At 45.0% G+C, this 71,684-nt stretch overlaps 5 protein-coding genes across 5 annotated transcripts; 2 read left to right on the top strand and 3 right to left on the bottom strand.

Moving 5' to 3' along the window:
- Nucleotides 1-13,363: 13,363 nt before the first annotated feature.
- On the top strand, nt 13,364-18,282 carry LOC127343930 (basic leucine zipper 6). The gene is made up of 4 exons (XM_051370148.2): nt 13,364-14,117; nt 14,206-14,296; nt 17,470-17,596; nt 17,706-18,282. The coding sequence occupies exons 1-4, from the start codon at nt 13,672-13,674 to the stop codon at nt 17,852-17,854; spliced, it is 813 nt and encodes a 270-aa protein (XP_051226108.1). The 5' UTR covers nt 13,364-13,671; the 3' UTR covers nt 17,855-18,282.
- Nucleotides 18,283-38,797: 20,515 nt separating this feature from the next.
- LOC127338607 (uncharacterized) lies at nt 38,798-39,538 on the bottom strand. The gene has a single exon (XM_051364653.1). It carries the CDS (start codon nt 39,455-39,457, stop codon nt 38,939-38,941), a length of 519 nt encoding a protein of 172 aa, XP_051220613.1. The 5' UTR covers nt 39,458-39,538; the 3' UTR covers nt 38,798-38,938.
- A 3,249-nt stretch (nt 39,539-42,787) lies between these two features.
- On the top strand, nt 42,788-43,907 carry LOC127339910 (protein MAIN-LIKE 1-like). The gene is made up of 3 exons (XM_051365706.1): nt 42,788-43,063; nt 43,175-43,432; nt 43,812-43,907. The coding sequence occupies exons 1-3, from the start codon at nt 42,788-42,790 to the stop codon at nt 43,905-43,907; spliced, it is 630 nt and encodes a 209-aa protein (XP_051221666.1).
- Nucleotides 43,908-44,428: 521 nt separating this feature from the next.
- On the bottom strand, nt 44,429-45,796 carry LOC127339911 (uncharacterized). Its single transcript, XM_051365707.1, has one exon. The coding sequence runs from the start codon at nt 45,794-45,796 to the stop codon at nt 44,429-44,431; it is 1,368 nt and encodes a 455-aa protein (XP_051221667.1).
- A 16,765-nt stretch (nt 45,797-62,561) lies between these two features.
- LOC127343931 (la-related protein 6A) lies at nt 62,562-67,862 on the bottom strand. Its single transcript, XM_051370149.2, has 10 exons — nt 67,232-67,862; nt 66,937-67,018; nt 64,866-64,960; nt 64,688-64,759; nt 64,538-64,617; nt 64,319-64,403; nt 63,998-64,045; nt 63,637-63,888; nt 63,352-63,436; nt 62,562-62,806 (listed from the first exon to the last, which is right to left on the bottom strand). The coding sequence occupies exons 1-10, from the start codon at nt 67,814-67,816 to the stop codon at nt 62,661-62,663; spliced, it is 1,530 nt and encodes a 509-aa protein (XP_051226109.1). The 5' UTR covers nt 67,817-67,862; the 3' UTR covers nt 62,562-62,660.
- Between the last annotated feature and the right edge of the window lie 3,822 nt (nt 67,863-71,684).

The following is a 71,684-nucleotide window of genomic DNA, read 5'->3' as shown; positions in this document are numbered from 1 at the left end:
TCGGGTTGTTCTTTGTCACTTCAAGGCAAGACTCAACTACTTTGTTGTAAGTGGTTGATACGTCTTCAACGTATCTATAATTTCTTATGTTCCATGCTAGTTTTATAACAATACCTACATGTTTTATATATACTTTATAATGATTTTATGCATTTTCCGGAACTAACCTATTAACAAGATGCCACAGTGCCAATTCCTGTTTTCTGTTGTTTTTGGTTCCAGAAAGGTTGTTCGGGCAATATTCTCGGAATTCGACGAAACGAAAGCCTAAGGCCTTATTTTCCCCGGAATGTTCCAGAACACCGAAGGAGAGCCGGATGGGGGCCAAGGGGGACCCACACCATAGGGGGGCGCGGGTCCCACCCTGGCCGCGCCGCCATGTGGTGAGGGAGCCCTGTTGCCCCTCCGACTCCGCCTCTTCGCCTATAAAACCCCTCGTGACCTAAAAACTCGATACCAATTGACGAAACTCCAGAAAGACTCCAGGGGCGCCGCCGCCATCGTGAAACTCCATTTCGGGGGACAGAAGTCTCTGTTCCGGCACGCCGCCGGGACGGGGAATTGCCCCCGGAAGTCATCTCCATCGACACCACCGCCAGCTTCATCGCCGTTGCTGTCTCCCATGATGAGGAGGGAGTAGTTCTCCCCCGAGGCTGAGGGTTCTACCGGTAGCTATGTGGTTCATCTCTCTCTCCCATGGTGTGATCTTTATGTGATCATGAGCTTTGTATCACTATTAATCTATGTGCTACTCTAGTGATGTTATTAAAGTAGTCTATTCCTCCTCCATGATGTAATGTTGACAGTGTGTGCATCATGTAGTACTTGGCGTAGGTTATGATTGTAATCTCTTGTAGATTATGAAGTTAACTATTACTTTGATAGTATTGATGTGATCTATTCCCCCTTTCATAGCTATTGGTGACAGTGTGTATGCTATGTTAGTACTCGGTCTAAATTGCAACGGTCTATTATGCACTCTAGAGGTTACTTTAATATGAACTCTGGAAGTTGTGGAGCTTGTTTACTCCGGCTTGAGGTGTGCTCTTGTAGTCCTACACAATGAATGGTGTTTGTTATCCAACAAGAGAGTGTTTGAAAGTAGCACAAGTGAGGAGAAGTTATTTATTTATTATGTGATCATTATTGAGAGTGTCCACTAGTGAAAGTATGATCCCTAGGCCTTGTTTCTAAGCATTGAAACACCGTTTCCAACAAGTTCTGCTACATGTTTGCTTGCTGCCATTTTTATTTCAGATTGCAATTGTTACTTATAATCATCCATATTACTTGTATTTCAATATCTCTTCGCCGAACTAGTGCACCTATACATCTGACAAGTGTATTAGGTGTGTTGGGGACACAAGAGACTTCTTGTATCTTAATTGCAGGGTTGCTTGAGAGGAATATCTCTGACCTCTACCTCCCTGAGTTCGATAAACCTTGGGTGATTCACTTAAGGGAAACTTGCTGCTGTTCTACAAACCTCTGCTCTTGGAGGTCCAACACTGTCTACAGGAATAGAAGCGTGCGTAGACATCAGTGGCTACCTTGTGTGGCCGCAGGCCATAGGTTTGTTTCCAAGTGAAAAGAGAAGATGGTACATACATAAGAGGATCATTCCAGAATTCCTTCTGTAGGTCACAACATTCATCTCCATGATGTTGTGACCTTCACATTAATCAAAAAGCTAAGAAAGGAGCCGAGGAAGATAAAGATGAGGAAGGATCTAAGAATGATGAAGATGAGGAAGGATCCGAGGAAGATGGACAGAAAGAGAAATATCTAGAAAGAGATGAGTATGTGTTCACAATGAAAGCACATGCCACTAATGGTGACATCAAAGAATTCCATTATATTTCTAGTATGTGTGGTTTCCCATCAAATGCATGTATCGCCTACCATCTCAAATCCTCATAATGTTAATTGCATTTTACATAATTGCCTTTGCCAGATGTACATCCCAACATTAGAGAGGTTTCTACATGAGCTTCTTCACATATATATGCATCTTATTACTGTGACAACATGTGTGCCATAACTTTTGAGATGATGAAGGGAAGTAAATAAGCAAAGATTGCTTCATGAGGATGAATGTTACCATCTGTCTGAACCCCAGTACTTTGTTACAAGCCTCAATGGAATTGATTTAGCTAACAACCGCTTCGTGAGTTATTCTATTTCAACCATTCTCTGAGAGTATACTTGTGTGTTTACTAATGTGTTTTACTCAATTCTTCGTTTTAGGTCATGCCATCAAGTTTTGCACATGGTCACAAGATCCCACGCATAGGCACAACTCTACTTCTGACCTATGGCATGGATCCACGAATTCTTGGTAGTACAGTTTTATTCATGGCAACCTCAATGAGATAGAGTTCGTCAATGGCTGGACCATCTTCTGCGACATGAACCAACTTGTAGTTGGTTCACTGGTTGTGAGGGTGGAAATGAGGGGAAAATGCATTGGCTTTTTTGTGGCAAAGATTCCTTGAATATCCCTCCAAGAGTTATAAATAATAATGCTTTTCTCTCTACTTACTAGCTAGATCTAACTTATAAGGACCATGGTTAATGTTGGGAACTATCAAAAACTATGTTTAGTGTTGGACATTGTGAACTATATGTTTGTCGTTGCGTATTTGACGATGCTCCGGTGAGGGGATCCTCACTGAGGGGAGAGATAGAGGGAGCCATAGGGAGAGGAGTCACCGGGGTGGGGTCACACGAGTTACCCAGCTTCAGATCTCACAATGGCGGCAAGATCCTACATGTTTCTATAATTTACTATAAGGCAACAAGTGTGCCATTACAATGAGGGGGTGTTGTTCTGTTTCCGCAAGGGCTACCGGGGTCGGGCTTATAAAGGCTCCGAACCTAAGGTTACAAGGTAGAGATTCTACCGTATATGACTAATCCTAAACTACAAAAAAAAGTATTCCTTGTCGTGTTCGTCATGAATCCGATCGATCTTTATAATAGGATGGATTCGACATCCTGTCTCCGGACCGGATCCCTCCTTTCCTGTTTTTCGGCAACTGGGCCACCCGGTCGGGCCATAGGCCTCACCACCATCTTCGGGCCACCCGAGCTTACCGCAATTAAGGGCCTATCGCGATATACCTAATTACCATATCCACGGCCATGCTTGTAATGTAATTTGAATATATCAATTCAGTTGGTTATAAATCTCAATCCTTCGAGAAATAATATGTTTTCTATTGATGTATGAACTTAGTTCATAGACTAGGTTAAAATCCTACTTGGTACTAAGAAAATTAGCAAAAATAACACTAACCAAGAAAATCTGCGAATCAAAGAGGCCATTGGTTTTGAATATGTTGCGGATTCTAGAATTCTTAGTGGAGATGGTTTTAACTTTAGCCCATCTCTAAAAAAAATTAATTGAATTTTGAACCAAACAAATATTTATGAAGATCCAAACAAACAAATTTCAATTGAATTCCTAGGGCTGGTTATGATTCTATGTCATCAGATGAAGAGCCACTGAGAAGCTTGTGCTTAGAGGTATGAAGAGCATGAAAAATTAAAATATTTTATATATAGTATAATAATGTGTTGTAGTATAATATTCCATGTCCTAGCTTTAATTTAAATGGTACCAGAAAATTAATATATTAATTGCATAAGTAACTGAATATGATAACTGTATGTGATACCATGCATGTAGAGAATATAGACCCATAAGTAGTATGAATATTTTAGCAAGTTAATGTAACTGATTTCGAATGATACCATATTTCTCATATTTCTATGTGTTGCATCAGGACCTTAACCCAAGGGTTCCAGAGACTTTGATAAGCAGTGGCTGGCTGTTTGGACTACATGTATCTGACTGACAATCATGTGAGCTTCCTTCTAGACTGATGTGATCCCGATTTTCCACCAAAAATCAAGCACTATGTCTACAAAATGACCTATTCATTTTTCATGAGAAAGAGGTGCAAACTGATAAGATGATCATGATATTTTATTAAACATGAACAATCTTGTGATATTTGATAATTTAATAAGTAGAAGTATGATCATTCTTCCATTCTGTGTACCACATATATTTGATCTCAGGTCACAGATGGGTAACTAAAGAATCTCCTTTGTGACCATGTTGATGTCCATGTTTCGTGCATGGACAACAAGAAGCCAAAAAAAAAGTTAGGATGAAGATGACAGATGGTTCAAACAATGCAATCTTGACAATTGGATGAGACAAGGATGTGAGGACGTTCAACTTAATTGAGGATGACAAAGTCCTTTTCTGATTCCATGAAGGTATAATGGAGAGCTACATCTTCTAATTGAGGCCGTTCCATGAAAGAGATGATGTATGTACTAGAGTATGTATGGATTGCTATGAACTTTGATGTATGCTAGTTTTATGTATGCACTTCTAGTTTGATGTGTGTATTCATTTCCCCAACTATGGATATACGTTTTTAATGTATCTTATGGCTGGCTAAGTACATCAGCTAGCTAATCGGTGTATTTTATTGCTGCTAAATCATGTGTATGTGTCTTTCTGTTATGACTGAGTTTGAATTACCCCTCTACTTATTATTTAAAATATTTTAAAAATATTGGAGGAGTGAATAATAGACTGTCTCGAGTTGACAAAGTATTGGAAGCGGTGGCCATGAATAACAACCGTCTCAGGGTGGCAAAGTATTCAAGACAGTCTGAATGCAAGCCGTTTGAGTGCCCAATTTTTTTTGCAAGCGGTCATGAAATGTAACCATCTCAGGGTGGCTCGCTGTTAGAGACCGAAGGCTTGAGCCGGATTCGAGAACCGTCTGAGGACTATAGATGATAACCGGCTCTAACTGTGGGTTCGGTACTAGTGTAAGAGTGACCCTTCTTGTACCGATTGAGGTACCGAGCGACAAAGACGTCCTCATATCAAATAGACTAGCAATGATCGGCACGGCGGCACGCCGCGCCATATAGTGGCTTGTTTATGGTAATTATTAATGGTGGTACATATGTGTGTTGTATTTGATTTTTTTCCATCTTTTTTAAGCTCAAATGAGTTGCAACGGAGCCTAGTACCAGATGTTATCTGAAATCAATCTTTACTTGTTGTTCTCTGTTTAAGATAAGTGATTGATGAATACATCCGGCACTTTGAGATGCAACCAAAATATTACTCATAAGTAGTTGATGTTATCTGAAATTGCCGGAGTCTAATATTTTGGTTGAATCTAACATGTGTAATTGCAGTTTTTATTGTAAATTTTTTATGTAATATATTTAGCACCGGCCTCTTTGTGTCCTTGAAGCTGCAGTCAATCGGAATGGCCAGAAAAAACAGTGAGGATGAAGTGAGTGGCTGGTTCGCGATAATAAGCTGACCAGTAGAGAGAGAGTCGATGTCACCTACCATATTTTCCCCTTCCCTCCCACAATCCCTGCAACATGTTTCCGCGGCTGTCATCTCACGATCGCAGGCTGCCAAGTCTATGGCGGCGGCATTCGGTGAAGGCTTGTTTGCTGCGACCAGGATGGTGGAGGAGGAAAAAGCAGAGGATGTTAGAAAGGTGGGGATTCAGATTGCTTCGTTAACGATGCGGCACCAACTATGACCAACTATGACGCATCTCTTCGTATCCGTCTGCAGTGCAGCGCCATCTCGTGTGTTGGCAAAAGGGAGCTCAAGAGGTGGGATCAAGGACAGCTTCTAGCGTCTGATGCGTGGTACTGGAGGCAGGACATGGAAGGCGTGTTTGCCGCAGCCAGAACTTAGGTGGTGGGAGAGGCATTTGGGAGTTCGTGATGCTTTATCAAAGCAGAGCTCCAAGGATTTTTTGCTATTTTGCTTAGGCTTGGATTGTTCTACATTGATGTTTGTTTGTACCACTCAATTCATATTCAGTTAGCTCTGCTCATTTGCGTTAGTTACTTCTGAGTAATCCAATGAATTAACTGAATTTCAATTTCTTCTCGATGTGATACTGAAGCTACGTAATTTGATTTTTTTTTTACTTTCACAGCGTTTCAGCACTTTGGAATTACTTTCTTGGATTTATATGCAGACGCTCAAAACTAAGTCACTGTATCTAAAAGTTAACTAACGCATCTGTATGTATGCAGAGAAACAAAAAAAACAAAAAAAAGAGGTAAAAAAACAGCCGTAGCGTTCTTTTTTTTAATTCACATAACTCACTTAATTTTATTGTACGTGGCACAATAAGAAATAACACAAAAGCAAAATAGATAGGATAATGTTCGGTACATTCTGATTATATTATAACCACACAAAAGAACAGAAAGTAGCATGCTATTATCTGCCAATGAGAAGTACATGTAATGTAACAACACTATTATGTGGATTTTCAAATCAGAAAGTGCATCAGCTCCTGTAGGTAATTTCAGCACTGAACTTAGTCATCATGTGCAGATACTGAACCTAGTGCTCCAAGCATCCTTCTGGTCCTGCAATTAGTCCAAACTAATTACTGCTTATTCTGTGTGAACCAGTACAAACCATGGTGTTAAGCAATATATTAGAAATTTAAGATGCAATTGCAGCATCCTGATGCGTACTATAGGTGGTACGACTTCAAGAGAAACACACCATGCAATGAACTTGTATGTAGTGATCAGATTCTGAAGTGATGTTATTTTTTTACCGTGATTGTGTTTGCCTGTTTTCAGTAAAACAAAAAGACTCAACACTTACTCAATTATTGGTACTGAACTTAGTTTGCAGAGTAACCCACTTATGTTAAGCTGAGCAATTTAAGAAGTTACACAACCAACATAACCATATTAGAGGTTGCAGTGTATCAGGTTAACTTCGCCTTTACTAACCCACTCCCCAAATGACAGAGATAACATTTTATGAATAGACGTCAAGGAATGGTCTCGACTCTCGAGCGAAATGCCACAGGAATGCATTGTTTATTTAGCAACTTCACCCTTATTCAAACATGTATGTTATCTTCATTGAATTCACACACATGTTGCAAGTCTGCAAAATAGGTGTTAGGTTTAGGATTTAAAACTACAGCTGAAGAATACCTCTGAAAGCTAGGTGAAATGTAGCATTCAATAGAGAATACCTGTACCACCTGTCTATACCGTGGGAGGAGTTGAGCCTTATCCAAAAAAAAAAATAGAATGTTGGTACACAGATAAGAATTTGGGTAAGCTAGTTTCAGGAACTTTAATAGAAATCTTGTCTGGGACTTGAATTATTTTTTGCAAATGCACAATTCATGTAAAACCAGATAGATCGTCCATTGCCCTTGTTTCCTAATCAGTATATTCAACTGCAGAGTATTATGGATATAATACCTGCGCCTCAATAGCATTTGTCCACATTTGCAACGGTAAATATTCAGATTGAACCCAATAGCTCGGAGTTTGCAGATAAGGCCGAGAATTATCACCTATCAAAGGCCAACCAGCTGATAAACCTTGCCCATCAATTAAAGGCGAAGGTGCAAGAACACTTGAACAATTCCCATGCAAAACTGAAGGAATACAGAAGATGAAAAGAATCCACCAAAATTAGAGCAAATAAGGAACATCTCATACTATGTAACTTTTTTTTCCTATCCATGCACGTTTCCGAAAGAGATTAATTGCTTCTGGAATAGATAAAAATGAGATATAATATGTACTTGTGTAGTATTTAGTATTTACGCTAATTATATCATTTTCTAAAAGAGCTGCTCAAAGATAAATTTCGTTGTAGGTATTTAAAAAGCATATAAGTCAAAGAGAATCTGACCTACTTTCCAAGCACTTCATTGCAAAAAGAACTGTAGTAACAAAAATACGGTGAATAGCTTCAGGATCTGCTGGCCTAACAAAGTTAATTAGCCTTGTATAGTTTATTTTTTCTTTTCTTTGAATTCTTTTGTAGCTCTGCTACCTCCCTGTATGCTCCCGTCTTCTCGACAGCTTCTTCTAATATACAATGACACATGCTTAGGCATGTGCTGGAGAAAAAAAAAGAAAACCTATGATTTCACTGAACTGTCCTGTGAGCTTGCTGTATGTTCTGAGAAAGGACATATATACTCTTTAGTGGCCACCATCTGCATGTGCAAGAGGCATTGTATTGATTGAAGTGGTCTAGCTCTCAGGTATACAATGATTCATAGTAAGTTATAATTAACACTGAATTTGAGGATGCCTGGATGCGAAGTGTTCGTACCTTTTTTTAATAGTTAAGTTCCAGCATATACTAAGTCCAGAAATTGCCTATATCCAGTTTGCAACTGCAAGGTAGGAATTCCATGTCAATATGAACTGATTGCAAAAAAGAAAACGTTCGTACCTCGGTGTAATCTCATCACTGTACATACATCCAGTTCGCACCTTTGGGTCGACGGGCTGGCTGGCCGTGCCGGGCCATACGCCGACGGCCCCGACATTTGGCCGTCGGCGTACGCCACGGCCGTCGGCGTATCTCGCCATTCCTGTAGTGAGGTAGGAATTCCATGTGAATATAAACTGATTTCAAAAAAGAAAACGTTAGTACCTCGCTACAATATCATCACAGGTACAGTATTGCTCTTGTAAAGATCCTTCTCCTTGTTAGCAATCTACCAAAAATAAAAATTGTTATTAGTGGGCAAACATAGCATCCACAGAGAAGACAGGGTGTACATACAGTAGTGTGCACACATATGAATTCCATATTTCAGGTCTAATTGTCTCTTTAACCTTTACATTATTCCAGTGAATTCCACACTACAATAATACGTATCGGTGTAGGAACTCTATTCGGTATAGTCATTTCCTTGTTTATGCTACAGAATAGGTATATGAAAATACTAAGTTGTTTCTTGGTTTATACCAAGTCATATCCTCCTTAGAGATAACACATGAATTGATCTAAACTGAAGAATAGGATACCAACGGGCTGGCCGATGCAGCTAATGACTAATGTGTTGCTTGATTAAAAAGACTAAAATTCAATTGTATTCCTATAAATGATCTTCTCTGAGTTCTAACTAATGAAACATGTATTTACAAAAAATGTAAAACTGTGGATCTCTTGAACTGCTACTGAACCGAAAACTACAGATCTCACTTCATGTCTTTTGTGGTCACCATGAACATTTATGCAGTTCAAACAAACCCACGAAGTCTGGCACATTTCGTCCTTAATTTTTAATCGATAGCTATGAAGCTAAGGCATAGAACTAACTTAGCCTGATGGTTAAAAAAGCAAATAGCAGATAATTGGTGATAATAGCGCACCTGCTTTCATCTTCCTGAACGACATGGAATTAACTTAGGCTGATGGTTAAGAAAGCAAATAGCAGATAATTAGTGATAATTTCTCACCTGCTTTCATCTTCCTCCTTGTTCCACGCACCGATGCAACCCTACTCCACGTGGTCCTTTGTTGGGACCGTCAACGGCGTCTCAATGCCGAGGATGAAGGCGAAGGTATGGCATGTACTACACCTGATCCTACAATACCTCGAACACATGGTTGTCAATGCTCGCGGCAAGGTAAAGTCAGCAGTGGGCAGTGACGGAGAACGAAAAAAAATAAGGTAGGGCAAATTTAAAAACATAATAAATTTGATAAAATCATAATACTTGTTTATGATTGATCCATAAAACTGTTATTGCTGCAGAAATATAGTGCCCATGGAATACAGTTCTTTAGTTGAAGACATACCCAGTTGCGCGAGCTTGCTACAGATGCGAGGGTTGAGATGGGAATTGGACAAGTGACACTGGCCGCCATCTCCGTGCTCCCTTGAACCCGTCGGTGGCAGCCGCTGCCATCAAAGTTTTTATTTCATGGAGCTCGCTCGCTTGATGCCTGCGTGTGACTTCCTATCCTAGGCCAAGCACATTCACAAGACCATGCAACCAGCTTCCCATCTCTTCCAGGCTCCAAAACTCGGTCCAGTGAATGCCCAACAGGCAGTCCATCTCTTTCCCCCTTCATTTCTCCAAACGCGACCAACAACAATAGATTAGATCAAGGAATGAATAGTGGCTGATGCATATACAAACTATCTTGGCAAAAATCAAGGCCAGCCGCCCTACCTCACCCTACTGGGTCCTCCGTCCCTTGCAGTAGAGGCATCGGAGAGATGTGAAGGGCAAACGGGGGAGGGCGCACCTTGAGGCGGATTCCGAGGGAGGAGGCAACAGGTGCCCTTGGCGAGCTCACTCCTCTCGAGGATGGCCTTGATGGCACTGAACTGGAGGATGGTGGAAGAGGACTTCCAGCAGGCGATCTCCCGCTTCGGCCTCCGCCCCCTCCTCCTCCTCCCAAGGATGCATCCCATCTCCGCGACCACCGCCATCCAGCAATCCGGCGCCGCCGCTCGACCTCCTGCTACAACGTGTCCCCATCTTTCAAAATACGATCTCTGAAGGTTCGCCCCTACGTCGATTGGCCCCCGCCACCGGGACGCGGCATCCTTCGCGGAGCGCTAGCAGCAGCCCTCCCAGCGCGTGGGGGGCGACTGCCGTCCGGGCGGGGAGCTCACATGATGGAGTGCATAGCTCGACGGTTCGCCTAGTGGGAGAGGATCAGGGGCAGCGAAGTGAGTGGAGGAGCGCATGAGGCATGCCGAGGCTGGTGCACGACGGCTTGCCGGAGATGTGCGTCGGTGGGGAGTTGGGAGGCTGTGCGTGACACCAGGAAGGAAGAAGGAGAAGAAATAAGTGAGACTGAGATCTTGGGTGGATTCTAGAGACAGACACGCAGAAGGATACAAAATCAGTCAAAGCGGTGCATTACCAGGTGCCAATAAAAACAAATCAGTGCCCACCGCTAATTAGACTATGGCTACAGCCACACCACGAAGAAACACCAAGCCAGCCCGCTAGTGAACCTCTGCATTGGCAGGACAGAAATCAAAAAACGCTACAAAGCACCAAAAGCTACACACACAAAAAATCAGCAGGAAATAACCATGTGAAACAACACGTGTCACCACCAGATTAACTCTGTAAAAGGCCTCAAAATTCTGTGAAAAAAGAAGTTTGTTGCCCTTTAATATAGTAGTTATGATCTCTTGGGATGCGACATAGAGGAGAAGTTGGAGCCCAAACATTTCCATATCCAGATCCATGCCACCTTGGAGAAGAGCACCACCATTACCATCTCAATTGACATTACCACCACCACCATCATCACCATTGTAGCCATAGACATGTACTCTATTCAAATTCGCCATTGGCACGATTGTAAGATGGTATAACCATTCATCTTGAAGCATGCCTTCTTATGATTCACATGTTTATCATGTCTTCGATGAATTGTGAGTAGCCACTACAGACTAGGGTGAAGGCGTAGCCTCGCAGTCCATGCATGTGATGACGAGAAGGCACTACAAGAAATATGCCACACATTTTCTCCCAGCTTCCAAATCACTTTTACATCATTCGGAAAACCACAAAGTGATCAAGTGATGTAAAACACAAACTTTGGTGATGTAAAACTTTTACATCACCTGTTTTGGGTGCCCTATTTTGCATCATCCGTTATAGATGCTCCTATGATTCACATGTTTTGTCATGTCTTCGCTGAATTGTGAGTAGCCACTACGGACTAGGCGAAGTCGTAGCCTCACAGTCCTTGCTTGCGTTGGCGAGAAGGCACTTCAAGAAATATGCCACATATTTTCTCCGTGTTTCCAAATCACTTTTAGCATGAAAACATGACAAAATCCAAACCTTGGTAGATGAGCTCACATCTCTGCTACAACCAAAAAAAATCTTTCGTGGTCTAGTAGACTCTTTAGCTAGCACCTCATGCACACGCTACAGAAATTGTCACCACCGCCAACCGCTGGTCCATCTTCAGTGCAAAGATCTACATAGCCCTTGCAAGTTGCAAGGCATACCATCGACGCTTCTATGACAAATGCCAACATTTTTTTGATAAAAGAAATATATTAATGTCGCGAAGATATCAATCACACCTAGCCTTGCAGCAAGATATAAAAAGGCATCAAGGATGTAGACATACAAGAAAAACATAAATACAGAGAGAAGTAAAAACAAAGGTCCCATCGCAGTGATGAAACAATGACATCACTGTCACTCTAACCACCACCAAAGAAAACACCCAGACCGCAAAAGAGGTTCTCCAAAAGCGACACCTCCAAGAAGAAAACAATGCAGAAGCGTTGTCATCGCCCGATCAAAGTTCTTGAATTATCACCCTGGAGAAAGACCGAGTTTCCAAAACAATGCATTCAACAAGACCATTGGCAGGTAGAACCAATAGAGGCCAGATCTTGAGCTTTCACCCTAAAAATCACGACTCGGTACCCAAGAAGCACCACAAAAAATGCAGTCCACCTATGTTACCGCTCCCTCTTGCCAAAGTCACTGCAAGTCATCAACACCCCACACACAGGAGAAACATGTGCCTCAAGTCTTCAACGTAACCAATACACCTTCGATCACAACCACCATAACATTCTCCACCTCTGTCAATACTATGAAAATATATTTAGACAGATGCCCAACATATTGCACATGGCCAAATTGTTTTTTGTTCGGTAGAGCTGGGCTAGCTGGGGACTCAAACCAACCACCCTTAGTGCGAAACGTAGAGAACAACCCAAACTTGCCCAGCGGTTACTGAAGATAATATGGCAGACTCCAAGGAGCATGTGCTTCCTTGCTGTTGTTGCTGTTTCAAACATTTCATCTTGAGGAAAGCCTGTGTTGCCTTTGATTTGCAAGAGTAGAGACATGCATGCAGCACGACACGAAAGAGTGTCAAACAAAGATCGATGAGTAGGCTTCTTGAGTAAAGAAGCCGCTGGATCTGTGTGTAGATAGAGTATAAAAACAAAGAGGAATGGTAAAGAGTGGCATGATAACTTGATAAGGAGAGGACAGAAGATTCGTGTGGAACTGGACGCGGCGAGATCTCTGATCCCGAGGCGGAGGGATTTGCGAACATGGTCGTGTCTGACGAAATGATACGCGCGCACGCAGCTAGCTTTCCGGCGGAATGCAACCTGACACGGTTTCGTGTCTGCAGTTCCTTTCCATGCGTCGACGATCGAGCGACACTTTGATGCTGGCCGGTTCGACACTGAGATGAATTCTCCGGCTTACTCAGTCTGATCGCAACGCAAATGCAGAATTGCATGCCCATTCAAAGCACGCACTGACTGACAAACACACAAGCAGATCTAGCCGCCGCCGCTGCTGCTGACATGATGCAAGAACGCCCGTTTTGGACGACAACGACGGCGAGATCCAGCTCTCGCCATATATGCACAGGCAGCTCGGGCGAGGAGGCAATGATGGGAGAATGAGATCCATGGACAGCGGCACGTGGATGGGGATTCCTGCCCACCTACTTAAAACCGGCCCGCTTAAACCGTCCATCCCCACCACCACCTTCGATCATCCATCCTAGCTCCGGCCGGCCAAGCTAGGCTGGCTCAGGCTGTCATCCTCATGTTCCAAAAGTCTCGTCCCATGTGACTCCCCGATTCCAATTCCCATCAATCTCCCCATCTCCATCTCAACCAAACACGGTGCAACTGGTGTGTAGCTAGGCTCCAGTGGCTGCCTAAGCACCGGTATAAAACAAAGCTCTACGCGCGCCGGCACATTACGCAGCTAGTTAAGCTAAGCTAGCACCGGGCGGGCGGGCTGCTGGAGTCTAGCTAGCTGCTGTTGCGCATTGCCGCTTTAAGCATGGCGCAGCTCCCGCCCAAGATCCCCATGGCCGCCGGCGCGCACCACTGGCCCGGGACCGGCGCGGGCGTCGACGGACACCACCACGGCGTGGGCGTGGGCGCGGCGGCGGCCTGGGCGGACGAGTTCGCCGAGTTCGCGGCTGCGCGGCGGGGCGCGCACCGCCGGTCGCTGAGCGACTCCGTGGCCTTCGTGGAGGTGGCGCCGGGTGCCGGCGACTTCGACAGGCTGGACGATGACCAGCTCATGTCCATGTTCCCCGACGAGGGCGGGTCCACGGCGCCCGGGTCCGAGAACGGCAGCAGCGACAGCGACGGGGACAAGCGCAAGGATCGGTACGGGAACGAGAAGAACGACGGGGCCAACGACCCCGAGGAGACGGCGCCGGGGCAAGCCACGCCGACCTCGTCGACGGAGACGATCCGAGACCCCAAGAGGGTCAAGAGGTAAGCTATAGTGCCAATGCCAATGCATGCATGGATGTAGTAGCTCCTTGGGTAGCTTGATTTAATTGACTGAATTGCGCGTTTGCAGGATACTGGCAAACCGCCAGTCGGCTCAGAGGTCGCGGGTGAGGAAGCTGCAGTACATCTCCGAGCTAGAGCGCTGCGTCACCACCCTGCAGGTACGTACGCACACATACATAGACACATTCCGCTAGCTGATTAAGCATCAATGAACGAGGGTGTTACTGTTAGGCTCTACATTTCTAGGCTTGAAGGAACCGATCTAAAGCAGCTAGCTACATATACTCTTTTATATTTAGTTGCTCGAAAGTCGAAATGGATCTCAATTCCAGATAGCTAGAGTGGGATTTTTGTTTGCTTCAAAAGAGCTTGCACAACGGTTCTTGCCTCCACTTGCTGCATGCCTCTCCAACCTTGCAAGAAAACGGAGTAGTAAACAACGTGCGCGGTGGACTGATGTGTATATGCTTGAGGAAAATCCGTAAACACATACTCCCAGCGTTTCGATGAATAAGTCGCATGCGTATTTCAAGCTCTCGTTTTGACCAAGAATTAGTCCAATGACACGAGTACTATTTGATGAAAATTTGATGTAATTAGGAAATGTCTTCCAAACTAAATCTACCCATATCGATTACATGCTTAGTTCTTTCGGCCAAAAGTTGCCTTGAAGTACGCGTGTGCCCTATTCGTCGGAAGGATGCATAGTATCACACCGACGAATCGTCAAGCATGCATGCAAATGTGTCACTCCTAAGGTAGCTATTATCGCAATACCAACATACATACCATTTCTATTTTCTCTTCCACATGTCAATGTTTTTCTTCTCGTTCTCTAAAATATACCTGTGGGCACCGGTATTACCGGTTACCGGAAAGACCTATCCAAATACCGGACGAGATTTTCCAAACAAAATATAAAATATATCCGGGATTTTTCAAAATTTATCAAATTTGAGTTAATTACACAAATTTCGTAAATACCGGCCAGCATTTTTTTTGTATATACCGGTAGGTACAAATTAAGAAAACCTGTTACCAGCGAGTTTTCAAGAGTATATGCCGAGAAAAACCTGCGACATGCACACACATGACGACGCAATGACAGGAACATGTTGCTCCGTGCTTACGCATTGCTTGTTTAGGACTTTGCACAGACAAACACATTAATCGCCGCACTAGCTAGAAGGGGGTTAGAGGTGGACGGATCGGCACAGGCTGTCTGGCTTAGCAAGCAGCAACGCCTAGCACGCAAGGTAGCTAGCTGAGGATCAACGTATGGTGGAGAACCCATGTGGGATGATGCCGGGACGAGACGAGAAATGATGGAGCTAGTAGGCGGGCTCCCCCGGCGGCCGGGCGGCTGGGCCTCGTCGCGTGCACATGCACGGCGATGTCCTTTACCACCCGTACGGTACCTACCAACGCCCCCCGGCCGCCTGGCGCGATCCAAATGCACATGGCGCTTCACGCGATGTGCCGATGGATGGAGTGCTGGTCCCTCGGCCTGCCTGCTCGGTGGATCAGATCAACTTCTTCCATGGCTACTCCTAGTAGTGGTACGGCACATGCCGATCCTAGCTAAGCTAGCGACACATCTGATTGCTGTCTTAAGCAATGATTATGCAGTGTGTTTACTACCGGTAGCATTTAACAACAGTCGTCCACTTGTGGCGTCAGTAGTGAGGGTTTTACTCGTCGCCTCGTGGGTGCACATGGAGATGGAGGCGACTAGTTAAGAGCATCTCCAGTCGCGTCCCCCAAAGCGTCCCCAAACCGCGCCAGATTGAGCGTTTGGGGGATGTGTTTTGTTCGTGCCGCCTTTGGGGGACGTCGCTCCCCAGCCGCGTCCCCCAAACGCCGCCTCCAAACATTTAAAATACTTTTTTTTGGTTTTTTATTTCAATTTCCACAAACTAATACATAATTTGGAACGTGGTTTACACGAAAACACAGTTTGGAACGTGGTTTTCCACAAACTAATACATAGTTTGAACCGTCGTGGACACAAATATAAAATTTTGCAAAGAAACTAAACCTAACTAGGCCGTGCAACGAAGGTTTCCTGTGTTCGCTGCTAAGAAAGAACACTCGAGGGCACACCCAGTCACCTAAACTGGAAAATCCAGCGGGAGGATGGTGCCCTTGTTGGTTCTACCGATGAGGCGAACAGGCAGAAACCTCCGTGCACGTGTTCGCTGCGAAGAAAGAACACTCAATCGTCCTCCTCGTCGGTGCTGTCGCCGTGGTAGTCCCGGCGGCACCGCGTCTCATCGAAGACCTTGACGCTCATGTCCCTGTCGCCGAAGTAGGAGAACGGGAGGATGAAGCCGGCTTGGAGGCTGTGGTGCCGCGCGAACTTCTCCCAGCCGATGTTGAGGTACATCTTGCCGCGCGCGTCGTAGATCACGTCGATGATCCACCGGTAGTAGCTGCACGCAGCCTCCCGCAGATGCATCGTGCGCGGGAGATCGTCGCCGGCGACGTAGTCGGCGAAGGAGTCCAGCAGCCTCTGGATGCCGCGCGGGTCGTCCTTGAGGACGAGGACGAACTCGAACCGCACGTCCGGCTCCACGTCCATCTCCGACGATGATGAAGCCGGCGGCGTGGAAGGCGACGGCGAGCGTTCAGCTCTGCCGCGGCCACGACCACGACCACGACCGCGAGGTCGGCCTCCGCCTCTACCGGACATAGCGTCGAGTCTTGTTGAGATGGTGGCGGCTAGGGTTTGGGAGAGAGGCGCTAGGGTTTGTGTGTGAAAGGGACGATGAGAGGCGGCCCTTTTATAGGCCGGAGGGAGGCGGGGAGCGGTGGCGCGCATTAACGCCAAGACGCGAGCCAGGGCGCGACGGGACGCGTCGCTGCGTCGCTGCGGGAACTGCACCGCCAATAACTTTCGTCGCGAGGTAGGCGACGGTTAGGTTAAAAATTTATTGTGCCGCTGACGAGTCGGCCCCGCCACTCCCCGTCTCGCTTTTCGTTGTGTCCGGCGTCCCCAGTGCGTCCCCTGTGGGACGAGGACGGGCTCGGGGCGCCGGACACCGAATGGGGACGCGCCGGACAAAAAAGGGCTTTGGGGGACGCGGCTGGAACGCATTTTCTGTCTGGCGCGCTCCAAATCGCTTTGGGGGACGCTTTGGGGGACGCGGCTGAAGATGCTCTAAGTCTTGCTTCGGACAGGATGTTCGTGATTAATCTGACAAGTCACCGGTCAAAGCTTAATTAACTGGATGCATGCATGCATGCATGCATGCATGTGGATTAGTACTGCCGTTCTAACGGAACTGTCATGTCTTTGCTCACGTCATGTTTCAATGGTGTTTCCTTGCAGAACGAGGTGTCCGTGCTGTCTCCCCGGGTGGCGTTCCTGGACCAGCAGCGGACCATCCTCACCGTCGGCAACAGCCACCTCAAGCAGCGGATCGCGGCGCTGGCGCAGGACAAGATCTTCAAGGACGGTCAGTGCTCCACCAGAGATTCAAAACTAACACCATTCCTCTCGCCGTTCCAAGGATTCAGGAAACACCACTCTCGAGAAATAACCAAACACTCCCTTTTCCTCTGCAGCTCATCAAGAGGCGCTCAAGGAGGAGATCGAGAGGCTCCGGCAGGTGTACCAGCAGCAGAACCTCAGGATGTCGTCCGGCGCGGCCGCCGACCAGCACGCCCACGGCGGGCCGCCTCCCGTGCGCCAGGAGAAAGAGCTCATGAGCTGATCGAGCCATGGCCGGCGAGTCCGTCCTGTTCCGTCTTCCGTGCAGTCCGCCGCCATCCCCTCCGCCTTATCATTGACCCGGCGGGAGGGAAACATGGCATCGATCACGCGTGCGTGGGTGCACGAAACTGTGGATGCTTTCCTGATTTCTCATTCTTCTTGTTCATTGACCTGTGTGTATCATTCTTTGCGTGTCTGGTTTCAGTTTTGGTTTCTTACCGTTGGAAACTTGTGAAGAAAAAACTCAAAAGTGTACATCGAGTTGTAAATTCTGTTGTAGCACGCACGGCCTCTTCTTGTGTATGTAGATTGTTTCAGTTTAGTTTTGTGGAGATCCATTGTTTTTAGGGAAAGTGTTTGGGGAAAGCACTACTATTGCTTTCTATCCTCAATCTGATCCAACAGACATGGTGTCTGCAGTCTTCTGAATCCTGCCTTGTGCAAGTGTATGTATCTGTGTCAAGAGTTAAGACTCAAGAGGGCTTATGCTTCTTTTTGCAGCACTATCCTTGTGCTCTAAGATATCGTGTTAGTCTCCAGCATCTAGAAACAAGAAGAATATTCACTTAATCAAGTGAATCCTTGTTCCATGCTGGTTGAGGGCCAGATAACAGAAATGGTTTTACTCAGTTCTATGCAAAGATTCAGGGTTCTGAATTTTCCGTTGCACTAAGTATGTCTCAGTGTGCTCTGCATTTTTGCTGCACTCTCATTCATGCTTCATATTGGTCAAGAGTATACTTAAATTGTATTGACGCATCAAGCTGAGTGTTCCATTTTAGTTTGCATATGATTGTTCCTATTAGAGTATGTTACGTATTAGTTAAATTTTGTAGGTTAAGATTGTAATCTAGATTTATCTCTACTAGGTTCCTTAGCCTTCAAGTCATCTCTACTATATAAACAGCCAAGAGGCTCAATGTAAACACCAATTATCATCATCAATACAATCATATTTCGCAATCTATCATGATATCAGAGCGGCTCAATGGAAACATGGCATCACACGGTGTGGGTGCACGAAACTGTGGATGCTTTCCTGATTTCTCATTCTTCCTGTTCATTGACCTGTGTATCATTCTTTATGTGTCTAGTTTCAGTTTTGGTTTTTTACAGTTGGAAACTTGTCAAGAAAAACTCAAAAGTGTACATCGAGTTGTAAATTCTGTAGTAGCACGCATGGCCTCCCTCACACTGATCCAGTAGACTTGGTGTTTGCGGTCTTCTGAATCCTGCATTTCGCAGCGTATGTATCTGTGTCAAGATGTCAAGACCCGTAAGGGCTTATGCTTCTTTTTGTAGCACTATTCTCGTGCTCTAAGAAATCGTGCTAGTGTCCAGCATCTTAAAAAAGAAGAATCTTCACTTAATGAAGTGATTTCTTACTTGTTCCATGCTGGTTGGAAGGCTCATGGCAGAAATGGTCTTACTCAGTTCTATGCAAAGATTCAGGGTGCACTAAGTATGTCTTAGTGCTCCGCATTTTGCTGCACTCTATGTTTCATGCTTCATATTGGTAAATATTCTACGTAAACTGTAATGATACATCGTTTCCCAAAAAAAAACTATAATGATACATCAAGCTGAATGCTTCACTTTTGTTTGCATATGAATGTTCCTCATTTTCAGAAAAAGGGCTTCATTTTGGTGGGAAGAATGTGAAACGGCTGGGCCATGCCCCCCTCCTACTATTACCCATTATGATATGGCCTATTCTATCTTGGACTTAGAGCATCCCCACTCGTTGGCGCTCCCCACGCCCAAATCCGGCGAAATTTTCGTCCGGATTGGAGGAAGATTTGGCGTGGGGAGGAGTAGTTTCCCAGTCGTGTGCTCCCCAAGCGGCGTTTCTCGGGGAAAAAGAGGATGGCTCGGGGAATCCGGACGAAAGAGGAGACATGTGGGCGTGGGCGGTTGGTTTAGCTTCATCCGGAGTCCCCGGGAGACCCCCGGGAAACCGAGGATGGCATGGGGAGTCCGGACGAAAATAGGCTCAAATCCGGACCAAAACGAGGAACCGGGGGCCTGACTGGGCCGTTTTTCGCCGTCCGGATGGAAAAAAGTGGCCATGGGGGGCTCTGTGGGGAGACGAGTGGAGATGCTCTTACAGCCACAAGCCTGTTTTCAACGGCCTGGAAGTCCTGAACACTTTTGAGTTTTTACAACTCGCAACCCTAAAATTACAGGTGGGTGACCCAACTCGCAACCCAGTTTTTGTTCAAGGTCCGCCACTTCATAAAGCATTTACTTCGATGTGTGTACGACGCTACTCTGGACCCTGCGATAGCCCAACAATGGAAATACACCGTCTGATCCAGCGTCAGACAAGTACTGTATCATACTACAAAAAAAAGTTGCCGGATGCATACTTGCAATGTAGCGTTGCACAGTACAATACAAAACTGGCAGTATCGATCCAATTTTGAAGTGGATGGCTTACATGTGAAGCTACCTACGACTCCATTTAACTGAAAGGCTAGTTCTTCTCTACCAAGCTGTACATATTCTCGTAAAACTTCATACACTGAACCACATGATCTACAAACCTCATGAAGACAATATTAAGGCAATTGCAAACGATCTTGGTCATTCATCCGATGTTGTTCAAGTCAAATTTCCAATGCATCCCTTTCCCATTGCAGTAACATACACGACAAAGCTATCAATCTCACTCCTCATATCCACTATCCTACTAACAAATGTGAGTGTGCTAGCATCCACCATTCCAACCTGGTGGTTATTTTTATTACAGAAAATGGTTATTTATAAATGGAACAACCAAGTCCTATCGTTACTAGGGTTAACATTGTAAATGGGGAGTTAAGGGCATGTGCAATGGTTGAGAAGACTTGTCTAATTTTAACCCGCCGCGTATCGAGATATGACAATAAAACGTGATACACAGTGAGTTATTTTTTAGTCTTATCTTCACTAGCAAGACATCCTAAATATATGGTGAGAGAGATTGTGCTAAGAGATAATCTTTTAATTAAAAGAAGACAAAACCTTTTTTAACTTTCTTTTTCCTCCACCTTGGTGTTTATCCTACATGGCACTACTAGGTGGACAGATTCAACACTTTAATCACGGGAAACAACGATTAATCAATCCGCCATTTGTTGAGATGACGAACTCCAATCCACATCGACTAATCGTAATCATAGGATGGAAAGTACCACGAGATTGCAATGGCCGACCAAGCCCGACGGTGACGCAACGTTTCTAGCTAGCTAGGTAACCTTGCAGCTCGCTCCATTAGGAGGCTGCCAAGCCTGAGGCAACACGAGTCAAAGGCCGCGTTGGGCCTAACTAGCAACCGTCCGGCCAAAAATGGATCAAAGCAAACTAACAATTTGCACTGGAACTTAAGGCCACTCGAATTAATCAAATTTGTAAATCTTGAAAATACAACAAGATAACCATATTACTTTGCTTTGAGAAGCATCCATATATGATCGAACTTCTAGGTGAAGGTCGTGCCGTAACGATCAGCGCATGACTGCACCCTCATGTAACCACATGGCATCTCGGAGCCATCCGCAGTTGTAACGGATCTAAGCTTCTACATCATAAAAGTTGTGCCCACCAGCGGAGACGGAGAGCAAGGGCTGACCCCAGCAACATCGCTCGGTGGAAACTGAGAAGGGCGGCGTGCAGGTGTTGAAGGCGGCAATTTAGGCTTGATCTAGACGAAGACGGCAGCATGTCGTGCTAGCGCTAGTCAAGGAAAAAAAAGACTAAACTCCCACCTGTCTAAGGAGTTCTAGGACCCGTAAAATTCCTCATTTTTTATAGGAAACCTTTTGGGAGATCATATAAGCAACATCCTTGCTTTGTATCCTCATGAGACCTGGTGTCTGCACTCTTCTAAATCTTGCATTTCACGGTGTATGTGTCTGTGTCAATACCCGAGAGGGCTTATGCTTCTTTTTTAGCACTATCATTGTGCTCTAAGAAATCGTGTTAGCCTCATGCATCTAAAAAAATGTTCACTTAATAAGTGAATTCTTACTTGTTTCATGCTGGTTGGGGGCCAGATGACAGAACTGGTTTTACTCAGTTCTATGCACAGATTTTATGGTTCTGATTTTTTGCTGCACAAGTATATCTCAGTGCTCTACATTTTTTGCTGCACTCTGTATGTTTGATGCTTCAGACTGGTCAAGAGTCTACTTAAATTGTAATGACACATCAACTTGAGTGTTCCTTCTTTTAATATTAGAAAAGGGGTTTCATATTGGTGTGCGGGATGTGAAATGCTCTCACAAAGACTAGTAATACCAAACTGCAAATGAAATTGATGTGCATACGATGTTTAGTGTCCGATGTATGTGCAATACTACTATGCACCCTACGATGGCCCAACAAAGAAATACACCATTATCGTACAAAAAATCTTTGGTTGCATAGCAGCGTTGTGCAATACTAAGAAACTGACAGGTTATCTTTGTATCATTCCAATTTTGAAGTGGATGGCTTACAGGTGGAGCTACGACTCCACTGAACTCATAGGCTAGCTCGTCTCTATCGTGGTGTACATGCTCATATGCAGCTACATACACTGAACCATAGGATCTGAAAACCTCATGAAGATAATGTGAACGCAATTGCAAACGAGCTCAGTGATTCATTCAACCTCGGTCCAATCAAATTTCCAATGCATCCCTTTCCCATTCCAGTGACATGCACTACAAAGCTATCAATCGCCCCCCTCATCCGAATATCCACTATCCTACTAACAAATGTGTGTGCGCTAGCATCCGCCATTCCAACCTGGTGTTGGTTTTTATTTGGAGAAATTGGTTATTTATGGATGGAACAACCAAATCAATCCATAGGAAAAATGCTCCAGATCTCTCACTTAATTCACAATCAAACAACCAACACGATGAAGTACCTGCAACAAGCACAAAGTTTAGGCTTGCAGATGGGCAATGGAGGCCACATGGTGCACGTTATTGTAGTCACGTGCATATACATGTTCTACTTTTTGGGAAAAAATAGCATCGATATGTCGGTACCATTTATTTCAATGGACATTTGTAGGAACTTGGAAAGTAAAACATGACTAATATCCTTGTAAAATATCATTGTGAAACATATGTAAATCTTTCTGAAATATGTAATCTTTGGCCTTCGTTCTCCCTAGGAATAACAAATTATACTAGATGGAAGAAATGGTTTTGAATCAGGATTTTGATTTTCTTATGCACTAAGTATATCTCAGTGTTCTGTATTTTTACTCATGTCAAGAGTCTACTTAAAATGCAATTATACATCAAGCTGAATGTTCCATTTATGTTTGCATATGAATGTTCCTTCTTTTCGGAAAGGGGGCTTCATTTTGGTGGGAGGAATGGCAGTCGTAGCTTTGCTTAGGATCTCATTATTGTGGATCATACTTTCTTCGGTGGAAAATTGTCCTAATACTCTGCAGGTGTTCACATTCCACTTGACTTGGTGCAGATACTAAATTTGTGAAATGCTCTCACACATGCTAGTAACACCACATGACAAAAACCCTATGGTTTTTGGACTGCCTCATTGCTCCTCCGGATACTAAACCAGAAAATTATCATTGGGTCATTCCAATTTTATCCGATGGCCCCGAAATGGAAGCTAGAAAAATCGTATGGGAAGTGTTGATAGTACTTCCTCATAGAAGATGTCTAAATTTTATCAAAATTCGAACCATGTAAAGTTTGGCAGAAACTTTTAAAAAACACTATCAACATCTACAATAGCAAATCAATCATACTACATACATCATTAGATATATTTTCATACTATATCCACAAAATAATATAATTCTTGATAGTTAGTGCATTTGTGTGGACCGGAATATGAGCACACATTGGTGGTTAGTGTTGCTTTGCCTGATTAAGGATTGATTTCTTCTAGGGATAAACCTAATTATTCTGTTCATGCGATTCCCCTCTTTTGCATCTACATGAATTATCGCTAGGTTAAAATTTGAAAATGGAAAGAGAAATTTCCTCAAGAGCGGAAGAGAGACACCATTACCTATCATGGACACCAAAACATGATTAAGACAAAAAGGTGTTGAATTAATGTAGGGCCACAAAATAGATGTCTAGATAGAGTTGCTAAGAAGACATTTCCAGGTTGTTGAGGAGACAGTAGAAACGGCTTAGAACATGTGTATTCTTCTCGGGTTCTTAAATATTTTCACATTACTTAGTCCAACGGATGACACTACATCAATGAACAAGAACTTTGAAGATATGTAGATTACTATGGTCTTAAGGAGGAAAATAGGATCGATTGGACCTAGGTAAACATTGATCGGACTATTGTAAAATGACCTAAATACCTTTTCTTTAAAGAAAGTAGTGTGGTTAGTTGTCCTAGTCACAACCATTTGACTTGCTTCCAAGATCGGGCTTTATCCATGGGTTTCGGAGGTATGCAAGGAGCACAATCCAACCTTGAAACCAGGAAACCTATGGAAGAGTGTAATATCTAGTACATCCTACATGCTCACGTCTTATTCGAAATGGGTTTCCCCAGCCTCTGCATTAAAATGATGCATACGGCCGCTTTTATTAAACTTAAAATGAATCTGGTTTTACACACGAACGTCTAAAACCTTATTACAATCCATGGATCACAAAGGGTCTCAACAAAAATGAGCCACATAAAAAGATAAATGACATGAAGCGCATTTGCATCAACATGTCAAGCGTCAATGAGCACACCATCCGCACCGGTTGTAGAAATCCTGTGCAACCATTACCAGCCGGTTGCACCCAGTATCCATAGCCAGACGCTCATCCTCCAACTGTAGATAAGACCACATATGGATCAAGTGAGTTGCCGAAGGAATAACCTGCAAAAATGATGTGAAACTCTTTTTTGTTAAAGATACAATCATTCTGAACTTTCCATACCCATAAAATGGCACATACACCAACTCTAATATGAGGTTTAGCTTTTTTGGGCACCCCATTAAACCAATATCCAAACCGATTTATAATGTTTAAAGGGGGATTTATATTAAAAGCCATGTAAATAATTCTCCAGATCATGCGAGTGAAATGACAGGACATAAAAAGGTATTGTATTGTCTCTTCTTGATCACAAAAACAACACCGTACATCCCATGCCAATTACGTTTGGCTAAATTATCTTTCGTAAGTATAACCTTCTTATGAAGAAACCACATAAAAATTCTAATCTTCAAAGGTACCTTCATCTTCCAAATATTTCTTTTAAGATAAAACGTGTCATCATTAAGCAAATCGATGTACATGGATTTGACAGTAAAAATGCCAGAGGTGAGATTCCATTTAAAAGTATCATCACTATCAGTGAGCTGGACAAGAATTAATCTATGCAACAGGTGAGTCAATCTTTCCTATTTGTGATTATTTAGAGTTCTTCTAAAACCTATATCAAGAGGAGTGGAGGATAACACATTCTCAACAGTGACATTTCTATGATTCACTATATTATATAAAGAGGGATATTCACTAGCCAATGACTTTTGTCCTAGCCATATGTCCTCCCAGAATCGAGTATTATGACCATTACCTATCACAAACGATCCTCATAAAAAAGCCATCTTTAACATTTATAAGGCCCTTTTAAAAAGAAGGGTCCGTTGATTTAGCAGAAACCTGAGAGAGAGTTTTAGTGCTTAAATATTTCTTATGTAGTAACTATTGCCACATAACATCTTCATTAATAAGTTTATGTAGCCACTTGGCTAACACGCTTTTATTTTTGAGTTCTAAATCCTCTATTCCTAGCTCTCCTTGGTCTTTCGGGCGACGAATGATATTTCATTTGGTCAATCCATATTTACGCTTATGTCCATCACTTTGCTAGAAAAAAGGTGATCTGAAGAAATCTAATCTTTTCCTAACACCCATGATACAGTAAACTACATGATCGGATCGGCTGATGTTGATACAATTAAGACTAATGTTATTGTAAACGAGAAACCTCAATCAACAAACCTTGTTTGGATCAAATACCAATGCATCCCATTCCCTCTATCGATCGCCCCCTCATCCACATACCCACTCTCCTACTAACAAATATGTCAGTGTGATCGCCTCTACCGTCCCAGCCACCTCTTGGTTTTTATATGAAGAAGTTGGTTATTTATGGATGGACCAACCAAATCAATCCATGGGACAAATGCTCAATATCCCATACAGTACTGAATTCATAATCGAAGAACCAAAACTGTGTGGTTCTTGCAACAAAGCAGTGGCGGACATAAGCGGAAATACACCACTACTAGTTGTATAGTTCTCTTCACTCCTACAATGGGCCGCCGTACAGTGTATAGTGGCTCCGTGCAGGCTTCGCCGCCGTAGCTAGGATGGGTAAAAAGAGCAGCAGCTCCTCCCGTCGTACCACTCCATGGCCATGTCGTCCATGTACCACTCCCCCACGCAGTCGCCGGTGAATGTCCAAAGGCGTCCGGCTCCATCTCCCACTGCTAGCAAAATACTCATCTGTAGCGCACGTTTTTTACTTTCTATGGCGCATATTCCGTGCGTCACAGAAGACACGCGACATATATTTATTTCTATGGCGCATATCTACATGCGCCACAGAATTTTAAAACTTCTGTGGCGCATCAGGCATGTATGCGACACAACAAACTTATGTGACGCACCCAGCGGTGGTGCGCCACTGACTTTTTTAATTAAAAAATGGCGGCAAGATCTAGATCTGGGGCCGCCGAAATTTCGCCGATTTTTTTTTTGAAATTTTCCGGGGGTTGCCGGAGGTGGGTGGGTGGGGTGGGTGGAGGAGGAGGAGGAGGAGGCCGGCCGAAGGTTGTTGGTGGGTGGGTGGAGGAGGAGGCCGGCCAGAGGGGGTCGCCGGGAGTGGGGGGAAGGGGATCGCTGGAGGAGGAGGAGGACGTGGTGGTGGTCACCAGAGGAGGAGGAGGAGGAGGAGGTGGTGGTGGTCTCCAGAGGAGGAGGAAGTCGCCGGAGGAGGAGGCTGGCCGGAGGTTGTTGGTGGGTGCATGGAGAAGGAGGCCGACCAGAGGGGGTCGCCGGATGTGGGGGAGGAGGGGGTCGCCGGAGGAGGAGGAGGAGGACGTGGTGGTGGTCGCCGAAGGAGGATGAGGAGGAGGAGGAGGTGGTGGTCACTGGAGGAGGAGGAGGTGGTGATCACCGGAGGAGGAGGTCGCCGGAGGAGGAGGAGGAGGAGGAGGTGGTCGCCGGAAGAGGAAACCGGAGGAGGAGGTCGTCGGGTGTGGAGCAGGAGGAGGAGGTCGACGGGTGGTGGAGGAGGCCTGGTGTGGAGGAGGAAGAAGAAGGGAGGAGGAGGAGAAGGGAGGAGGAGGAGAAGTGGAGGAGAGGAGGTGGAGGAGAAAAAAGAGAGGAAGAAGGCCTTCGTCGAAATTCAAATTTCAGACTAAGAATTCTGTGGCGCATGTGCATTTGGTGTGCAACATAAAAAAAAATCGAATTTTTTATTTTTGCAGTAAAAAATCTTGACTTTATCGTAACTTTTTACTCTTTTTGAATTTATCGATTCTGTAAATTTCAGAACGGACTATGTCTGAATTTGGATGTAGAATTTTCTCCCAGTCATTTTGATATATTGTGCTTTTTTTTAGTTTGCATGCAATCAGAAATCCAGTTTAAAGATTTCATGACGTAATTTTGCAAAAAAGAATCGAAATTCACGTTTGTTAATTCTCATTAAAACCAGGGCATAATACGGGGCACGATTAAAGGATTTTATTTTTCAAATTACTATTTATTTCTTTTGTATTTAACAAAGCTAAAAAAGGCTATCCTTCGCCCATTCCGTGGCGCCTATGCCTACTGCGCCACAGAAAGATGAACTTCTGTGGCGCATATGGCCCCACACGGAATTTTGTGGCGCATATACCAACGTGTGCCACATAAGTTCATCTTTTTGTGGCGCATGCGCCACAAATTTCCTTCACCCATGTGCAGTATCAGACCCCACGTGGGCCCCACAAAGTTTCCGTGCCGCATCTGGCTACATGCGCCACAGAAAGCAAAAATTATGTGGCGCACCACTGTTTGATGCGCCACAGAAGTTGAAAAATTCTGTAGAGCATATTAACCTATACGTCACAAAAAAAAATTTGTGGAGCACGCACTTTAGGTGCACCATAGAATACATTACTACCTATAAACGTTTTTCTAGTAGTGATACTCCACAGGGTTCGCGCCGCTGTTGTCCACGACGTACGACGCCGGTGAGCGCGCACCCGCAGCCGTCGAAGTCAGACATGATGATGGCGTTGAGGCCGCAGTCCTCACAGCCTGCCTCCTCCTGGTGCGGGTGGATCAAGTCCAGGTCGTCCCAGCCCTCCCCAACATCATCGGCGGGGAGGCTGAGCGGACATGCTTGCCGCGCCCCGCTGCCTCCTCCTCCTGCTCGGCGGCCACCGACGCGTTTAGGAGCTCCCTCCATTGCATATTTTTTTGTCACGATTGTAGGTTCAAAGTGTTAAACTAAAACCATGATAAGAAATATGAAATGGGAAAGATTATAAGATAAGAATGTCGGATGCAAAGTGCAAAGAACTTGGAAAGGGACGGCAAATAAACATGTTTATGTACGTAGTGATGAACTAGAAACAAGTGATCTAAGACGGTCTCTATCGACTAAGTTGTTGTGTTTCCCGTACAGATAAGGGGCAGACCGGCTGATTAAAGCGCCTACTGGCTCCAAAAGTCTGCCCGTTCACCATTGATGTGTGGCAACTAGCAACGGAGCTGGCCGGACGGCTTTGTGCTCCTTAGGAACCCTCCTCCTAGATCAAAAACAGTGGCCAAATACTTCAAAGGAAGCAGTGGGATTTGTTATTGTAACCAGATAGCCATTTGACTTGACCAAAAGCTCCGGTTTTATCCCCGGGGATCGAGCGCAGAAGCAGTACTCAATCTTGAGACTACGAATTGGTTTTTTCAAGCAAGCTAAACCTAGTGCGGTTCACATAATCAGACATTGCTCCATACACTGAACCACACGGTCAGGGGACCCCGGTAAGACATTGTTAACATGATTGCAAGCGAGCGAACTTATTCAGCGTATCTTGTTCGGATCAAATTCCCAATGCATCCTGTTCACAGTGCAGTCATGTGCGCGATAACGCTATTGATCTCCCCCTTTATCCTCATATCCAATCGGCTACTAACAAATGTGAGTGTCCTAGTTTTCACCATTCTAGTCACTTTATACGGAGAAGTTGCTTATGGATGGACCAACCAAAGTCAATCCATTATTCATTGAACAATGGCTCCTGATCACATACTTAATTCCAATGTTAAAGAAATCGTTAATTGTTAACTTTTCGGTCAGCCTCAAAATGGAGATTAATTGCTTAGCGGTCGATTAATCGATTTTATCAGTCAGCCATTTATCTGCTTATTTTTTTAGAAATCCTAATTTTTGGTACTAAATTTCTATAATATGTTGCGCAAAAATAATATTGGAGCATTGAATGGCACTTGAATCAATAAAAATGGAAAATTTGAGCTAATGCATAGTTCTACAAGATTATAGGACGAAAATATCAACTGCCACACCGAATTTTAGTGAAATTTCATTGAAAAACAACTGAAATATCGGCCCTCCGACTGAAATTTGGGAGAAATATCGGCTACCAGACTGAAAACCGGCTAAAATATCGGTGCCGGCGAAAAATCAGCCGATATGCCAAAATCTTATCGGTTACCACCTGATTCACGATAAATCGGTATCTCGGCCGATTTTCTTGAACAATGCTTAATTCACAAAAGACAGCCACATGGTGTAGTTCTTGCAACAAGCACAAAGTTTCAGCTTGCAGGTTAACAGTGGAGGCCACATGGTGAAGTTACTGCAATCACAAGCAGATATACCACATGGAGTAATTATCTTTTGATAGCATTTATTTAGATAAACATTCATAGAAACTTGGAAAGTGAATCCCGGCGAATATGCTTGTAAAACATCGCTATATATGAGGCATCTTCTCATTGGCCTCTATTGTCCTTAGGGAAAAGAAATTATACTATTTAGTTAAATAGCTATTTATTAAAGAAGATAAAAGACATTATAGCCAAAACATCAACCAAAAAACATAGTAGATAAAGTCAACAAGGCGGAACCATGACAGGATGCCATGACCAGAATGTTCGTACGTCCTCACTATACCTTCCGCAAGGTTGTGTTATTTATCTATATTTTTTCGAAATGAGGTCATATCCCACCCTCTGCATCAATCGATTCATGTTGTTTTTATTATTATTATTTTATTCAACAAAATTCTAATAAAAATTATATATTAAATATTTAAAGCCACCACATAACACCTAAAAACCTGATAATAAGTGAACAGAATGCCAAGGGAGCCTTATTCCTGGAAACATGAAACCCCCAGCCCCCATCAATTGGGAACCGGGAACATCGCATGCCTCGAGACACCCACCAAGGGAAACGGGAGCGCCCATTCAGTCTAGCAGGCTCTTAGCGAGCACCTCATGCACACGCTACAGAAAATCGTCACCACCATCGAATCCGAGCAATCTACCGGATAAAGATCCGCATAAACTTCGTCATTCATATCATCGACGTCGAACATCATGCGACCAATGTCAAGACAGACACACATCACTTCCTCCCCTGCACATGTCGAACATCACGCGACCAATGTCAAGACCCCGCTGCGCCACGCCACCGAGACTCAACCTTGTTAATGTTCTAGAAAGAACACTATCCCTCCAAGAAAACAACCACTGGTCCCTCACGTAGATGCACACATCCAAGATAGATGCCCCCAAGAGAGGAACGACGGACATGCGTCGCCATCATTCTATCCGTAGATCTGGGGTTTTCCCCGGAGGGTACTGGAATGAGCTCGGAGCTTCACCTCAATGATGCTTAAAGAAAGCACAAGTCATCACCATCACCGGCTCCGTCCAAAGACGAAACCTACATTTTTCACCTTGAACCACCGTACCAAGACACCGTTCCACCACTTGTACATCGAGAGACCAAGCCTCCCCCCTCCAGCGGAAATGAGGAGGCCACTCCGCATCCACTAACCCATCAGCGAGACCACCGCCGCCACCAACTCCAGAGAAAGATCCCCTCACTGGGACATCGACAAGCACCGCCTAATGGAAGGGACGCCAGGGGGGCCATCGACACCTGCCAATCATGGCCGCGCCTCCTGGGATACCGATCTGTCACGCGAGAGAATCCCCTGCCGCCAGCCGCCATCGAGCGCCGCTTGATCTTCGACAACGTGCATCGTTGACCGTCATGTTGCCGGGAAAGCCACCACGACGCCCGACGAACGCGCCACGCCCAGGCGTTCGGCCACGCCGAAACAGCGAGCGAGAGGATGAGAAGATCCCCGCCGTGGCCGGGGCCGACAAGGCTTTGCGCGGTTGTGCCCTAGGGCGACGGCGAAGGAGGAGGAGGAGGGCGGAGGGGTGGGGGTTAGGGTTTCCTCCCATTCACCACGCGGGGGCGACACGAGAGGGATACATTGTTATTTATCTATATAAGTCGATATCTGCATTTTTGTATTCTACCTAGAAAACAATCGCCGAGTTTCAAAAAAGGGATTCTATTATCAGAACTGCATGCATGCATAATATAAAAAAGACTTTTTGATGCAAATTACACGGCGCTCGAATTAAAAAACAATGGCACAGAGCATGTTTATGTAAGCAGGGATGAAGTAGAAACTGGTGGTTTAAGATAGTCTCCATCAACTAAATTGATATGTTTTCCGTACACACATAGTAGTGACCGGCTGACTAAGGTGCCTACTAGCTCCAAGAACCAGTCTGTTCACCATTGATGGTGTGCAACTAAGCTGGCCGCCGAGTTCAGCTCTCCCAGACGCTGTAAGAAAACACGGTCTACATTGACTGCACAGTTTGCTATAAAATCAAGACTTGTTGATGCCGCATCCAGGGGCCGCATCCATGGCGGGATTCTGCTTCGGCGGATCTTGCCCTTTCCATCCCCACCTCTTCTTACTGCAATAAAGTGGAGGCTCTTGAAGCTGCTCCAGTAAGTGCTCAAATCCGTCGCCGTCGACCTCATCTCTGCCTACATCCCCAGATTCGTGGCAGTAATCTTGGGTCTGATGGTTGGCTGGTATCCCTGCTGTCGTGGCGCCGTGATTCGGGTGATTTTCTGAAGCAGCGTTGGGGTTCAAGATCTTTTTCTTCATGGAGCTTATCTGAAGCGCTCATGATCTGGGCGATGATTTCTTCAACGCCGGTGTGCTCAGGCAAGTTTTTTACCTCCTTTTGGAGGCCCTTCATCGACGCAGTCGCTGGGAGCTTTGCCAGGCCGATGGCAAGTGGTCCTGTCCCCGCCGTCGTCCATGGCTGCAGCGAGCTGCGTTTGCTGCTCCGCAGGGGAGAAGAGGAGAGACTAGATTGTAATCTCCGATCTTTTAGCAAAGTCTTTCCTACAAAAGCTAGGGACCTATGTGTGTTTTTCTCTTTCTATGGGGTCCTTTGTAATATATTTATACCTCCTCTGTTATTTTAATGAAAAGTTCAAGGCCCTTCTAGGGCGCTCCTCTGTTCAAAAAAAAATAAAAAATACGGCGCGAGGTCAAAAAAGAGAAGAAAAGAATGGTAAAAACAGGCTGTGTTCTCTGCTCCTCAGCTGCTCAACTCAGTAGCCGCCGCTGCACCATGGTAGATCCGCACATAATGAAGGTCGCTTGAATGTACTATTTCTTCTCTACTAGGGACCTATGTGTGTTTTACGGGAGTAGTAGGGATTACAAGTACACTGCTACTAGTTCGCAGTGCCGCAGAATAGAACCCGTAAAACGAAACTGAAAACTGGAATTCGAATTGGCGCGGGTAAGTTGAAGGCGATGATCATAGTTCATACATGAAGTAGATGCGTCAATTGCGCATCGATACATACATACTGCGGGGAATTGACATTATACTAGTACACCGGCAACCTAACCTAGCTAAAATGAGCAAAATGCGGCCTACTAGCTATGGCGCGCGCGGCGGTGCCGGTGCTGGCGGAGATCGTCGGCGGCGTGAAGACTTCACGCCTCGTCCCTGTCAAGCTCGACTATTTCGAGCTTGACCTTGCGGACGCGGGCCTCCCGGCGGGCCGCCTCGTACTCCCGTACCTGGCGGACGGCGTCGGCTTCTTCACGGCGGAAGCGGGCCCTCGCCTCCGCCTCGCTGATGGCGATCGTCTGCGCCATCACCGCGTCCTCCTCGTCACTATCGTGGACGTAGTCCCCGGCCGACAAGGTTGGAGAGCGCGCGGGGATGAGGCCGTCCTCCTCCTCGTTCGGCGCCACGGGCAGCCGCGGAGCGCGGCTGGATTGCCCGGAGGAGGAGCTCTCCGCCTGGTTGGCGTAGCGGGCGAGCTTCCCTGGGGGCGTGAGCCCCCAGTTGGTCCACCGGCGAGCGCTACGCTTGCGCGCGCCCTCGCTGCGGTTCCACTTCCGCCGCTCCGCCTCGCTGCGGAAGAAGGGCGGACGCGGCGGCGAATCGCCGCCGCCCAAACCTGCGGCTCCTCCACGGGAGGCCATCGCGCGGCGGTGGGTGGGTGATTGGTGGCTGTTCTGGCGTCGATTGCTTGTCGGAGCGGGGGTCTGGCGGCGGCGGAGGGAGAGGAGACGGCGGAGGGGAGTAGGGTTTGCGAACCGAACTCCCCTCCGCGATCCCTTTTAATAGGGGCCGTGCGGGGAAATGTTCGGGCCCCTGAACTCCGTATTCGAGCCGGCCCACTTTTTCGGGCGCTGATCTGCGCCAGTTTCGGCCCGAACCCGTAAACCCGCCGGAAAAGTTCGGTTCCGACGGGATTTACGGGCTCTGTTAGAGTTGCTCTAAAATGGGTAAACCGAGTAGTAGCTCTTCCCGTCGTCCCACTCCATCATGGCCATGCCATCCATGTACCACTCCGGTGAATGGGCCAAAGGCGGCGACCTCCATCTTCTGATCCGTCCAATACTCCACGAGGTTGCCGCCGCCGTTGTCCACGTCGAACGGCGCCGGCGAGCACCCGAACCCGTCGAAGCCGGACAGGATGATGATGATGTCGTCCAGGCCGCTGTCCTCCCAGCCCGCCTCCTCCTGGTGCAGGTGGATCGAGTCCAAGTCGTCCCAGCCTTCGCCGAAGTTATTGGCGGAGAGGCCGAACTGACGATGCATGCCGCGCCCTGCTGGCTCCTCCATCTAGACGGCCACCGACGCGTTCAGGAGCAGCTCGCCACCATCGATCTCCGACACCTCCATGGCGCCGTCACACTCGTGCTGCAGCTCCGCGATGCCCTCCATGTGTAGGACTAGCTAAGAAATGGAAAATGGAAGACGAGGGAAATGTGAGAAGTTCAGCATTTGATCATTGTAGAGTGGCGTGAATGTGGAGAAAATTACAAAAAAAAACCACCACAATAGAGGCTAGTGCTTCAAAATACCACCATTATTTGATTTTTTTTTTCAAAAAACCACCAGTCTACGGGTAACACGTAACAGATAGCATTGATTCGTGTCTAACAGTGGTTTAATGGCCAAACTGACATGTGGGTCCTGCTGCCAAGCTGATGTGGCATGTGCACTTTGCACGTGTCTAACAGTGGTTTAATGGCCAAACTGACATGTGGGTCCTGCTTCCAACCTGATGTGGCATGTGCACTTTGCAAAACAGCCCTGCATACATTATAAATTTTAATTTAGTGGGCCACTTTGTTTCTTACTTTTCTTATCCATTCCTTTTTTTCTTATTTTTTCTTATCCCACATTCCCCCTCCATGTCCGCCGCCCTCCCTCCTGACCAGCCTCAACTCGGCCGCTGCCCCTGCTCGGCCGGGACTCGCCTAGCTCGGCCGCCGCCATCCCTAGTCAGAGGGAAAGCGCTGCATGTGCTCGCAGGAGTCAGAGGGCGCCAGGATTCGGAGTGGAGGGTACGGGTAGGGATGCCGGTTGGTGGAGCAGGGCGGCGGCCGCGTCCATGGAGTACAGCCAGAGCTCGCCAGCGCTGCCCCATCCCGCTCTCGTCCGTTGGGCCCTGATCGTGCGCCGTCCGGAGCTCGCCGCCATGGCTGAAGGGAGCACCCGCGCTCGACTACGCTCGCCCCCGGATGGAGCTCGCCCAGCCGCGCCATGGCCGGAGAGAACAGCCTACACCCACGCTCACACGCGCCCGCCCGCGGCCGGAGATCGCCCAGCTGTGCCATGGCCGAGCTCGCCCTCGTCACCCCCTCGCAGATCTCGCCCGCTCTGGCGCTGGTCGAGCTCGTCGGCGCTGCCCTGCTCATATCCAGGAGGCGAGCCCCTACTCACAGCCGAGCCAAGCCCGTGGTCAACCTCCTCTCCCGGCGTCCATCACGGGCAAGCCAGGCAGCTGCTTTATGCGGGCATTTCAGCGAACAGATCGCGGGCGCTTGAGGCGACGTGGAGATGGAGGAGCAAGCACGGGGAGCGGAGCGCTTAGGCAGAGGCAGCCATGGAGCTGCGCGTTAGCGGACTGCAGGCGTCCAGCGGATGAGCGGCGACGAAAGTCTCAAGCCTAATCTTCATTTCTTTAGTGGGAACGTGAACGGCACTCGGAGCCCGCCGTCGTCAGCGTCGTGCTGCTATGCCGAACTCGCCCGGAAGGGAACGCCGTCATGCTCCTCACGTGGTGCTTCTGCTTCGCCTGCTCACCCCAACGGACGACGACAAGGTCCAGCAGCAAGCTCCACTGCTCGTCCTTGAGTGGTTCGATGGTGGCCGCCGCGCTTGAGCTGGCCAGGGACGCCACTATGCTCCTCCGTGCTGTTATTGCTCCACTGATGCGGCATCCCTGCAAGTCCCCACGCCATCCCTGCCTTCTCTGACCAACAATCTCTCCTTCTCACCTTCCTACTCGTTCTGCCATAACAAGCCATTGTCGGTCATTTGCGACGACATGCAGATTGGATCTTGTAGGGTTTCTGGTAGGATAGCGGTCAGATTGACTTTTCCAAGGTGTTCGTCCCCATTTCTTGATGTTCTTGTCCAGTTCTTGCTTTTGACGGTGTTCTGGGAGAAGGAAAACCCACTGCTGAATTGGCTGTTCCGGATCTTGTTCGGGTAAAATTCCTGATGCATCCCATTTCCAGTCCAGTAACGGCAACTGACAATGCTATGGATCGCCCCATCATCCACATATGCGCTCTCCTACTAACAAATGCCAGTGTGCTTACTTCCACCATCCCGGCCAGCTCTTGCTTTTTACATGGAGAAATTGGCTATTTATGGATTGATCAAACAATCAATCCATGGACAAATGCCCCGGATCTCATACTTAATTCACAATCGATCAACCACCCTGGTGTAGTTCTTGCAACAAGCCAACACGCACAAAGTTTCAGCTTGCAGGTGGACAATGGAGGGCACATGGTGAACGTTATTGCAATCACGTGCATCTGCACATTGTAGGTTTTTAGGAAAAAAACAGTAGTGACTTTTTGGTAGCATTTATTTTAAATAAACATTTGTAGGAACTTGGAAATGAAACCCGGCTTACATGCTTGTAGAACATCACTGTGACTCTGTGAGACATGTACTAATTGAGTCATTGGCCTTATTAAAGGAGATGCAAGACTTATAGCCAAAACATTAACCTAAACAGAGTACTTTTTCAATGAAGTCAAGAACACTGGCAGAACTATGACAAGATGCCAAGACCAGAATTTTCCTACGTCCACACTAAACCTTCGGTAAGGTTTTGTTATTGATCTATAAGTTCATATGTGCATCTTTTGTTTCTTCTAGAAAACTAATGCCTGAGTCTCAGTAAGATCATGTAATTATTAGGAAGAAGTACATCCATAATACTCCCACCATGGCATAATTTTTGCCATGATTGTAGTTCAAATTTGAACAAAAATCACGACAAGAGTTATGGAATGGAGGGACTATAAGACAAGACTATCAGATGCAAAGTCCATGGAGCTAGAAACATGTGGTCTAAGACAGTCAACATCCACTAAGTTGTTGTGTTTCCCGTATAGACATGGGGCAGACCGGCTGATTAAAGCGCCTACTGGCTCCAAAAGTCTGCTTGTTCACCATTGATGTGTGGCAAGGGAGCTGGCCAGCGGGGTTCAGCCGCCCAGGACGGTTCAGGCTCCTTCAGAACCCTTCCCCTTGTCCCAAAAATACTGTCCACAATACCATTCTTGAATGAAAGCAGTGGGATTTGTAGTTCTAACCAGTAATGACAGCCATTTGACTTGACCAAAAGTTATGGGTTTATCCCGACGGAGCAGGGAAGCACGACTCAAACTTGAAACTACACATTGGATTTTTTCAAGGAAGGTAATACCTAGTACGATTTACATGTTCATATCTTGTTGCATACACCTAACCACACGATTCGTGGACCATAGGAAGATATTGTTAACGTGATCGCAAGTGAACGACCTTATTCAGCGTATCTTGTTCGTTTCAAATTCCCAATGCATCCCGCTCCTAGTGCAGTGACGTACCTGATAACGCTATCTATCTCCCCCTCATCCTCATATCCAATCTGCTACTAACAAATGTAAATCTATTATTCATTGGACAATGGCTCCGGAGAGTCCTAGTTTCCACCATTCTAGTCACTTTATATGGATAAATTTAGCTATTTATAGGTGGACCAACCAAAATAAATCCATTATTCATCGGACAATGTCTCCAGATCTCATACTTAATTCACAATAGAGCCACATGGTGTAGTTCTTGCAACAAGCACAAAGCTTCAGCTTGCAGGTTGACAATGGAGGCTACATGGTAAAAGTTACTGCACTCTGCAGTCACGCGCATGTATACCTTCTATTTTTATAAAACGAATTCATAATCTTTTGGTAGCATTTATTTAGATAAAGATTCGTAGGAACTTGAAAAGTGAAGCCCGAATATGCTTGTAAAACATCGCTATGAGACATCGACTCTCATTGGCCTTTGTTGTCCGTATGGAAAATAAATTATACTAGCTATTTATTAAAGAAGATAAAAAACATTATAGCCAAAACGTCAACCTATAGACAGAGCAGATAATAAAGTAAAAAAAGGCAGAACCATGACAGGATGCCATGACCAAAATGTTAACTACGTCCTCACTATATTTTCGGTAAGGTTGTATCTATAATAATCTATATAAGTTCTCTAACGCCGAGTCTCAAAAGGGCACGTAATTATTAGAATTTCATGCATATGTAATATAATTATCTGATGCAAAATGCACGGTACTCGAATTAAAACGATGGCACAAAGCACGTTTACGTGAGCACTGTTGAAGTAGAAACAGGTGGTTTAAGACAGTCTCCATTGACCAAGTTGTTGGGTTTCCGGTACACCCTTGGAAGTGACTTGGGAACTTGGCCTACTAGCTCCAAGAATTAGTGTGTTCACCCTTGATGTGTGCAACTGAACTGGCCACCGGGTTCAGCTCTCCCAGACGTCGTAAAAAAATAGGGTCCACATCACTGCACAGTTCGCTGTAAAATCAAGACTAACTGATGCGACGGGAGGTGAGAAAAAAAGAATGGTAAAAATAGGTTGTGTTCTCTGCTCCTGGGCTGCTAAACTCAGTAGCCATGGTAGATCCGAACATAGTGAAGTTGTGAAGGTCCCTTGAATGTACTCCCCCCAATCATATTATTTGATACTAAAATGGATGTATCTACAACTAAAAATATGTCTAAATACATCTATATTAGTATTAAGTAATATGAATCGGAGGACTATTTCTGCTGGTACCACACTAGTATGCTATCATGGTCGAAGTCGCTTTTTAGAAGAGTCGATAATAGAGTGACTACTGTGTGAGTAGATAGTATTGTAGAGTTTAGTTATGATCATTCCTGCCGGTTTACACATACATTTCGTCTATGATGTGTACTTAAATATGCACATGCATGCGGTTCTTCATCTATTTTAATCTACCAGACTTGGTCGCAAACACAACTGAATCAGTCGAACCATCAGGAACTCGCGCTCTTTTCAGCAAATTCAGGTTGTGAAAATTTGCAAAATGCAGACATACATCTACCAGAAACTAACATTTTCCAGTTCAAAGCTCACACATACAAGTACACTGCTACTATTTCGCTTCACTCCCACAATGGACTGCCACACGGTTGCTCCATGCAGGCCTCGCCGCCGCTGTAAGATGGGTGAAATGAGTAGTAGCTCCTCTCGCCGTCCCACTCCATGGCCATGCCATCCATGTACCACTCCCCCACGCTGTCGCCAGTGAATGGGCCAAAAGCATCGCTCTCAATCTCATGATCCGTCCAGTAGTCCACGGGGTTGCAACCGCCGCCGCCGTCGTCTACGACGTGCGGCGCCGGCGAGCACCCGCACCAGTCGAAGCCGGACAGGATGATGCCGTCCAGCCCGCAGTCCTCGCAGCCTGCCTCCTCCTGGTGCGGGTGGACCGATTCCAGGTCGCCCCAGCCGTCATCGACGTCGTCGACGGGGAAGCCGACTCGACGAAGATGCTTGCCGCCCCCCGCCACCTCCTCCTCCTCTTCCTGTTCGGCGGCCAGCGACGCGTCCGGAAGCTCTACGAGCAGGTCGGTGCCGTAAACCTCCGGAACCTCGTGCTGCAGCTCCGCGATGCACTCCATGTACGTGTAGACTGGGAAATCGAAAATGCAAGGAGAAATGTGAGAAGATTCAGCTTTTGATCATTGTAGGATGGTGTGATGAAATGTGAAGCGTTTTTATAGCACAAAAAGGTGGGACGTGCCAGCTGTGTGTACAGACCCGGTCGGTCTCTCGCGCCTAAGAGCAATTCCAATAGGGCAGCCGGTTGCTGGCTATAAGGCCAACTATAGTCAGCTTATAGCTAACTTGTACAATAGTTGGCTTTAAGGATTGATAACTTTATGTGTAAAAGGCCCACCACACATGCTCACAAAGTCTTAGAAAGACGCGTCTGCTGCTTCTTGCATGAGAGCCCATCTCTCTTCTCTCTCCACTTCTCTCTCATCCACCTAAGCAAAACAACACAATTTTAATTCTTATAGCCTGGTGAGTCAGCCTTATTGTACTTGCTCTAAAGCGGCCCGCATGCATGTGTGTGGACCGGACGGTGGGCATTGATCGAGTTAGTGCTGCTTGGCCTGATCATGGATTGATTGCTTCTGGTGGAGCAATCTAATTACTGTATTTTGTATAAATGCGGCTTCGCCCGGCTGCACCTATTACTAATTGTGGCTACAGCTTGTGATACAGATCAAGACATGATTAAGCCAGAAAGTTGTCCATATTTAATTGAAGTTGCTGAGAAGACATCTCGTAGTGGCTGAGACTGGAGAAGACAATGGAAACAATGCTGAGACGATATTCAAGTTAGAACCACAACATTTATTATGGATTGGAGGGAGTAATGTAATTTGTTTACGATTGCCCTGTCCAGTGCAGAGGATGACATCAACAAACAAGAGCTTTGAAGATATGTAGATTACTATGTTCTGAACAAGCCAAATATAATCAACTAGACCTAGATGAACATGAACTATTGTAAAAAGACAAAGAGCCCCTTTTCAAAGAACGCGACATTATTAATTATTTTAGTCACGGTTATTTGATTTGCTTCCAAGTTCAATCCTTACACCTTGAAAGATCACAATGTCAGGAGCATAGAGTACACTGCTCGACCTTGAAACTGCACATTGGATTCATCCAATAAGGGTGATACTGATACCTAGTCCGTTCTACATGCTCACTTCTAACTGCACATATCAGAAATTTTGACGAAAAGGATCACTTGCTCCAATGAATTGCCAAAAAAGACCACCTGCAAAAAATATTGCCAAAAAAGACCACCTTCCTATGGCGGCAAGGCGTGCCAAGCAACACGTGGTGCATGCCGTCGCTGATGTTGGCGGCAGAGCCTGCCGCCACTGTGCCTGGCGGCACGTTAGAAAGCCAGTCCACTCCGTTAGCCAGCATTGAGGCAGTGGGCCATGCCGCCACCGGCGTTGGCGGCAAGACATGCCACGGTCCTTTTCTTATAATCCATCCTTCCCCTTGCATTCAAAGCGGACGGAACGAAGGGGCACTGCTAGCCAGGGTACGTTGAGTGCATTATAACACATGACATCTCCAACGGAGCAACGCAAAAGGGACGTTGAGTGACCGTTTGCGTTCGTGCAGTCAAAAAATACGTCTGAACCCTGCTCTAGCGGGACGATGCATAGTGATCGGGCAATCCGTGGAGACGCAAACACGGCACAAATTTGCGTCCGGGATGCATCGCGGCGGACGCTGCGCGGACGCGCAAAGTGACCACTCATTTTTCCAATGGGCCCTTTTTATAGGCCGGATGGAGGCGGGGGAGCGGTGGCGCTCATTAACGTCGGCACGCCGAGCTAGGCGCGACAAGACGCGTCGATGCGCCTCTGCGGGAACTGCACCGTCGCTACGCCTCTGCGGGAGCTGCACCGTCGCTGCGCGCCAATAACTTCCATCACGAGGTAGGCGACGGTTAGGTTAAAATTTATTGTGCCGCTGACGGGTCGGCCCCGTGTCGCTTCGCCTCGCTTTTCGTTGTGTCCGGCGTCCCCGGTGCGTCTCCTGTGGGGCGGGGACGGGCTCGGGGCGCCGGACACCGTATCGGAGCGCGCCGGACAAAAAACAGGTTTAGGGGACGCGGCTGGAAGCTTTTTTTATCCGGCGCGTCCCAAATAGTTTTGGAGAACGCATTGGGGGACGCGACTGAAGATACTCTTAGACTGACGGAAATAGCGTAGGTGGACATTTTAGACGTCGCTCCATTGAAAATATGGTCGATTTTGACAAAATTGACCTAGTTCTGGTAACAACGCACAAAATAACCTGTCCCAGAAAAGATTTCACGATTTGACCCTTTTTCTTGGCGCCGCACCGGACGGAGCCAAGCTCCATACCATAACGCCACGGGTGAAGGCGCCATGGTCGCATGACGCCGCGCCTAATGGCGTCATGCGTGCACGACGCCGCGGCTGGTGGCGCTATGCCCCCCGACTTAAAACAACGCGAGCCCCTCTGGTACCCCTTCGTCCAGAGATTCCAGAGACAGAGACGCGGGCAAGCATGGCGCCGCCGCACCCGCCTCTCTCCCCATCCCTCAAATCCCTACTCTAAAGCCTCCAATCCTTCTCTCTCTTTGGTGGATCTACTTCCCCTCCGAAATCTGAAGGTATTCCCCATCGATTTTCCTCCGAATTTTTGGTTTAAGGCAAGGTTTGGCCGGTTTTGGGTAACCCTAGTTCATCCCCAAATTAAGTAGATTTTCCATCGATTTTCCTCCGAGATTTCATGGCTTGACATGTGTGACAACCTTGTGGTTATTAGGGGTTAGTAGATCTGTGAGGTATTGTTAGGTTGGTAATGTTGGATTATAAATCTTGCCTACCATGTTTCCCTCAAATATTTGTATTAGCAATGAAATAGAATTGTTCACATATGTAGGATGGAAATATAATTGTTCTTATTCTCAATGTGTTCTTATTGTTATGAAATAGTTATACCGGTTTTTTCTTATAATATGTAGTAACTTGTTTATATTTGCTCACATATGTAGGATGGAACCGGAATCTATTCTAGATGACCATTATGACAAATGGCACCGCGGAAGGATTATGGCGGAGAAAGGGGAGGTTTTGAAATGGTTGCACTTGAGGTGCCATGAGGTCCATGGCAAGAAGATGCCATATGACGAGCGATACACACAATATATCAAGAAGACCGGACTTCTCCCTTTCGTGCACCTTGTGTCCCGGTCGACGCCGCATATGAACCCATGCGCGATCACGGCACTAGTTGATCGATGGAGACCGGAGACACATAGTTTCCACTTGCCTTGTGGGGAGATGACAGTGACTCTGCAAGATGTTTCCATGATCTTGGCACTTCCTATCAAAGGGGAGCCTGTGTGTCGTAACACATCTTCTGATGGATGGCGTGAAGCGATGAGGGATCTCATTGGGAACGCGCCGACGAGGGAGAAGATGTCTGCTGGTGCTCCTTATTCTTGGATCCAAAGGAACTTCAAGAAGTGCCCCGAGGGCGCCGAGGACGAGGTGGTTGAGATGTATGATCGGGCGTACTTGTGGTATGTTGTGAGTAGGGTTCTTTTCTCAGACGGCACTGGATCGAATGCCTCCTTCATGTGGCTCCAGCTATTTGCGGGTTGGGAACATAATCTCAGTTGGGGAACAGTTGCACTCGCTTACTTATACCGACAGGTAATAACTTGTACCACCTGGATTGTTGTCTTTCTTCGCTACATTGTTCATTACTTGTATCCTGGATTGTTGTCTTTATTCGCTATATACATATTGTTTTTGAATGTGCAGTTGGACGACGCGTGTTGCAAAACAGGAAAAGGAGTAAGTATTGGTGGTTGTATGCTTCTATTGTCCATATGGTCGTGGTTGCGCTTGCCAGTTGGCCGTCCCATTGAGATGCGCCGAAATGATTGGAATGATCATAGAGACCCTTTACGTTTTCCTACCGCGGCGTACATATGGGACAATACTGAACCTTTCCATGGTGAATCTAAGGAATGCTACATGAGGTACATCAGCCAACTCGACACTCTTACCCCGGAGAAGGTAATAACTTGATTGGTCTTTATTTCAATTTGCTTTCCACCACATGGCTCAACCAACCTGAGGCTTGTATTACGCATAGGTGACATGGGAGCCCTATGGAGAGCCCAGGAGTATTGCTCGAAATATATTGTTTAGGCTGAACCCGAAGTGTCTAGAAGAAGCACATCTTTGGCGGATGACTTGTCCGTTGATATGCTTTTATGCAGTTGAGTACCATCTACCAGATCGGGTGATGAGACAGTTTGGTTTGTTCCAAGAGACCCCGCCGCCATGGAAGGACACTAGAATAGAGTTGCACGCGTGAGTCCTTCATACATAACATATTCATGACCTACTGAATATACTGCTGAATATACTGACTATGAATTATAACTTTCAGGTTGGACAAAATAAGGCAGAAGAAGGAGAAGAATTGGCTCTGGTCCAAATACGGTTGAAATCTCCCCGCCCAGGTAGCCTTCATCGCTTCAATTGAGTGCTCCTCCATCCGTACTGTATCCGGATGATTAAGACCCACTTTACGGACGCATGCCGCCGTTATCAAGTGTGAACAAGGGAGATGGTACAATGTTGGCCTCTGGCACGAGCATGTTCCTTTGCGCAGCCAAACCTCGAATGACAGTCCACCGTGTTGTACACCTCCTCTCGTGGTTCCTCCTGGCTCATTAACTTGATAGATCAATTCTTCACTATCAAAGCACTCACACGTTTGTGTGCTTGACTTCTTTGATTGGTACTCCATCCAACTGTCGACCACCGGTGGATACTTGTACTTCTTTTTTTGCTTGTTAAACCCTAGAATCTGCCTATTTGTTTCCTCGCTATAATTTAGGAAATACTCGTTCAACTTTTCAAAGGTATATTCCGCTATTGCTGTCACAGGCAATTGATGGACACCTCTCAAAACACTATTGAAGCATTCGGCCATATTGGATGTCATGTCACCGTACCTCATACCACCATAGTCATAAGCTCGTGCCCACTTCGACCTCTCTGTCATGTTCCTTCTGAGAAACTCCTTGCCCCATCGTTGGTGAGACCATACAATCTGTTGTACAACTTAGTAAAATGTCGAGCGGTGAAAGCGAAACAACAATCTTGTAGATCGTCTGCAAGCTCTTTGTTCCCACATGCTCTGTAGAAGTTGGACACGAAATGCCTGGAGCACCATCGATGGTGCACACGAGCGCACCCTGGAATGTCCTTCTCAACTGCGTTGAGTATCCCTTGATGGCGATCTGAGATGACGCAAACCTCTCTGGTCGGTTCAATAACCTTTGTCCTCACTAGGTGCATGAACCATTCCCAATTGTCATTGTTCTCCACAGTTACCAAAGCAAAAGCCAAAGGCAACAATTGGTTCGCAGCGTCATGAGCTATGGCAACCAACATTGTGCCCTTGAACCTCCCGGTCAAAAATGTGCCATCAATGGATATAACCGGCCTGCAATGCTTGAATGCCCTTATGCTTGGCCCGAATGCCCAAAATGCACGGCCAAATACTCGGACACTTTCACCTTTCATAGTCCTAGTCTTTGTTCCAAGAGGCTCCACCACATGATATGTTCCCGGGTTTCTTGCCGCCATAGCTCCCAACAACCTAGGGAGGCGGTTATATGCTTCTTTCCAATCACCATACAAAATCTTAAATGCCGCTTGCTTGGCCTTCCACGCCTTCCCATACTTCACCTTGTAACCAAATAGTTCATTTATCAAGTCTATCACCCCCTTAATTGTATATGTAGGGAGTGACCTTATGTTATTGGCAACTCTATAAGCAATGAAAGCGGAGGACAATTGACGGTGATCATCCGCAACTGTGGTATCACGGATATCCTTGCCACTGCATGTATGCATAGATTGGCAAGTTACAATGCTCCATTGTGGCCCTCCTCTGAATGGTCTTGCACGCACAACCCACGAACATCCTTTGTCCTCACACTTGACTGTGTAGCGCACCTTAGCATCCGAGTGAACCACCTTGTACGGTCGATGGTACTTAACCGCGTAGTCCTTGATCCACATTTGAAATTCCAACAAGCTTTGAAATTTCACTCCGGGATTAATCCCATACTTTTTGGGTTTCCTATCCTTTTTAGCGGATACCCTTGGTTCAAGCACTCTACTAATACCACCATCAACTATAGCCTTATTCGCAAGGCTAAGATCTCGGAACAATGATGGGCGATGAGCACGGCCCACCACCTTCTTGTGAGCTGCGGCTTCTTTAACCGTTAGCCCATCCTCATCAACATCTTCGTCGGGCCCTTCATCCTCACATGCATCACTTGGCTCCATCCACTTCAAATCGAATCGAATTATTTCAACAACCTCGGCGTAGGTAGGACTAGTGGTGAATACCATAACTACCTCCTTTGGGTCAACACACTCGGCATTCCCTTTCAAAAAAGCCGCTTTGTCCATATGATGAACATTCACAATTCTTGCCATCTAAAAAAATGACAACAATCCAAATGCAACAAGATCTTTCATAACCCTAACCCTAAGCACCAATTTGAACACCTAATGTTTCATAGTCATCAAACCAAGAACCATTGGCCAGAGTTTCATTATGCAAGATCTAGGGTTTCATTACTTGAGAAAAAAAGCACCAAATCCACGAAATTAATTGGACCAAAAGGGGGAGAATAGGAGAGATTACCTCTTGGGCCTAAAGGGAGTCGAAATCCACCAAGAAACGCCACAGATCTGAGAGATTTGATGGAGAAATTAGGTGGGGAAGTGAGAGAGAGACGAACCACTGCTTCAGCCCGCGTCTCTGTCTCTGGACGAAGGGGTACGAGAGGGGCTGGTCGCGTCGTTTTAAGTCGGGGGGCATAGCGCCACCAGCCGCGGCGTCGTGCGACCATGGCACCTTCACCCGTGGCGTTATGGTGTGGAGCTTGGCTCCGTCCGGTGCGGCGCCAAGAAAAAGGGTCAAATCGTGAAATCTTTTCTGGGACAGGTTATTTTGTGCGTTGTTACCAGAAATAGGTCAATTTTGTCAAAATCGACGAAAATATGCCCTGATCGATCCCTCCATCAGTGGTATATTAAATCTGGCTCTTTCCCGCTCCCACATACTAAGGACCAAACTCGTTTACGGCAACCAACTATGGTGGCAGAAGCTGCATTCCAAGTGCGCTGTGTTTTCCTGGGCAAACTGCCGCGCGAGCGAGGACTGTCGGCCATACGTGCGTGAGCTCTGACTGCAGTCTTGCCGCCAACGCCTGTGGCGGCATGGGCCACTGCCTCGATGCTGGCTAACGGAGCTGGCCGGCCTTCTAACGTGCCGCCAGGGACAGCGGCGGCAGGCCCTGCCGCCAAGATCACCGATGGCAGGTGCCACGTGTTGCTTTGGCATGCCCTGCCGCTAGAGGGAGGTGGTCTTTTTTGGCAATATTTTTTGCAGGTGATCTTTTCTAGCAATTTGTTGAAGCAGGTGGTTCTTTTCGTCAAAAATTCCACATATCAACCCGCATTATCAGCGACTGTGAGATGTAGACTTGTAGTTAGCGTGATTGCAAGCGAGTGACCTCCACCTTTCTAGCTTGCGGACCAAATTTCCTATGCATCCTGTTCCCATTCCATTGAATGGTAACCGTCATCGCTATTGATCGCATCCTCGTCCTCATGTCCACTCCTACTAACAAATGTAAGTGCGCTTGCTTCCACCATTCCAACCTGCCCGCTGGCTTTTATATGGAGAAATCGGTAATTTATGAATGAACCAACCAGATCAACCCGTGGACAAATGATCAGGATCTCATACTTAATTCTTCGTATACCTTTTGAAAGGCTATGTTATTGATCTATAGATTTTGTTTCTTCTATAAATGTAACGTGGAGTCTTGAAAAGAGCTTGTAGTTTGTAGCATGTACTCCCTCCGTTCACTACTATAAGATCACATGCAAAGTGCACGACACTCGGAAAGACAACGATGGCAAAAAACATGTTTACGCAAGCAGTCATGAACTAGAAACAGGTGGTTTAAGACGGTCTCCATGGACTAAGTTATTGCGTTTCCCGTACAAACTGTTGGATAATTAGGCACAATTTTCATGATTAATTCTAGAATATTAAGCATGACGACAGTAACTACTAACATGTGAAACTCGAACATACTAGATGCAGTGATCAACATGAACAGTAGCAGAGCAAACAATACAACATCCATCGCTAAACAGATCGAGATATGTCGCACGTACCGATCTGGTGGAGGTGGCGGTGAAGGTGTAGCAGACGATGTCGCAGCAGTAACGTTGTTGACGACGGGGACGACGGGTCGAAGTAGACGGTGTTGTAGACGACGGTAGGCAGCACCGCCCGATTTGGACGGAAGGCGACCCGTGATGAAGAGTTTGAGCAGTCGCGCAGAGCGCTTCCCAAAAACCTAATTCGCCATCTCCCGTACAGGATCGCAAGGACGAGTGGTTCCGGAGACCTGCTCTCCCGTTCGCTGATGCACGTCGGCGCGCGGGATGGAGTAGGCTACGATGGCGGCGCAAGCAGAGAGATGTGGAAACCCTAACTCGTGTATTAGATGTGTTTCTGTGGTTGCCGGGTAGGAGATTATATAGGCTCGGGAAACCCTAGGCAACGTGGGCCACACCCACGTCGCACGAACGTTTCGAGTCGGTAACAGATAGCCCACGATCCGGGAGCGACCCGAACCGACTAACTGCGACGCGTCCGTCTAGGACTCTGTTCGTTTTCCTGAGCTGCAAAAAATAAGGAAAGTCTCGGCTCGAGGCTCAATCCACTCACCACGAGCGCGGCGCGCGCGTCGTGACGTGTCGTGTCGAGTCGAGTCGAGACGAGCAAGCGAGGAGGAGGAGGAGCGCGCGCGTGTAGCACTCCTATTCTCACTCACTTACTAGTGGTGGAACAACCCACCTTATAAGGTGGTCTAACTTCCTCCCAACTTTCCATGTGGGACTAAACTTTCCACCTCTTGCCACTCCCTAGTGAGCTGCCACCAACTTGGGCTCAAACTCACAAGGCTACCACTATGTGGGCTTTGAGATTTATAGGGAAATCTGAAATCTAGTATGGACCACTTAAAGTGGGCCCAATATTTCAACAATCCCCCACCAGATCTCAAATCCCATTTAGAGATTTACCAATACTCACTGCTTGTTTATATACCAGTGTTTCAGCGGAGACTGTTAAGTTGAACTTCCGCCTAGAACCTTAAGCTACATCCATTCACACTTGAACAATGGACTAAGCCTTGAATTGCAAGTTTTGCATGAACAGGGTTTCACTCAAAGTCATGACCAGTACATGGCTGCCAGTAGCCTACCCCGTGGGTGAAGCATATGCGTCATACTTCGTGCTCTCTTCATGAGTTTACTAGAGATCACCCAAATCTCATAGATTGCGACGTTTAACAATCGGACTCATATAGGTGTGTTATTTCAAGAATGCTCTGTAGGACAGCATCTTTGCTATAATAGCCAACATACACACATTAAGGCTTGTTGCCAACCTGCCTTACAGCAATTGAGAGTTGTGCATCTTCACATAGAGAGGGTTACATAATACTCTCCTCAATTAAACCACTAGTTTGTTCTTCCCAGGTCCTAATTCACGGGATCTCCGATCACAAAGGTTGGGTTGCCACTATGGTGTAACATCAACGGGTCTCAAACCCATCTCCCTCGATGCACTTTCTATCACATTACGTGATAGTCCCTTTGTAAAGGGATCTGCCAGGTTTTGTCTGTTTGAATATATGTAACAGTTATTACTCCAGAGTTTCGCAATTTCCTGACAGACTTCAAACGTCTCTTGACGTGTCTTGATGACTTCGCGTTATCCTTAGAATTGTTCACTTTGACAATTACAGTTTGATTGTCACAATTCAAAAGAATTGCCGGTACAGGTTTTTCAACCACAGGCAAGTCCATCAAGAGCTCACGCAACCATTCTGATTCAACAGTGGTTGTGTCCAAAGCAGTAAATTCTGCTTCCATAGTTGACCTCGTCAATATGGTTTGCTTACAAGATCTTCATGACACTGCGCCACCTCCAAAGGTAAATACATATCCGCTAGTGGCGTAGAGATCAGCTACATCAAAGATCCAATTTGAATCACTATATCCTTCAAGCACAGCTGGGTGCCCTGAATAGTGAATCCCATAACTCATTGTACTACATAGGTAGCGCATGACCCTATCAAGTGCATGCCAATGATCAGTACCCGGGTTTGACATGAACCTACTCAACTTGCTAACAGCAAAAGAGATGTCGGGTCTAGTCGCGCTCGCTAAGTACATGAGTGAGCCAACGATCTGAGAATATCTCAATTGATCTATGGCAATCCTCCGGTTCTTGCGTAGTGTCACACTGGGATCATAAGGTGTTGGAGAAGACTTGTGATATGTCTCCGACGTATTGATAATTTCTTATGTTCCATGCCACATTATTGATGATATCTACATGTTTTATGCACACTTTATGTCATATTCGTGCATTTTCTGGAACTAACCTATTAACAAGATGCCGAAGTGCCAGTTGCTGTTTTCTGCTGTTTTTTGTTTCAGAAATCCTAGTAAGGAAATATTCTCGGAATTGGACGAAATCAACGTCCAGGGTCCTATTTTGCCACGAAGCTTCCAGAAGACCGAAGAGGAGATGAAGTGGGGCCACGAGGTGGCCACACCCTAGGGCGGCGCGGCCCAAGCCCTGGCCGCGCCGACCTATAGTGTGGGCCCCTCGTGTGGCCCCCTGACCTGCCCTTCCGCCTACAAATAGCCTTCGTCGCGAAACCCCCAGTACCGAGAGCCACGATACGGAAAACCTTCCAGAGACGCCGCCGCCGCCAATCCCATCTCAGGGGATTCAGGAGATCGCCTCCGGCACCCTGCCGGAGAGGGGAATCATCTCCCGGAGGACTCTACGCCGCCATGGTCACCTCCGGAGTGATGTGTGAGTAGTCTACCCCTGGACTATGGGTCCATAGCAGTAGCTAGATGGTTGTCTTCTCCCCATTGTGCTTAATTGTCGGGTCTTGTGAGCTGCCGAACATGATCAAGATCATCTATCTGTAATTCTATATGTTGCGTTTGTTGGGATCCGATGAATAGAGAATACTTGTTATGTTGATTATCAATTTATATCTATGTGTTGTTTATGATCTTGCATGCTCTCCGTTACTAGTAGATGCTCTGGCCAAGTAGATGCTTGTAACTCCAAGAGGGAGTATTTATGCTCGATAGTGGGTTCATGTCTCCGTGAATCTGGGGAAGTGACAGAAATCTCTAAGATTATGGATGTGATGTTGCCACTAGGGATAAAACATTGGTGCTATGTTCGAGGATGTAGTTACTGATTATATTACGCGCAATACTTAATGCAATTGTCTGTTGTTAGCAACTTAATACTGGAAGGGGTTCGGATGATAACCTGAAGGTGGACTTTTTAGGCATAGATGCATGCTGGATAGCGGTCTATGTACTTTGTCGTAATGCCCAATTAAATCTCACTATACTCATCATAATATGTATGTGCATGGTCATGCCCTCTTTATTTGTCAATTGCCCAACTGTAATTTGTTCACCCAACATGCTGTTTATCTTATGGGAGAGACACCTCTAGTGAACTGTGGACCCCGATCCAATTCTCTATACTGAAATACAATCTACTGCAATACTGTTCTACTGTTTTCTGCAAACAATCATCATCTACACTATACATCTAATCCTTTGTTACAGCAAGCCGGTGAGATTGACAACCTCGCTGTTTCGTTGGGGCAAAGTACTTGGTTTGTGTTGTGCAGGTTCCACGTTGGCGCCGGAATCCCTGGTGTTGCGCCGCACTACATCTCGCCGCCATCAACCTTCAACGTTCTTCTTGGCTCCTACTGGTTCGATAAACCTTGGTTTCATACTGAGGGAAAACTTGCCGCTGTACGCATCACACCTTCCTCTTGGGGTTCCCAACGGACGCGTGCTGTACGCGTATCAAGCACTTTTTCTGGCGCCGTTGCCGGGGACCTGAAGAAAAGTTACACCACAGAGATCTCTAACTCCCACGTCAACTCTGCGCCAGCAAACTTTTTCTGGCGCCGTTGCCGGGGAGATCAAGACACGCTGCAAGGGGAGTCTCCACATCGCAATCTCTTTTACTTTGTTTTTGTCTTGCTTAGTTTTATTTACTACTTTGTTTGCTGCACTAAATCAAAATACAAAAAAATTAGTTGCTAGTTTTACTTTATTTGCTATCTTGTTTGCTATATTAAAAACACACAAAAAAATTAGTTACTTATATTTGCTTTACTTGTTTCAACATGTTTCCTTTTAATTTTACCGTAAAAGACATGCCGGTAGGGCGTGGGTCTATAATTGGGAGAAATAATATAGAAGAATTTTTCAACCATGTTAGTACCGTTGATGATTTTGAAGATAGACACTTGGTAGACCTTGCTCCTATTTATGAAATTGCCGCCGCTGCTTTAGTTCGTATGATGGAAACTAAATTTGTTAATCTCAATCCTATAATCCAACACATGTTTCTTACACTCGGTGATATGGAAGAAGGGGAAAAGAAAGATTTTGTTTTAGAAACCCTTCTTAGAGAATTTGGTGGTATAGCAAGAGAGGCTAGAAAGGTCTTTGCTAAATATGATATGCTTGGTTCTTATACCAATTTTGTTAGTCTCCTTGAAAAGATGGATATGGATAGAATAAAGTACACTAATAATATTAATGATGGTGGGGAAATCAAAGCACCAATACCATGTAAGCTCCTAGCAATGCATGAAGCACTAGAAAATAACTATGCTTGGCTTGTTCCTAAAAATTTGTTTGATGAGAGTAGCAAGCCCAAGACTAATGAAAAGGGAGATGCTAAAACTTATGTATCCAATATACTATGCATGGTTGAGAAAACTCCACACCCCGCTGTAGATGCACCATCCTTCGATAACACTTGATACACACTTTCTGCGCCTAGCTGAAAGGCGTTAAAGAAAAGCGCTTATGGGAGACAACCCATGTTTTTACTACAGTACTTTGTTTTTATTTTGTGTCTTGGAAGTTGTTTACTACTGTAGCAACCTCTCCTTATCTTAGTTTAGTGTTTTGTTGTGCCAAGTAAAGTCGTTGATAGTAAAGTTCATACTAGATTTGGATTACTGCGCAGAAACAGATTTCTTTGCTGTCACGAATCTGGGCAAAATTCTCTGTAGGTAACTCAGAAAATTATGCCAATTTACGTGAGTGATCCTCAGATATGTACGCAACTTTCATTCAATTTGAGCATTTTCATTTGAGCAAGTCTGGTGCCTCGATAAAATTCGTCAATACGAACTGTTCTGTTTTGACAGATTCTGCCTTTTATTTCGCATTGCCAGTTTTGTTATGTTCGATGGATATTTCGATTCCATTGACTTTCAGTAGCTTTGTGCAATGTCCAGAAGTGTTAAGAATAATTATGTCACCTCTTAACATGTATATTTTGATTGTGCACTAACCCTCTAATGAGTTGTTCTAAGTTTGGTGTGGAGGAAGTTTTCAAGGATCAAGAGAGGAAGATGATACAACATGATCAAGGAGAGTGAAAGCTCTAAGCTTGGGGATGCCCCGGTGGTTCACCCCTGCATATATCAAGAAGACTCAAGCGTCTAAGCTTGGGGATGCCCAAGGCATCCCCTTCTTCATCGACAACATTATCAGGTTCCTCCCCTGAAACTATATTTTTATTCCATCACATCTTATGTGCTTTTCTTGGAGCGTCGGTTTGTTTTTGTTTTTGTTTTGTTTGAATAAAATGGATCCTAGCATTCACTTTGTGGGAGAGAGACACGCTCCGCTGTAGCATATGGACAAGTATGTCCTTAGGCTTTACTCATAATATTCATGGCGAAGTTTCTTCTTCGTTAAATTGTTGTATGGTTGGAAACGGGAAATGTTGCATGTGGTAGTGAATAATAAAATACTTGTAGAACATTGAGTTTTGATAACTTGATTCTTTGCAAATGTTTTGAGATATTTAGATGGTAAGGCTTGCTGGATAAATGAGTTAAAATTAGTAGTGGATTGTTGTCTTTAAGCTTGTGCCGTACTACAAATTCTATTTAAATAGTTGAAGGCGTAGTTGGACTTGATAGCTTTCCATGTCTGAGAGTTCATCGTAATAACTAAGTTGTGCTGAAGGTCGAGGGAGCTAGCGGGGTACTTGTGCCACCGTGAACGGCCCTCCTTGGAGTAAATTTTAATCATGCTCTTAATGATGAACCTGCTAGTTGTTTGCAATAAGCTTGTGAGTTCTTTTTGACTAATGTTAAGCTACGGTTTTTGGCACTTCCACCATCCAAATTTGCTAGCCTCTTCGGTACTGTGCATTGCCTTTTGCTCACATTGAGAATTGTGCATACTTCGCCGGTACATCCAAACCCGTGGGAGAACTTTCTCTTGTTCTCCTACACATAAGCCCATACATCTCCTCAAAACAGCCACCATACCTACCTACCACAGTATTTCCATAGCTGTTCCGAGATATATTGCCATGCAACATCCATTTTACATTACATGCCATGTTGTCATTTATTATTTATATATTGCTTTGCATGATCATATACAGCTGATGTGTGGTTTACCCATGTTGCGCTAGATCATTGCACATCCTGCTACACTGGCAGAGGCATACAGTTTCATACATCATGTTTCATTCATTATGAGTTATTTGTACCAAAAAAGTGTGTTGTCATATTAGGATGTTGCCCCTAAAAATGAAAAGAGCCGAGGAGGCCACCAAAAAGAAAAGAAAAAAAAAGAAGAAAGAAAAAAATGAAAAGAAAGAAAAAGAAAAAGAAAGAAAAAAAAAGAAAAAAAAAGAGAATAAAGAAAAAAGGGGGCAGCATTACTATCTTTTATCCACACTTGTGCTCATGTTTTAGCACCCGCATTATTCATAGTCATCATTTGTGCTCATGTTCAGCACCTACATTCATATGAGAGAGTTTTCATGTTTTACTAGTATAACTATGTGGGGAATTTACACTATAGAACTTGGGTTGTATATTCCAATGATGAGCCTCCTCAAAAGTGCTCTAGGTCTTCGTGAGCAACCAAGTTGGATGCACCCCCACTAGTTCCATTGGAGAGCTTTCATACACATATAGCTCTATGTGCATCCGTTGCATGGCAATCACTACTCCTTGCATAGCATCGATCATAAGGCTTCCTCTTGTCTAATGGTCATTTACAGCTTTGCAAGCCTTTCTTCCATTTGGCCTTCCAAACCCCCATTAACGTTCTTTATGCCATAACATCCTGGTGCTAATACCAAATGCTTGCGCTCACCGGTTGAGTAGACTTTGAAACAGTTGATTCATGACGTTCATGTTTATGTTTACTTGACTGAATCCTTCTTATGTTGTGAAAATTTACTTGATGCTTGGAATGAAGGATAGAAATTCTATGCTGAATACTTAATACATCTTTAATGAACTTTGTACGGTTGCATGTCTTTAAAGCAATAGTTCATGAAAACTTCTAGCTTGTCTAACTCTTGCATTATCATCTCTTATATCAATATAGATACTTGCTTTGAATGATTTGATCTCAGCTCATATGCTTTACAATAGTATGATCAAGGTTATGATGGCATGTCACTCCAGAAATTATCTTTGTTTATCGTTTACCTGCTCGGGACGAGCAGGAACTAAGCTTGGGGATGCTGATACGTCTCCGACGTATTGATAATTTCTTATATTCCATGCCACATTATTGATGACATCTACATGTTTTATGCACACTTTATGTCATATTCGTGCATTTTTTGGAACTAACCTATTAACAAGATGCCGAAGTGCCAGTTGCTGTTTTCTGCTGTTTTTGGTTTCAGAAATCCTAGTAAGGAAATATTCTCGGAATTGGACGAAATCAACGCCCAGGGTCCTATTTTGCCACGAAGCTTCCAGAAGACCGAAGAGGAGACGAAGTGGGGCCACGAGGTGGCCACACCCTATGGCGGCGCGGCCCAAGCCCTGGCCGCGCCGACCTATAGTGTGGGCCCCTCGTGTGGCCCCCTGACCTGCCCTTCCGCCTACAAATAGCCTTCGCCGCGAAACCCCCAGTACCGAGAGCCACGATACGGAAAACCTTCCAGAGACGCCGCTGCCGCCAATCCCATCTCGGGGGATTCAGGAGATCGCCTCCGGCACCCTGCCGGAGAGGGGAATCATCTCCCGGAGGACTCTACGCCGCCATGGTCACCTCCGGAGTGATGTGTGAGTAGTCTACCCCTGGACTATGGGTCCATAGCAGTAGCTAGATGGTTGTCTTCTCCCCATTGTGCTTAATTGTCGGGTCTTGTGAGCTGCCGAACATGATCAAGATCATCTATCTGTAATTCTATATGTTGCGTTTGTTGGGATCCGATGAATAGAGAATACTTGTTATGTTGATTATCAATTTATATCTATGTGTTGTTTATGATCTTGCATGCTCTCCGTTACTAGTAGATGCTCTGGCCAAGTAGATGCTTGTAACTCCAAGAGGGAGTATTTATGCTCGATAGTGGGTTCATGTCTCCGTGAATCTGGGGAAGTGACAGAAATCTCTAAGATTATGGATGTGCTGTTGCCACTAGGGATAAAACATTGGTGCTATGTTCGAGGATGTAGTTACTGATTACATTACGCGCAATACTTAATGCAATTATCTGTTGTTAGCAACTTAATACTGGAAGGGGTTCGGATGATAACCTGAAGGTGGACTTTTTAGGCATAGATGCATGCTGGATAGCGGTCTATGTACTTTGTCGTAATGCCCAATTAAATCTCACTATACTCATCATAATATGTATGTGCATGGTCATGCCCTCTTTATTTGTCAATTGCCCAACTGTAATTTGTTCACCCAACATGTTGTTTATCTTATGGGAGAGACACCTCTAGTGAACTGTGGACCCCGGTCCAATTCTCTATACTGAAATACAATCTCGCAATCTTGTTCTCTGTTTTACGCAAACAATCATCATCCACACTATACATCTAATCCTTTGTTACAGCAAGCCGGTGAGATTGACAACCTCGCTGTTTCGTTGGGGCAAAGTACTTGGTTTGTGTTGTGCAGGTTCCACGTTGGCGCCGGAATCCCTGGTGTTGCGCCGCACTACATCTCGCCGCCATCAACCTTCAACGTGCTTCTTGGCTCCTACTGGTTCGATAAACCTTGGTTTCATACTGAGGGAAAACTTGCCGCTGTACGCATCACACCTTCCTCTTGGGGTTCCCAACGGACGCGTGCTGTACGCGTATCAACTTGCTATCAATATAGCCGAACCGGCTCAAGATCTTCTCAACATAATGGGATTGCGTTAGAGTAATCCCACTCTCGTTCTTAATCAGCTTGATGTTCAGAACCACATCAGCTTCTCCCAGATCTTTCATATCAAAGCTCTTTGACAAGAAAGACTTGACCTCGTGTATTACTCTCATGTTTGTACCAAAGATCAGAATATCATCCACATACAAACATATTATAACACCTTCGCCCCCACCATGGCGATAGTAAACGCATTTGTCAGCCTCATTGACAACAAAGCCTACAGAAGTTAAAGTTCTGTCAAACTTCTCATGCCATTGCTTAGGTGCTTGTTTCAGGCCATATAAAGATTTCAACAACTTGCACACCTTTCTTTCTTCACCTTTTACTACAAACCCATCAGGCTAATCCATATAGATTTCCTCTTCCAACTCTCCATTAAGGAAAGCTGTCTTTACGTCCATTTGATGAACGATAAGACCATAGGAGGCAGCCATGGATAGTAGTACTCGAATGATGGTAAGTCTAGCGACAGGTGAATAGGTGTCGAAGTAATCTTCACCTTCTCTCTGTGTGTAGCCTTTCGCTACAAGCCGCGCCTTGTACTTTTCAATAGTACTATCAGGTCTTAGCTTCTTCTTGAACACCCATTTGCAGCCCACAGGCTTGCATCCATGGGGTCCTTCTGATAGCTCCCAAGTTCCATTAGAAAGAATCGAGTCCATCTCGTTATGGACAGCTTCTTTCCAGTCATCTGCATCTGGAGATGCATATGCCTCTGCAATGGACGTGGGAGTATCATCCACAAGGTACACAATGAAATCATCACCAAAGGATTTTTCAATCCTTCGTCTCTTGCTCCGTTTAGGAGCTTCATTGTCATCCTTCTCAGTAACATTCTCATGTGATTGTTCAAAATACTCATTAGATGTACTGGACTCAGGAATTATCTCAGTAGAAATTCTAGCAATGCTATGCATATCTTTCATAGGAAACATATTCTCAAAAAATGTTGCATCACAAGATTCCATAATAGTATCAACATGCATATCAGGTACCTCGGATTGAACTACTAAAAATCTATATCCTACACTCCGAGGAGCATAACCTAGAAAGATACAATCCACTGTCTTTGGTCCAAGTTTGCGCTTCTTAGTAATTGGAATATTGACTTTCGCCAAACATCCCCATGTGCGCAAATATGAAAGTGATGGTTTTCTCCCAGTCCACTCCTCGTAAGGGGTTTTATCTTTATTCTTGTTAGGAACTCTATTCAGGACATGACATGAAGTCAACAAAGCCTCCCCCCACCATGCCTTTGATAAACCAGCAGTGGCTAACATGGAATTCACCAAGTCAGTCAGCGTGCGGTTTTTCCTCTCGGCAACCCCGTTTGATTGGGGTGAATAGGGAGGCGTCCTCTCATGAATAATGCCATGTTCCTCACAGAATTCATCAAAGATTTTAGGAAAATATTCGCCACCACGATCCGACCTGAGACGCTTGATCTTTCTCTCTAGTTGATTTTCAACTTCGGCTTATAAATTTTAAAGTAGTCTAAAGCTTCATCTTTAGTTTGCAACAAATAAACATAGCAAAATCTAGTCGCATCATCAATTAATGTCATGAAATATCTCTTTCCACCTTTTGTCAACACACCATTCATCTCGCATAGATCAGAATGTATGAGTTCTAGAGGTGCCAAGTTTCTCTCCTCGGCCGCCTTGTGAGGCTTCCGAGGTTGCTTCGATTGCACACAACTATGGCACTTAGAACCTTTGGCAATGGTGAAATTCGGAATTAAACTTAAACTGGATAGCCGAGACATTAAACCAAAATTAATGTGACATAAACGAGAATGCCAAATACTGGTATCATCACTAACATTGCCACAAATATGGTTCACAGACTTATTACTGAAATCGGAAAGCGAAAAGCGGAACAAGCCTCCGCACTCATAGTCTTTACCAATAAATTGTCCAAACTTGGAAACAACTACTTTATTCGACTCTAAAACAACCTTAAACCCATCTCTGCATAGAAGGGAGCCGCTAACGAGATTCTTGTTCATAGTAGGGACATGCTGCACGTTCCTCAGCTGCACGATCTTCCCCGAAGTGAACTTCAGATCTACCGTGCCAACACCACGAATAGAAGCATGTGACCCATTCCCCATCAAGACGGAAGAATCCCGGGCGACCTGGTAAGAAGTGAACATGGATATGTCAGCACACACATGAACATTAGCACCTGTATCAATCCACCAACATGGAGATTGAAATACCGAAAGAACAGTAAAGAGATTACCGTACCCATCAGCATTGCTAGCGGTCACCGTGTTGACTTGCCTCGCCTTTTTCTTGCGGTCTGCCCTCTCTGGACAGTCCTTAGAAAAGTGGTCAGTCTCTCCACAGGTAAAGCAGCTCAGATCTGCTTTGTTTATCATCTTCTTCTTCTTGAAGGTTGTAGTCTTCATAGGCTTATTGAAGGAGGGCTTGTTATTCCCTTTATTCTTGCTGTAGGGTTTCTTCTGCACCATGTTGGCGCTAGACTGACCCTCTCCTCTCTCTGTAGTATCCTTAGCCCGAGCTTTCTCCTCAACATTAAGAGATGCTATCAGATTTTCAACTGATATCTCCTGTCTCTTATGTTTGAGAGTTGTGGCAAAGTTCCTCCATGAAGGGGGCAACTTAGCGATGATGCATCTAGCCACAAACTTGTCAGGTAAGGCACACTTAAGGAGTTCAAGCTCTTTCGCAATGCACTGTATCTCATGAGCTTGTTCGACTACAGAACGGTTATTTACCATCCTGATGTCATGGAAGCTCTCCATGATGTGCAGTTCACTGCCTGCATCGGTTGCACCGAATTTAGCATTCACATCACACAGACGATCAGCAAGAATACTCAGAACGCATCCGACGAAGAGAGTATTGTTTTCCTTGAACTTGTTCTGATCTTGGTCAGATATAGTTCCTTCAGGTAAACCATTACTAACTTCGAACACTTTCAGATGAGTAAGCCAGAGCGTGGCCTTAACCTGCCACCTCTTAAAGTGCACACCGGTAAACTTATCCGGCCTCAGTGCGTCAGCAAAGCCAGCCATTGTTAACTCAGGAAATTGCCTACAATTAGGTTTTTGGATTGTTGGATAATTAGGCACAATTTCCATGATTAATTCTAGAATATTAAGCATGACGACAGTAACTACTAACATGTGAAACTCGAACATACTAGATGCAGTGATCAACATGAACAGTAGCAGAGCAAACAATACAACATCCATCGCTAAACAGATCGAGATATGTCGCACGTACCGATCTGGTGGAGGTGGCGGTGAAGGTGTAGCAGACGATGTCGCAGCAGTAACGTTGTTGATGACAACGTTGTTGACGACGGGGACGACGGGTCGAAGTAGACGGCGTTGTAGACGACGGTAGGCAGAACCGCCCGACTTGGACGGAAGGCGACCCGTGATGACGAGCTTGAGCAGTCGCGCAGAGCGCTTCCCAAAAATCTAATTCGCCCTCTCCCGTACAGGATCGCAAGGACGAGTGGTTCCGGAGACCTGCTCTCCCGTTCGCCGATGCACGTCGGCGCGCGGGATGGAGTAGGCTACGATGGCGGCGCAAGCAGAGAGAGGTGGAAACCCTAACTCGTGTATTAGATGTGTTTCTGCGGTAGCCGGGTAGGAGATTATATAGGCTCGGGAAACCCTAGGCAACGTGGGCCACACCCACGTCGCACGAACGTTTCGAGTCGGTAACAGATAGCCCACGATCCGGGAGCGACCCGAACCGACTAACTGCGACGCGTCCGTCTAGGACTCTGTTCGTTTTCCTGAGCTGCAAAAAATAAGGAAAGTCTCGGGTCGAGGCTCAATCCACTCACCACGAGCGCGACGCGCGCGTCGTGTTGTGTCGTGTAGCACTCCTATTCTCACTCACTTACTAGTGGTGGAACAACCCACATTATAAGGTGGTCTAACTTCCTCCCAACTTTCCAGGTGGGACTAAACTTCCCACCTCTTGCCACTCCCTAGTGAGCTGCCACCAACTTGGGCTCAAACTCACAAGGCTACCACTATGTGGGATTTGAGATTTATAGGGAAATCTGAAATCTAGTATGTGCCACTTAAAGTGGGCCCAATATTTCAACACAAACATGGGGCTGACCGGCCGACTAAGACGGCTACTACCTCCAAGAATCTGTCTGTTCACCATTGATGTGTGCAGCTGAGCTGGCAACCGAGTTCTGCTATCCAAGAAGCCGTAACAAAACACAGTCCACATCGATTGCACAAAATAGTCCACATCGATTACACAATTTCAGTAACCAACTAAGGGCTATTTTTTGGGCTTATGCTTATAGAGAAGCCAGCTTATGAATTTCGGTGGGGAAGAACTCCGGTGGGGAGAAACTCGTAGAAATTGTTCTTCCCCTTCTTTTGAGCTTATAGAGTTTGTTGTGTTTAGTTGTGTAATGTCTATAATGCCCATGATATTTGATATGTGCCCAATATTGGACGATAATCAATCACAAGCATGGACAATTCATCCGCACATTTCAAACCATGGCCCAATTTCAGTGTCGAACATGATAAAAAAGACAGTGTTGAACATAGTCATCAAATTTTAATCAACAAAATCGATCAGCAGCATGGAGGCTGAGCTCGTGGTGAACAATAGCATGGAGACGGAGCGGAGCAAAGAAGATGCAGGAGGAAGTCCGATGGGGATCTCGACTTGGCGGAGAGTGCTCAGCGGAGGAGGAGCGCCTCATGGCAACTGCCGGGGGGGATGGTCGTGCTGGGGCAGGGTGTGTGGCGTTGGGGTGGCCGACGACGGAAACCCTCACCCACACGCGAGGGGATGAGGTGTCGATCCGTGCTACGGGTGGAGGAGCAGCCACGAGTAGCGGCGAAGGGCGGAGCAGAAGCGGCGGGGGGTGGGGCAGCTGCATGCGAGCGCTGGGGATGGCAACGCCGGTGGGGTGGGCGGTGGTGAAGTCATGGAACCCTAGCGGGCAGGCTTGGCTCGATGCGGGGAGAGGTGTGCGGTGATTTTTTTTTCTTCTTCTTTTCAGGGGCAGGCAATTTGCTCAAGTGGAGTTGCATTCTGCTGTAAAATTTACTAAACTGGAGAGGCAGATTCACATACGGCTTCAGTTCCTCAGAAGCTCGAGGGGCCAATTTCTGAAATTGCACTGTGCATTCGCTGCTCCATGGAAATAAGCCTGTGTTAAGTCAAACACTTCTTTTTAACTTCAAGTTTGGGACCTAGAAGCTGCTCTATAAGCCCAAGAGCGTCCTAATGCAGCGCGGCGAAGCAAGAGGAAAGAATGGTGAAAACCATGGTAGATCTGAGCATAGCTGCATAGTGAAGGTCTCTTGGATGTACTGTTTCTGCTTGCACCAAGTTTGGTAAGGCGATCTTCCGCGGCACATACACAGCCCCACACCCTCAAGTTCCGTTTTTTTGTTGTTGCCAAGTGGTAGGTTCTGAGAAGAAAAAATCACATGACACGAGGTTCATGCATTGGTCTTCATACTTCAGTAACCAATCAATCTTCCATTTATAACATGTATTTTACATAAGGCACAAGAAACAGCAAGGGCCCAACGATTAGCAGCACGACAAGTTCAACAACGTGGTAGACCCTCCTAAACATAGCAGGGCAGGACCAGGCTCCAGGACGTGCTCCCAGTATCATTTGTTCGTGCAACACTTACCCAATCAGTACAAAACTTTGCCAGTCATCAGACAAGTTGTCACTGCGTCACAAATATACATATGCAGCGGTAAAAGACCAACCAACCAATCATGAAATCCCCAACTTAAGTGCCAGTGAATTCAGAAAAGACGCTGCATACAAAAATAGAGGGCCTTTCCGGTATACAAATCATTTTCATACACAGATCTTTACCACGCTTCATTGTAAAAAAAAAGTTCTATTCTTCAGCCTTTTCGGCTTTTGGAGGTGGAAGTGGTCTACCACGCCCCATTACAAAGCCCCTTGTTCCATCTGGCATTCTCGGTCCAGAAATAGGCTTGTTTACAGAGACCGAACCAGAAATAGTAGGAGACGAGACATTCCCTGATATGGGTATTGAGAATATTAGAAATGTAAACACCTTGCAGACTGTAGTGATTGCTATGTAACATAAATGAGAAAATTGTAGTCAAGGATGTAAAAGCACAGGAGGTTATATGGCTGTCTTTCACACGTTTGTTTGGATAACCAAGAATGTGAATGGCAGGATAACTAGGGTTGATTTATTTGGCTCATGCAGATGATGACCATGCTAAATTAAATGATTTTATCTACAAAATGTAGCATAACATTAGCCAATCAAAATTACCATGAGATTCATCAAGCTGAAAAGGGTCCTAGCTGGGGAAACAGGTGAGGTCATTGTCACATGAACTAGGTAAATGAAAGGTATCATCGTCACATTTGTCTCTTGGTGCATTGATTTGGGAATAAACTCAAACTGAAGTTATGTGTTCAAATAGACGTCATCTATGCAATACACACTCCATTCAATGCACAAAACAAACAGATATTGTTGCTCTATCACTACAATAGTACAAAGATTAATCAGATCCACAAATTTAGAAGGTAGCAGTTGTGTAGAATACCTTGTCCGCTCATACCTTTTCCTTGGCTTCTGTATCGGCCTTTCTGACCACTGTTAGCATTTGTCTTTTGGTGTTGGCGCACTTCCTGTAGATGTACACAACAGGCTATGAGTTTTCTCAGAAATAATACATATATACTTAAGTTTGCAGCATGTGCACAGTTCACGAACATAGGTCCAAACTATCAGCAAGTGCACCGACAAGTGATGCACACAATTACAGGAAATAAATCTTCAGACAGACAATTGAACAGTAATAACCATAGGTATACTATAAAATTCATACCTCCTGACTAACGTCAGAGTTCACGTTTTCCTTATCCAAAGCAACCTCTCCTGAGTCAGCACCAGCCCTTTTTTCTGATACTAGCTTTTGTGCTTCTTTTGAAGACTGGCCCTCGTTGTTCTTTTTGGAAACTGTTCCATGATTTTCCTTTGAAGATTGGATATGCTTTCCTGATCCCATTACACTCCGTTTAGCCAGAAGTATGACTCTCATCCCAGTTCTCCAGTTCCTCTCATCACTTAAGGTGGACACCTAATATAATCAAAAGCTCAAGACATGTTAAAAAGAAAGTAACTCTTCCAGATGTACAACTCTTTGCTTAGCACCAAATGGGTCAGTTCATATGAGATGAATAACTTACAGCCTTCTCAGCTGCCTCCACTGCTTCATACTCAACAATGGCATGCACCTGCAAAACCCTCGAGTCTTGGTTAAATGGATATGACCAAATTGATCCAGCACCTAAAAAATATTTTTCTCTAGATTTAAAGACAAATAATGTTATTAAACAGATCTCTTCTGAGTATAAATTTTTCATTGAATGATTAGTCACAACAGTGTGGTTATTGTGTAAAGACAGGTTGATACAAATAATCACGTAAAGAGCTATGTATTCACAGGTATAAAATAAAGAACAGCCATCAAATAATAGTAAGATCTCAAATATGTTTAGAGCACATACCTTCTTACTCAGCATGAAGTCAGGCTTCTTGGAACCTGCAGATTCTCCCACTGCATGTGGATCATTAATGGTTATCTTCATAATTCTGGTACATGAAATGATAAAAGTTCAGTTTCAGAATGATATAGCATCTGTTATTAACTGCTTTCAAAATGTCACAACATAAAATACCCAAGTACAATAAAAGCGTAGAGTACTACATGTGTCCAGATAACATACTTGCCCACTGTTCCAAACTTCTCCTGTATATTCTCCATGGAGAAACCTAGAGGTAGATTTTCCACCAGAACCGTCCTTTTCTGAAAATAAATTATAGTTAAAACATAGATAAAGTTAAAACGTTCCAGTGAGGGAGAAACAGAAATTCACCTTGACGTCTTTCAACTCACTGCATGGCAAGGGATGTAACCTTCTGACCCTTTTCCCATTAGAGCTCACAACCTGAGATAAGACAGCAATTACAACTGGATATCAAGTAGCAGTCACATATTTCCGTCCATAGAAACTACAAACCATCAGAACAGAAAACAAAAGGGCAGAATATTACCAGCTTAGATGATGTCCTAAGGGCAGCTTCAATTATAGATTGGTCCTGAACAAGTTTCTTCATTTTTCTAAATGACGCAATAACTCCAACTGGAACTATTGTCAAAAACGAAAATACAATCAGAAACGATTATTCTACATTTCTACAACACATCACAGGAAATATTCATTAAAATCAAAGTATCAAACCATGGCACCTATCTTTTTGATATAGGCTGAAGTACAATACATTGCTGACCAACACTAAAGTTTAATCAGGTTTCCGATTTGCATTGCTTATAGTGGTAGGCAGTGGTGGAACTAGCGCGTTAACTGAGCCTTGGCAAAGTGTAGCTGCAGTTACATTGCCCGTTGTTTGCCCATCCAAACAGCTTCTTCATTCCTTATTTTTCTTATAATATTTCAATGGACTTAGCTGGCTGAGCCCAGGCAGCCGCCCGGGCATGCCGGGCTGTGGCTATGCCACTGGTGGTAGGTTTATGGGAAGAGCCTTCTTACATTCAAATGGGACTCTTAATAAACGTTAGCAACTTACAACCCAAACACAGTAGGTTTCCGACATACAAGCAACTTTACTCAAAGTGATTTGTTTTATATTTTTGCCAATTTCAATTGCAGTAATAACGAAGAAATGCAGAACAGTAGAAATCCACAAATATAGAAAAAAATCAAACACAGAATTCTGAACATTAACATAGTTCACATCACATGGGTGCTAAATGGATTACCACCATTTAGGCTAATTCGTAAGAAGTTATTAGTAGTGTGCATACAAAATTCAAGGAAATATCATACATATATAATACTATATGAAAACCGAAACGAAAAACTGTCTTGCAAAACAACTGTAGTATTTGTGTTGTTCTTTCATACTTCACTTCAATGGGACTATTTGGTTCAGCCCTCACGTCACAATGTTCTGCATAAATTATGCCTACACACAATGCATGTTTTCTTCTGTATATTTGTACTTTGTAAGATCTTCATTTATTGTTCGTATCTCGTTGCTTGAAAATACAAACTCGTCCACCACCACACACACAACAATATCAACCAAAATATACCAATCCATCTTAAAGTAAATATGGAGCTACATTTTGATACGTACAAAATATTCATTTCTGTGTGCACTTGCCGATGGCACAGAACTACAGCTCAAGAATCTGTCACATTGTGTTAAGGGACATCTCAGATGAGTAAGAAGCATATCATTTACTCGGTGATATACCTTGACGGAGCTACCATGGCGGAAGACCAGGCAACATCTGTCAATCACAAGATCAGATGTATATATCTTCATGGTCCCAAATCAAACCAGAAGCAAGGCAACAAAAATTACTACCTAAACCATCAAAAGGAAACTGAGAACAAGATGCTATGCTTAGGTTTTAAAAACTCCAAAAAAAAAAAACAAGACACCACCAATGATCTCTACTTTTCTTGATAGAATGGAGTGAATCAGACCAATGTGTATGTATATTCACAAAGGCCTAGACCAGCTTCTCGGCACAACTAAATGAAAGCTGCACCCCGAGTACCCATGTATAAGCCTTATCATAAGTACCTGTCACATTTCATCATTTTCATCTCCATTCCACCACTCCTAGGATAAGTAGGGCAAGAAACATCTGCCAGGTTTTAAAATGCAGAAATCCTGAGAACTGATATTGCAGAGCTGGAGAATGCTCCATGATGGGTAGGCATGCAGAAATGTTCCGAAAATAAAGATACAGAAAATGCCTTCAAATCGAATACGTGCTGCTGATAAATAGAGCAAGTTATGGTCTTCTAGCCTTCTAGGATGTAGTTTCCGCACACAGAAAACTTGTTTCGAAGACAGAAAGTTCAAATCTCTTGTGACATATAATTGTGCCTTTAAAATAAATGATGCTCTCATAAGCAGTTAAAAACAGACAGGACAAGCAGTGCAGTTTACAAAGCTATTGTCTGGCAAACACACCTAAAACAACAACTAGGAACTAGAAATTGTCACTTGTGAGCACCACACTTCAGAGTATTTTCAGAGTTGTTTAAACTACATGTATGTCCTGAAGCAATGACACGGTACTTACCAAAGCCATCCTTGTTCTTTTTGACAAATTTCAACATAAACTCGTCCGTCGGAAGGTTCTCATCGCTGAAGTAGTACTCCACCTGCAAATTCGAAACAGTTTGCTTTCAGATAATCACACCATTCATAATATGGTTTGTGTTTCGCGCGAATGCAGGATTACAAGATGCTTGTGGACACTGACTACAGAGATTGCATTTGTATCTATATATGAAGGTGCTAAGTGCTAACTAAAGAGAGCACAGGAGACTCAGCATTCTTACAAGAAACAAAAAATCAGACGGTGACCGGTGTACCTGCTTGACGATCTTGTCGCGGAGCTCGTCGGTAAGCACCACACTAGGGACGAGAGCCTCGGAGATCTCCGAAGAGGCACCGTCGACAGTGGCAGGGACGATGAGATGGTCGTCCTCCGCCTCAAGAGGCGGAGATGGCAGCAGCAGGGGCACACCACCGCCGGCGCCAACCTTGGTGACCTCCGATGAAGCGGCTTCGACGGTGTCAGGCACGACGAGCAGATCCTCATCCGCCTCAACAGGCGGTGATATCGGCATCAGGGGCACGGCACCACCGGCGCCATCCTCGGAGTCGGAGGCCTCCGAAGAAGCGGCTTCGACGGTGTCGGGGACCACGACGGGGTCTTCCTCCGCCTCAAGAAGCGGCGATGTCGTGAGTGGGGGCACGGTGCCAGCTTTGGAGGCCTCCGGAGAAGCGACTTTGACGGTGTCGGGGACGACGACGGGGTCATCCTCCGCCTCGAGAGGCCGAGACGGGGGCGGCAGGGATTCGGGTGCGGCGGCGACGAGGGGTGGAGCCTGGCCGTCCATGTCGGAGGGGATCAGGGGAGCCGAGTCGCCCGCCGACCGGTCGCCGCCGCTCATGGTGGCTGGCGGCTGCGGGGCGGGTGCGACTGCGGGCTCGAGATTGTGGCTTGGGTGGGGAGTTGGGCTTTATACGACTCGGCCGAGGCTTATGGCCGTCCGAGACGGCCCAATGGACAACTCTGACTGGCCCAAATATCACCTTCGAAGAAGCAGCAATAACGCGCAAATCCTATACACGGGAGGTGCTGTACACCGACCTGATCGGTGTGTACGGGCCACCGCACACCCCCACCGACCAGGTCGGTTGGTTGGGCCGCAGCCCATTAAGAGCAGGTACGTTTTTTCTTTTTTTTGCTGTTACTTTTCTGTTAATATTTTTCTTTTTCAATATTTAATTGTTTAAAAAATATTTTTGGAGAACAAATTTCCAAATCTGTTCAGATTCGAAATTTTCGAAATTTTTAAAATGTTCAGATTTTGTTTTAATTTTTTTTCGAAATTTGAACATTTTCGGATATAGACATAATTTAAATTTGAACATTTTTTAAATTTTGTAAATTTATTTTTTTTCAAAAATTAACATTCTTAGTTATGAACATTTTTCGAATTTGAACATTTTTCCAAATTTGAACGCTTTATAAATTTGAACGGATTTTAAATTTGAACGCTTTTATAATTTGAACATTTTTTGTATTTGAATATTTTTCAAATTGGAACGGATTTCAAATTTTAACGCTTTTATAATTTGAATATTTTTGTATTTGAACGGTTTTCAAATTTGAACGATTTTCAAATTTGAATATTTTTTGAATTTTGAACAATTTTCAATTTTGAAAAAATCTAAATTTGAACTATTTTCAAATTTGAACAAAAATAAAAATAGACAGAAAAGAAACAAAACAAAAAAGAAAAAGAAACAGAAAATAAAAAAGAAAAAAGAAAAACAAAAGAAAAAAGAAAAAAGAAACAGAAAACAGAAAAATAGGCGAACTTGTCGCGCACAGGTCGGCCGCTACCGCGCGCCGCACACCCCCCGCGCGCGGTATGGGCCGGCCTGGTCGGCCCAGTTCGCCTATTTTTTCTGTTTCTTTTTCTTTTTTTCTTTTTTATTTTCTGTTTCTTTTTTGTTTCTTTTTCTTTTTTTGTTTTGTTTCTTTTCTGTTTATTTTTATTTTTTCCAAATTTTAAAATAGTTTAAATACAGAAATTTTTCGAAATTAATTTTTTCAAAATTAAAAAATGTTCAAATTTTAAAAACATTCAAATTTGAAAACCATTCAAATACAAAAAAAATATTTAAATTATAAAAACGTTCAAATTTGAAATCCATTTATTTGAAAAATGTTCAAATTATAAAATCGTTTAAATTTGAAATCCATTCAAATATATAAACCGTTCAAATTTGGGAAAATGTTCATAACTAAAAATATTAATTTTGGGAAAAAATAAATTTCACAAATTGTAAATTATGTTCATATCCAAAAATGTTCAAATTTCGAAAAAATTAAATCAAAATCTGAACATTTTTCAAATTTCGAAAATTTCAAATCTGAACAGATTTTGAAATTTTGTTCTCCGAAAATATATTTTTTAAAGTTAGATATTGAAAAAAAAATTAACAGAAAAGAAATCGCAAAAAAAACTTACCTACCCTTAATGGGCCGCGGCCCAACCTACCGACCTGGTCGTTGGGGTGTGCGGTACCCCGTACATGCCGACCAGGTCGGTGTACAGCAGCCCCCCAATAATGTGCCTCTGGGGTTTGGTCCTTTTCAGACCAGTTTCCTGTAAAGAAGCTGAAAAAGGTCCACTTAAAACACCTTCAGGTTAGGTCTGGCCCAGAAAACGATTAGATCGATACTAGTAGTTTCCAACAAGTCGTTCTCGTTCTCTGCTGAGTGATGCAACCTTGCACGGGGTCCCTGAGGGCAGGGCAATGCATAGCCTTAGAGGTGTTATCTTAGTTGGGATGGTTCAAATTAGGTTCGGATAAGGAGGCAGCCTCTTCAATCATAAAGTAAAAGCTGAGTGGAAATGTGAGAGGGAAAGAGAAAAACAAAATCAGTTTTTGAGAGAAAAACATATTAACGAGATCATAACATAGCATGCATATGTCAAAAGTTTTATCCAAACCTAGTTGGACAGCTGCCTCCATAGCTCGTGCCCGAGGTTGCTTTTACTCACTCTCCCTTAATCTCCCCCATCAACTCTCTTTAAACTCAATACAACCATGTTTTGATTTAAATAAATAATCTCTACACGGTGATATGGTTCCATACTAACAATCAATTTTGAGATCCGTCAATTCTAAATATCAAGCTTCATGTTCATGTTTGGAGCTTTTGCTACCAAATTTCGTTTAATTTGTCGCACACGGTTGACCGTTTGAAATTTACTTTTAGGAGAAGCTTCTTCTCACCATTTTGCACAACTTTTGTTTTTTAAGATTTTCGTTTCTATGGTGGTAAACAAATATATCTCCATCTCTCTAGTATAATCTTCTTATGTGTGTTGGTTCATGTGAATGTAGTGTAACTTTACCTCTTGATCATCTAGTTTGTTGGTCCACAATTTGATCATTAGGTCTACAAAAAAAAAGATAACGACCAACAATGTGATTTCATTTCAGCAATTGGTTTCGAGTTTCATTAATTGAAAACATTCTTTCGAGAATCCGAGTTCCATGATTCTTCAAAAAAATGCTAACGATTGCTACTTGCTTGTTTATTGAAAAAGTGCAACTAAACTGGTTGGATTTTCACATTTTTCTTGAGAAAAGGGCAACTCGTATTTAAAACCACATTGAAATCGCATGTTTCATGCGAAAAAAGGGACTCATACCCATTATATAAATTTGTTGGCCAATTCAACGATTAATCGGCCTATTAATCGCTACTCGGTGGATCACTGATTAGCCGATTAACTCAAAATTATTGACCGATTTTGATTGCCCATTAATCACTAATCGCCAGCCGACTGAGTTAAAACTGATAAGTGATTTTATCAATATTGCTCATGCTTAACCCCGGTTGTTGTTTGCTCATTTTTTGAAAAAGGTGCAACTAAACAGGTTGGAGTTGCATATTTCTTGGAAATAGTGCAACGTGTATTAAAACCTAGTTAGTGTTGCATATTTTTAGAGAAAAAGTGAAACTCGTGTTGAAACCACCTCGGAATGCATGTTTCTTGAGGAAACTTGCAAATCTGATGTAGTTGGCCTATTTAGTGCATGCAAGCTACCGTAGCCGTTTAATGCTTTTGGCCGTGTATCGGTGTTACTCCTTCCCGTTACTGCTTCTTATGTGTCGTTGTGAGGTTAGGCCTTGGTCGCTAACACAAGACCCGAACAATGCTACACCTACGGAATCAAGTTACGGAATGAACCTACGGAATCAGGCGTGGCATCGTGCAATTGGGTAGAGTCACACTGTGGGTCCAAGAGAATTCAGCCTGGGAGAACAGCAGCAGCCCATGTATGTCCGTAAGTCGATTCCCGTAACAATTCGTCCGTAGACCCAGCATTATTGCACAAGACCCCCTTTCCCCACCTTTGTGCGATTTTCTTGGATGAATTCCTCTGTGTGACTCCATTCCCTTGGCGAGGACGCCATGGACAACCATAACCTCGACAACTATATGAAGTCATATCGAGGCTACACCTTAAACAACTTACAAATAAAGGAGTGACGGGTTATACATCGAGCTTTCTAGGTCTAGCCTAGAGACTAGAGAGATATAGTTTGACATGGCAGCACACGATAGTACATATTTTAATTAGAGGAATTCCAGAAAACTCTCCCCCGACCTAAACTCTCCCCCGAGGCGGCGGCGCCGCCCGCCGTCCCCGGGGAGTTCCCCTCCACTCCGCCCTCCTCCCCTCCCCTACAGGCCCCCCTCCTCCGCCGCCGTCGCCGAGGACGCCGCG

This window comes from Lolium perenne, chromosome 3, assembly GCF_019359855.2.
Source record: "Lolium perenne isolate Kyuss_39 chromosome 3, Kyuss_2.0, whole genome shotgun sequence".
Classification (NCBI taxonomy): Eukaryota; Viridiplantae; Streptophyta; class Magnoliopsida; order Poales; family Poaceae; genus Lolium; species Lolium perenne.
The sequence above is the reverse complement of the archived record's forward strand: the minus strand, read 5'-3'. Positions and strand labels throughout refer to the sequence as shown.

What these genes read in the sequence shown, in the direction of transcription:
- LOC127343931 (XM_051370149.2), bottom strand. Translation starts at nt 67,816, where the DNA reads ATGAGCGGCGGCGACCGGTCGGCGGGCGACTCGGCTCCCCTGATCCCC. An exon ending in GCGACAAGATCGTCAAGCAG is followed by an intron (nt 67,019 to 67,231) that starts GTACACCGGTCA and finishes TCGAATTTGCAG; the next exon opens with GTGGAGTACTACTTCAGCGA. An exon ending in ACTTCATGCTGAGTAAGAAG is followed by an intron (nt 64,046 to 64,318) that starts GTATGTGCTCTA and finishes AGGGTTTTGCAG; the next exon opens with GTGCATGCCATTGTTGAGTA.
- LOC127338607 (XM_051364653.1), bottom strand. Translation starts at nt 39,457, where the DNA reads ATGGAGTGCATCGCGGAGCTGCAGCACGAGGTTCCGGAGGTTTACGGC.
- LOC127339911 (XM_051365707.1), bottom strand. Translation starts at nt 45,796, where the DNA reads ATGGTATTCACCACTAGTCCTACCTACGCCGAGGTTGTTGAAATAATT.
- LOC127339910 (XM_051365706.1), top strand. Translation starts at nt 42,788, where the DNA reads ATGAGGGATCTCATTGGGAACGCGCCGACGAGGGAGAAGATGTCTGCT. An exon ending in TCGCTTACTTATACCGACAG is followed by an intron (nt 43,064 to 43,174) that starts GTAATAACTTGT and finishes TTGAATGTGCAG; the next exon opens with TTGGACGACGCGTGTTGCAA. An exon ending in ACACTCTTACCCCGGAGAAG is followed by an intron (nt 43,433 to 43,811) that starts GTAATAACTTGA and finishes TATAACTTTCAG; the next exon opens with GTTGGACAAAATAAGGCAGA.
- LOC127343930 (XM_051370148.2), top strand. Translation starts at nt 13,672, where the DNA reads ATGGCGCAGCTCCCGCCCAAGATCCCCATGGCCGCCGGCGCGCACCAC. An exon ending in GACCCCAAGAGGGTCAAGAG is followed by an intron (nt 14,118 to 14,205) that starts GTAAGCTATAGT and finishes GCGCGTTTGCAG; the next exon opens with GATACTGGCAAACCGCCAGT. An exon ending in GGACAAGATCTTCAAGGACG is followed by an intron (nt 17,597 to 17,705) that starts GTCAGTGCTCCA and finishes TTTCCTCTGCAG; the next exon opens with CTCATCAAGAGGCGCTCAAG.